This window comes from Eubalaena glacialis, chromosome 17 (genome assembly GCF_028564815.1).
Source record: "Eubalaena glacialis isolate mEubGla1 chromosome 17, mEubGla1.1.hap2.+ XY, whole genome shotgun sequence".
NCBI lineage: Eukaryota > Metazoa > Chordata > Mammalia > Artiodactyla > Balaenidae > Eubalaena > Eubalaena glacialis.
Genome location: NC_083732.1, coordinates 53,177,501 through 53,249,589, shown reverse-complemented (window position 1 = coordinate 53,249,589; position 72,089 = coordinate 53,177,501). Strand labels below are relative to the sequence as shown.

Genomic DNA, 72,089 nt, shown 5'->3' with positions numbered 1-72,089 from the left:
AATTAAACATACACCTACCATATGACCCCTCAATCCCACTCCTAGATATTTACCCAAGAGAAATGAAAGCAGATGTCCACACAAAAATGGGTATGTCAGTGTTCACAGCAGCTTTCTTCATAATAGTCAAAAGCAAAAAAACAACCAGATGTCCAGCAATGGGTGAACGGATGAAGAGACCATGGTCTATCCATACAATGGAATATTATTCAGTAATAACAAGGAATGAACTAAATAGATCCACAAAAATTTGCCCAGCTGATTTTTGGCAAAGGTGCAAAAGCAATTCAATGGAGGAAGGATACCTTTCTAAAAAAAAAAAAAAAAAAAAAATGATGCTAGAGCAATTGGACATCTATAGGCAAAAAAGAAAATTGAATCTCAAACTAGAGTCATAGAATCCACAACAAGTATACAAAATAGGTAACAATTTTGGACTATTTATGCCACTATTAGCTAGGATTACTTTTTTTAAAATAATTAATTAATTTATTTAGGCTGTGTTAGTTTTGTGAGAATTCATATATAAAGCACTGAGCACACAATTTGGCACATAGTAGGTGTCCAATTAATTTGTTGCTGTGCACGGGCTTTCTCTAGTTGTGGCAAGCGGGGGCTACTCTTTGTTGTGGTGCACGGGCTTCTCACTGTGGTGGCTTCTCTTGTTGTGGAGCATGGGCTCTAGGCATGCAGGCTTCAGTAGTTGTGGCACGCGGGCTCAGTAGTTGTGGCTCGTGGGCTCTAGAGCACAAGCTCAGTAGTTGTGACTCACAGGCTTAGTTGCTCCACGGCATGTGGGATCTTCCCGGACCAGAGCTCGAACCCGTGACCCCTGCATTGGCAGGCGGATTCTTAACCACTGCGCCACCAGGGAAGTCCCTAGGATTACTTTTTTTTTTTTTGGAATTTTATTTAATTTATTTTTTTATATAGCAGGTTCTTATTAGTTACCCATTTTATACATATTAGTGTATACATGTCAATCCCAATCTTTTGACTACAAATGATAGACACTCTGAATTAGCAGGGGCTTAATCTCATTAACAAAAACAACAACAAAAATGCAGGTTAGGGCTAGTACAGCAGTTCCGAGAAGTTGTGCGAGCCCCACTCTCCTTCTGCTTGTCTGCTCCACTTTTCTTGGTATTCTGCCTCAGTCCAGGTTGGCTTACCTAGCCCTCACTACGTCCACACTCTGGCCAGCAGGAAGGGGAAGAGACAAAGCAGTGAGCATCCTTTCCCTTTCTGGACACTTCCCAGAAGTCTCACATCAAACATCTCCTTACATGTCTTGGCCGTTACAAGGCCCACCTAGTTGGGTGGGTGGTAAGAAATGTGGTCTTTTTTCCAGGGAACATTGTGCCCAGCGGAATATCAGAAATTCTATTACTGTTTCTAGAAGAAAGCAAGAAGATGTATTGGAGAAAACTTGCAGACTCTTCCACAGGCCACATTGACATTTGTTTCTTCGATGGTTCTCAAGCCTCTCTTTTCTTGAAAAGTCTGAACAAAAAATATGACTTTTCTATAAAAATATAAAACACCCAACACTCTAGGGAGGGTGGGAGGGAGGGAGACGCAAGAGGGAAGAGATATGGGAACATATGTATATGTATAACTGATTCACTTTGTTATAAAGCAGAAACTAACACACCATTGTAAAGCAATTATACTCCAATAAAGATGTTAAAAAAAAAAAACCAAACACTGGAAATGGCCCAGATGTCCTTAACAGATGAATGGTCAAACAAACTCTGGTATACCCATACCATGGAATACTACTCAGCAATGAAAAGGAATGAACTATTGATACTTATAACAGCTTGGATGCATCTCAAGGGGATTATCTCAAGATTATGCTAAGTGAAAAAAAAGCTAATTCCCAACAACTTCATACTATATGATTCCATTTATGTAACACTTTGAAATGACAAAATTTTAGTAATGGAGAACAGATTAGTGGTTGTCAGGGGTGAAAAAGGAGGTGGGGATACAGGAGAGAAATGGATGTAGTTATAAAAGGGCAACAGGATCCCTCCTGTGATGGAACTGTTCTGTAACTTAACTTTAGGGGTAGACAGAGGAAACCACGTATGTGATAAATGGTATAGAATTAACACACACACACACAAATGAGTATAAGTAAAGCTGGAAAACCTGAATAAGATCTGCAGATTGTATCAGTGTCAATATGGTAGTCAATATATTATACTATAGTTTTATAAGATGTTATCATTGGGGGAACTGGATAAAGGGTGCAAGGGATCTCTCTGTATTATTTCTTAAAACTGTATGTGAATCTAATATTATCTCAATAAAAATTTCAATTAAAAAAAAACCCAACACTCATTAATTGGCTCATCATCCATTCAATAAACATACTTTCTTTTTTCAAGAAACTGTGCTAGATGCTAAATCATTAAGACAAAGACACACTCAAGGGAAAAAAAAATCCCTCATTATTAGTAGCAAAAAACAAAACAAAACAAAACAAAAAAACCAAAACCCTTACTATTGATCTGTAGTTTCTTTAACAATACCTGGTTTTTTTTTTTTAATGTTTATTTATTTATTTATTTATTTTCTTATTAGTCATCCATTTTATACACATCAGTGTATACATGTCAATCCCAATCTCCCAATTCATTTCACCCTCACCCCCACCCCCCGCCGCTTTCCCCCCGTAGTGTCCATATGTTTGTTCTCTACATCTGTGTCTCAATTTCTGTCCTGCAAACCGGTTCATCTGTACCATTTTTCTAGGTTCCACATATATGCGTTAATATACGATATTTGTTTTTCTCTTTCTGACTTACTTCACTCAGTCTCTAGATGCATCCACATCTCTACAAATGACCCAATTTCATTCCTTTTTATGGCTGAGTAATATTCCATTGTATATATGTACCACATCTTATTTATCCATTCGTCTGTCGATGGGCATTTAGGTTGCTTCCATGACCTGGCTATTGTAAATAGTGTTGTAATGAACATTGGGGTGCATGACTCTTTTTGAATTATGGTTTTCTCTGGGTATATGCCCAGTAGTGGGATTGCTGGGTCATATGGTAGTTTTATTTTTAGTTTTTTAAGGAACCTCTATACTGTTCTCCATAGTGGCTGTATCAATTTACATTCCCACCAACAGTGCAAGAGGGTTCCCTTTTCTCCACACCCTCTCCAGCATTTGTTGTTTGTAGATTTTCTGATGATGCCTATTCTAACTGGTGTGAGGTGATACCTCACTGTAGTTTTGATTTGTATTTCTCTAATAATTAGTGATGTTGAGCAGCTTTTCATGTGCTTCTTGGCCATCTGTATTTCTTCTATGGAGAAATGTCTATTTAGGTCTTCTGTCCATTTTTGGATTGGGTTGTTTGTTTTTTTAATATTGAGCTGCATGAGCTGTTTATATATTTTGGAGATTAATCCTTTTTCCGATGATTCATTTGCAAATATTTTTTCCCATTCTGAGGGCTGTCTTTTCGTCTTGTTTATGTTTTCCTTTGCTGTGCAAAAGCTTTTAAGTTTCATTAGGTCCCATTTGTTTATTTTTGTTTTTATTTCCATTACTCTAGGAGGTGGATCAAAAAATATCTTGCTGTGATTTATGTCAAAGAGTGTTCTTCCTATGTTTTCCTCTAAGAGTTTTATAGTGCCCAGTCTTACATTTAGGTCTCTAATCTATTTTGAGTTTATTTTTGTGTATGGTGTTAGGGAGTGTTCTAATTTCATTCTTTTACATGTAGCTGTCCAGTTTTCTCAGCACCACTTATTGAAGAGACTGTCTTTTCTCCATTGTATATCCTTGCCTCCTTTGTCATAGATTAGTTGACCATAGGTGCATGGGTTTATATCTGGGCTTTCTATCCTGTTCCATTGATCTATGTTTCTGCTTTTGTGCCAGTACCATATTGTCTTGATTACTGTAGCTTTGTAGTATAGTCTGAAGTTAAAAAAAAGAAAAGTTCTATAAAATTGATCTAACCTACAAGGGATTAAATTTTGGCTTTTAAAGAATACTAGGTTTTTTTGTTATAATATAATCCTTTGTTTATTTGTATATTTTTCAGAAATAGACTTGAAGGTGATATTTTAATTCTAATAACCATTTTTAAGTTTATGTCTTGAGTCTGTCCCTCGAATAAAGTAAATATTTTTAAAATGACAAGGTCCTTTTTATTTTCAATATTTATATGTAACTGGATTATCCAGGACTTGTTTCTCTTCTCCTTTGATTCCCCTACCTCATTTCATCGCTAACCAAATCTCTCTTGGGGTCCTCTGGAGAGAAATGAACATAAAGTAAATTTACTCAGTTTTTCTTAATAAAGAAATACTTCCTAGTATTTCTGGGTTTAAATATATACTGAGAATGTGTTTATCAGTGAATTTCATTTATTCATGTTATTATTCATATGTAGCATTATTAGTAATCTCCAAAATGCTATTCTCTTTTAAAAATCCATTTATTTATTCATTATTCCTCCATTCAACCAGTCTTTATCAATTACCTACAAAGAGGTGGCAAATATATTTGTCCTTCCCACCAAAATGTGACTCTATTGTGGTCTAGCAGTTTCCATCTTTCCACTCTCAGCACCTGTTACATGTGGTATTTAAGTAGCTATTCAATAAACATCTGTTCAGAATGAAAGAATAAATGTGGTCTTTCCAGAACCCAGATCCATTGATGTTGTTCTGTTTTCCTAAAGATAATGAAGACAATCCATGATGATGTTGAGTGTTTCACTGACATTCCAGAATCCCCTGGTTCTGATATTATTTACTTGCCCTTCCAAAAAAGGCCCTTGAGATGTTTCAGCAAAGGAGAACAGTAGGGTACCATACGGAAGGCCTGTCCTAGAATGCACTCTCCATTCTCCGTCTCTCTGCAGCAGATGTCGGTGCTTTTCCTGCATTTATATTTCCCTCTATTCTCAGTCAAGTACAACACTCACTTCTCCCTGACCTCTGACTCTCAACTTACTCTAATAAAACAATGGAGTCTTCTTTGTCAGCAGCTCAGGGTTGATTGTTCTTTCTAAAGCTTGACCTTTGTACTGTTTCTAATCCCTACCTTCTCATATACATAGCCGCTGCCTAGCAGATATGTTTTGATTTATTTATGCCACTTGCATGCATAAGCTATTGCTAGCTGCAAAGCTGTGATAGGAAAGTCACAAAAGGAAGGCGACCTCATCTTATAAATTGCTTAGATAGATCTTTTGGTCAATGGTGGTTTAGAGAAACAGTTCAACACATGTGCCCTTTCCTTCTACTGGTCCCTTACCAATTTAAGTGTTCCTGCAGTTGTTACTTATTCATTTTTTAATTGACCAAGCCTGAAGCCTGCTGACTATACTAACCTGACTGAAAAATCAATGTTTAACAAATAAGTGAGGCATTAACTGTATGAAAGTTAGTCATGTCAAAAACACACATGACTGCCCCAAATAACCATCTCATGTCCTATAGAGTGGGTTTGGTTTAAATTTCCTATCTAGTCGCTGAAATATTGAAATATTTCAGGGATTCCTGAGGATTTCATGGTTAAGAAAGTGTGTGAACTCCTCCTAAAAATAATTTCAAGTTGAGAGCAATTGCCCCAGAGGAAAGAGCAGGGAAACTAGAATACAGAAATTCTGCTCTTAGGTCCAGAAAAATTTTATATCAGGTCCTGGGAAAACTGCCAGAAATTCACATTGCCCTTGATGCCTTTTCCAGATGCCTAAAGGAGGGAATTTTTATTTTAAGTCTTCTGATATATATGCATTCTTATTGTATTTTCAACCCTTAATGAACTCCACATGTTCCCTTTGCTTATTCTTGGGTACTCAGGACTGAAATACAGGCCAGAAGGGGACAAATTTTTCTTCTGACCTTTCCACTCCATGATTACTTTTGAATTGTAAATGATGCACTTTTGAAACTGTGAGTTCCCAGCTGCTTTCATCTGGCTCAAACCATTATCAAATGGTGGCAATCTCCAAAAGATGATCAGATATGGTGGTACCTGTACCTTTTTTCATTTTGCTTTGTATATATGAGTACCTCTCATCTGAAATGATTCCTGAATTCAGAAGACATTTCTGGTAAATATCATAAACCAGCACCTTCATTTCTGCGCCACTAATCTCAATTGTAACTTCCAAAAGTTATTTTAATGCTTAACACCAAATTAAAGTTTTTACCTTTGCTTACAAAATATAAAAATATAATATATTAAAAAATATAATTGATCAAGAGGATGAGAAGACAAGCCACAGACCGGGAGAAAATATTTGCAAATGACTGATAAAGGACTGTTATCCAAAATATACAAAGAACTCTTAAAACTCAACAATGAGAAGACAACTGGACTAAAAAATTGACCAAAGACCTTAACAGGCACCTCATCAGAGAAGATATACAGATGGCAAATAAGCATATGGAAAGATGTTCCACATCATATGTCATTGGGGAAATGTAAATTCAAAGAACAATGAGATAACACTACCCACCTATTAAAATGGCCAAAATCCAGAACACTGACAGCATCAAATGCTGATAAGGATGTAGAGCAACAGGAACTATCATTCATTGCTGGCAGGAATGCAAAATGGTATAGTCGCTTGGAAGACAGTTTAGTGGTTTCTTACAAAGCTAAACATACTTTGACCATACAATCCAGCAATGGCACTCCTTGGTGTTTACTCAAAGGAGGTGAAAACTAATGTCTGCACAAAAACCTGCACGTGAATGTTTATAGCAGCTTTATTCATAATTATCCAAACCTGGAAGCAACAAAGATGTCCTTTGGTAGGTGAACGGGTGTATCACAGTTTTGTGGTACATCCAGACAATGAAATATTATTCAGCCCTAAAAAAGAAAAGAAAAGAAAAGAAAATCCAGGGAACTTCCCTGGTGGGCCAGTGGTTAAGAGTCCGCGCTTCCATTGCAGTGGGCGAGGGTTCGATCCCTGGTCAGGGAACTAAGATCCCACATGCCGTGGGGCATGGCCAAAAAAAAAAGAAAAGAAAATCCATGGAGGAAAGCCATGAAAAGACATGGAGGAATCTTAAATGTATATCACTAAGTGAAAGAAGCCAATGTGAAAAGGTGCTACTGTATAATTCCAACTATATGACATTCTGGGAAAGGGAAAACTATGGAGACAGTAAAATGATCAGTGGTTACCACGGGTTGGGGGGAGAGATGAATAGATGGAGCAGAGAATTTTTAGGGCAGTGAAACTACCCCATATGACACTTTAATGACGGATATATATCATCATACGTTTGCCCAAACCCATCGAATGGACAACACCCAGAGTAAACCCAAAGGTAAACTTTGAACTTTGGGTGATAATGATTTGTAATTGTATTTTAACAAAAGGCCACTCAATTTTAACAAATCAATTTTATCAGTTTTAACAAATATCTCACTCTGGTGGGAGATGTCAAAAATAGGGGAAGCTATGCATAAGGGGGGGCTGGGGCTACATGAAAATGTCTGTACCTTCCTCTCAATTTTGCTGTGAACCTAAAATAAATTCTACTGGAGACTGCAACAGGAGACTTAAAGGTTAAGATGTTAAAATGGCGCCAAGCTACAATCTTTGCTACAATGGTTCCCATTTTGCCATTAAAATATCATGAAAAAGTTTTTGAAAAATAAGAGTCAGCCATTTGCAAGAGGCATTTCCACTGACTACAGTGCAGAGGAAACTAAACCAAGAAACTTTATCATGAATATTTTATCCTCTGAGAAAGAAGAGCAAAATGGGTAGGAAGAAGTTAAGCCTTCACACTGTTATTCAGTCAGAATCTCCAAATCCCAGGAGAAGGCACAGTAGAATTACAGAGGACCAGGGAGGCAGGGGTGGCTGGTTACAGAATGTGATGGATAGACCCCTGGCATAAGGGGTTGCAGATAAAGCATCGTGGGGAAGCATGCTGACAGCCTTCAGCATTCAAGATTGTAGTTTTTCCATTTATCACAGCTGATTAAAGAAGAATCCCAGATAGCCTCTGATTCTTGTCAACATAAATTTTCCTCCTTGCAGACAACTGAACAATGGGTCAGGGGAAGATCCTGTCATGGCGGTTGCTCAACAGGTGATAAATGTAAATGTCTGCAGGATTCCAGCATTTGGGTAGGTGAGTGTGGTCCTGCACTCTCCCTACCACTTTAGATCTGTTTTCAAGAGGATGGTAAAGAGAAGCAGAGGAAATTTCATCTGCCAGTTGGCCAACTCTGAGACTGGAAGGAACTTCCTTTATTGACATGTAATAGGAAAACAATCACCACCCCAACATAGGATCGAAAAAAACTCTATAGCACAAGGCAACAGAGTGTTATCTGAAGACTCCAAAGAAGAGTATACAACTGAAGATGATTTACTATAGGAAAAGAAAACTTTAGAAAATGTCTCTTTGTGTACTTAATAGGATGTGGGGAGATATGGTATCTGTCAGTCACTGGTAAGGTAAAAATGTAAGGAAGCTAAAAATTTCACTGTGGAATTAAAAATGCCATTGGAGGCAAAAAAGCCAAATTGACTCTGCTGATGATCAAATCAGTAACTTATAGGATGAATATGAGTTTTTCGGGGAAACTTCCTCACTTCTCCATGGACAGTGCTCACAGCTCTGATTTCTCAAAACACAATCTGCTTACCTTTACAAGCCCTTACTTCACTGTGCTTCACTGTAATTGCATTTGGTGTTTGGCTCTGTCCCTAGACTGTGTGCTCCTTCAGGGAGGGAGCATAATCCATGCATTTTTACCCCTCCAATGCAGCATAATCTCGACCAGTGGGCCCTAGTTAAGTGCCCGATGAAGGTATGAAATGAGAGTTCACAGTTGACTTGGCTTTCTTATTGGTTTACATTTTTGTTTTTTTAATCAGCATGCAAAAAACCCAGTCTGTGACCAAAGTATCATAGAACACAGGGCTAGAGTCTGGGATGTGAGGATACAGTTAAAAGGTATGGACTGAAATTTTTTTTTAGAAAAATAAGGCTAAAGTAGTAGACAAAAGAATGAGGATGGCATCAAGTAAATAGTAAATTAAAAAGTAAAGTAGTGAGACTCTTAGGTTAATTTATTTTTAAATTTATTTATTATCTTTGGCTGTGTTGGGTCTTCGTTGCTGTGCGCGGGCTTTCTTCTAGTTGTGGCAAGTGGGAGCTACTCTTCGTTGTGGTGTGCAGGCTTCTCATTGCGTTGGCTTCTCTTGTTGTGGAGCACGAGCTCTAGGTGCGAGGGCTTAGTAGTTGTGGTTCGTGGGCTCTAGAGCACAGGATCAGTAGTTACGGCGCACGGGCTTAGTTGCTCCACGGCATGTGGGATCTTCCCGGACCAGGGCTCGAACCTGTGTCCCCTGCATTGGCAGATGGATCCTTAACCACTGTGCCACCAGGGAAGTCCCTTAGATTGATTTAGAATTGAGAAAATGTTACTTTCCTAAGATCATGCTGAAAGTCAATAGATTAGTCGCGAATACATAAAATACCTTTTATCACAAGCTCAGGTTCCCTTTTCTTACTCTCTCACTTCTTTTCCCTCTCACCCCCCCCCCTTTTTTCTTTCCCATTTTCTCTTTAAAAAAAATCTTTACCATGCTTTGGATTTGCCAATGACATCTACAGACATTACAGTGCTAGCTCTCATAACAGATAAATCCTAAATCTCAGTGACTTAAAAAAGAGAAGATATCCCTCGATAAAGTCCAAAATGTTCAAGGCCGACTTTCATAGGCTTTCAGGGACTCAGGCTCCTTTCATTTTACAGTCCCTCTCCTCTAAAGCCTTGAAATCCTCTCCATTTCAGGTGGCAAATAGAGGTGCATTAAGGGACCTAATAGAGGTTCAAACAGGGAGGATTTTATGGACCAAGGCCACAAGTGCAGCACGTCACTTTGGTCATATCCTATTAGTTACTGGTCAGTCACGTGGCCACACCCAATTGCAAGGGAGACTGGGCAATGGAGTCCAGCTGAGGCTCTGAGAGAGAAAAATAGGTTTGGTGAATAACTAGTCTGCCTCTACCACAAACTCTAGGTTGTTATTCCAACAATAGATAATTGTGATATAGAGCACTATGTGTAGCTCTCTCCTTACTCTATCTCCTACTTATCCTTGCAATAATCTGACGTAATTGGATATTAGTATGTCCAAATTAGTAGCCTGAGGTCACGTAGCTCTGAATGACAAACGAAAATTTCTAGCCCATTCTGACTCCAAAGCCCACTGCACTATGCTGCGTTTCTCCAATTAAAGCATAATGTTGAAGTGAGATTATAACCTGACTGAATTGTGATTAAGCTTAAAAGATCATGTAACTGCCACATCATCAATAGAGTCCATCCTGTGAGATGTTTTTCCAATTAAAACGATGGACTTACACTAATTCACCTGAACGCTTTCCCATTTTAATGTATAACATAGATCTGAGGAGATCATTGCAGTCTCTTGTACAGGAATGCAGCAATAGTCACTGACCTATCACTTACGGCTCCTTTGCACTAACAGACTAACAAAGTTGCATTTCCAGAGTGAACACCTTTATACCTCATACTTTGCAAAGACGTTTTAAATATATGGTTTCATTTTATATTCACAACCCTTTGAAGAGCAGAGACATCAGATATATCCATCTACAAATGAATAATAATAGCTAAGTTAGCAGGGAATGCTGCTAGGCACTATGTATATAAAATACATAATATTGTATATATTATAATAAGGATAATTAAGTATAAGTATAATATATATCTATAATATATATAAGATATAGGTCACTTATACATTATTATATTATACATATGTATACCTTTCACATTTTAAGATACTTATATAATTGCTTATATAAGATACTTATACCTTTATTATACATTTATATATGTATATATAAATATATGTATGTGTATATATATATCTTCATTTATTTATTTTTAAAAATATTTATTTATTTATGCATTGGGCTGCACCGGGTCTTAGTTGCGGCATGCGGTATCTTTAGTTGCAGCATGGGGGATCCAGTTCCCTGACCAAGGATCGAACCCGGGCCCCCAGCACTGGGAGCGCAGAGTCTTAGCCAGTGGACCACCAGGGAAGTCCCCTATATATGTCTTCATTTAATCCTCAACACCATTTAATGAGTTAAGTGTTTTTATTACCAGTATTTTATTGATGGGGATATCAAGGCACAGAAGGTTAAGCAACTTGACGGAGGCAACAGAGTTGAGCAGTGAAGAAAATAAAAACAGGTTAGGCTACCACTGAAACTCTCTAGTAATTGTCCTAGAGTTCAAGTTCATAGGTTCTATTTCTTCGTTTTCAATTATCCTTGCCATATATTATTCCTGTTCCTCAAACTACTTATCAATTGGGGCTTTCATGACATTCCCTATTCTTGCTCCCCTGCAACCTCATTACACTTTATTCCATGAGCATGTTGATTTGAGTATGTAAAACCTAATAGCTCCTGTCGTTTCACCAAAAAAGCCTTGCTATTTAAAGCAGGAGGCAAAAACCTAAAACCTATTTAAAGCAGGAGGCAAAAACCTAACTTAGCTGTTTCCTAAGGTAAATCCACAACTTATTTATGCAGAGAAATCCCTAAACTTCCTCTAAAACAAAGGGCATATATTCTATCTAGACATGTATTTGAGATATTAAAGAAACATCAGTTTTTTTTGGGGGGGTGGGGGCACGTGGTTTACAGGATCTCAGCTCCCTGACCAGGGATTGAACCCAGGTCACGGCAGTGAAAGCCTGGAATCCTAACCACTAGGCCACCAGGAACCCCCATCAATTTCCTTTTAAGAAAGATTTTTTAAACTTAGTATCTTCTGTCAAATTTCTGGTGCCTAGCACAAAACTGGAGACAAAAAAAATTTTTTTTAAAGAAATCTTTTGAAATATTAGTCATTTTAAGTGAGTCACTCCCTAAAAGAATTTGCTTGGGAGTCAAAGAAAGGTGACTTTAATATCCCAGAAACAAAACCCTGATCAATTTGTTCATCCATTCAGCCTACTATGATTCTGTTCCGATGGGGAAAATAAAAAACACTGAAACTGAACCGGTCACTGGAAAACTCTCTTCCTGGTTTATCTTTTAGTATCTAAACGCCAGTTGGAACTTCAGGCAAAACGTCATTTGTAGAACAGTCTTGTGGCACAGACACTGTATCCATCATACAGAACAAGACGAGGTGCTCCGAAGAACCAGGTGCTGGAGGAAGGAGGAAACATTTTCTGTGTCTGCTACCGGTAAGTTCAATCCTCTGCGGAACTTGAGGCTGAACTCCTGTGAGGCTCCACTCCTGTGAGGCTCCTTTGTCAGCTGTGCCTAAAGCAGGGCCCTAGTAGGTGCTCAGTAAAGAGATGTTGGAAAAGTCAATGAGGCCAAGATGGAGTTTACACATGGGTAGTAGGAAGAGCTCTGAGTTCTATAAACTCCAGACGACTTTTGCAACTGGTTTTGCAGGTCAACCAGGCACTAATCTTTTCTAAGCTCTAATACATTTAAAGGAAGACGGATCAGGGACATTTCACACTGTGAATGTATCTCTTAGAACTTCCTTAAATTGACTGGGTGGAGGCCCTACCGTTTTAGGTTGGCACGTTAATGCGGCACCTGCAATTTCCGCCCTTCTCTTTCCTCTCTTCCTGGCTCCGGGTCCCTGCTCCTCGCCCTGCCTGCGGCCCACCGCCAGCCGGGTCAATCCGGGCCCCGGGAACCCCCGAGTCCCTAAAACCTTGCTTCAGCAGAAAATACGTAATCATCATTACGTTTTAAACCACTGCAGCATGAGGCCTTTAAGTGAAAGCTTTATTTGGACAGAAAAATGTAACCTACGAGAAACGAGGCAATACGGTCAAACCTCTTTCTTTGCCTCCCTTCTTGTTAAGGCCTCCACGGCCACCTCAAATCCTCCATCTAAGGAAGCTGTCTTTTCCCCTCGGAGGTTGTAGGCTTTGAGAGCCTCCTTCCAGGCCTCAGCTCCGCCCGCCCGCCCCACCTCAGCCCCACTTCGCGCCCACCCATTGTCCCCTCGCAGCTGTCACTGCGCGCTGATCCCCAAGTCCCGATTGGAAAACCATCCCGTCGCTCAGCCCACCCTCTGGGACCGGACGCCTCACTCTCTGCCGAGCCTTAAAAGGCCTCCGGCCGCTTTCCGCGAGCCAGCAGGTAAAGCCGCAGCGGCGGAAGGGAGAAAGGGAGGGGCCGCGCGCCCCGGTCGCCCCGCCCGGCGTGGGGGAGCGGCGGGCTACCGGGGTAGCGCGCCACCACGCCCCTCCCCGACCCTCTGACCGCGCCCTCCCACCCCCCCAACTCCAGATCATAACGCCCGCGCCGCGGAGCCGCTCTCGTAATCCCGCCCCTCGGATGGCCCCGGGGGCAGCTACCACCGCGAAACACGGAGGGCGGGGCGGGCCAGGCGGCTGGGAGGTGGTGGTGGGGGGGAGGATGTGAAAGGTCCCGGATGTTGCTGAACGGGAGCCCCTTCTAGAGGGAGTAACTGGCGCAGGCGCAGAAGGATCGCACGAAAAGCTACGGTGGGGGTGGGGAGAAATTTCCTCCTGGCTGGTTTAGAAGAGTGAGCCGGCGGAGGTAGCGGGGGGATCCGAAGGGAAGGCGAGTGAGGGGTGGGGGTATTGGTGGCCAGGAGAAAAAAAAAAAAAAGAGCTTCCTGTTCAGGCGCACTCAGGACAGGAGTAGAGAAGCTGGAAGCCGAGCGGGCTGGGGAGGAGTGTTGGGAGCGGAGAGGACGCGCGCTCCTCCGCTCGCCCTCTAGTGCGGGCGGGCAAGACGGCCGCGCGCTGGGGAGCGGCGGTTGCTCTGGGCCCCCTGAGCTGTGGGCACCAATCAACGGTTGCCATAGCAGCGTTTGACGTCATCGTGCGTGTGGCGCCCCTGCTGCCGGGGCTGGTGATTGGAGGAAACCCCGTGTCTGCGGAGCGGCTGTAGCCTGTGAGCAGCGAGATCCAGGGACAGAGTCTCAGCCTCGCCGCTGCCGCCCAGAGACCGCTGAGCCCCGTCCGTCCGTCGCCACCCACTCCGGACACAGGTAAGGGACCCGGCCGCCGCCGCCTCGCCCGGCTCCTTCCTGTCCCAGGCCAGCCTTCCGAAAGCGCGGGGGCCGTCCCCGCTCTGCATCCCTTCAGCCCCACTCGCCCGGCGGGAGCGGCGCTGGGCTGAGGCGGAGTCTCCTCAGGCGGAGACGGGCGGCGGCTTCTCTTCCGCTGGATTCGGACGGGCGGCTCGCGGCTGCTTCGAGCTACTTGCTTCCGCATCGACGCCTCGGCCGCGATGAGCGCCCGGCCCCGGTCCCGTCCCCCTTGGTGGGAAGGGCGCCCACACGCCAGATCCCCGGGACCCGCCCGGTCGCCGGCTCCCGGGGGTGGCCGAGGCACCGCCGGCTGCGATCCGTTCCCACCCGCGCCCCCGAAGCTCCCTCCTCAGCGCCGCCCCGCTGCCCGCTTCCGCCCGAGATAATGACTCGGCGGCTGCGGGCATTGCAGTGGCGCAGGTGAGGCCGCCCCCTCCCCGCCGCCCCCCCCTCCCCTCCCCTGCCTCTCCCGCCCGCTCCTCGGCGCAGCCTCCGCGCCCCGCGCTGCGGCGGCGGCACCCAGCCCTCCCCCACCCGGGCGGCGGCGCGGCGGGAGGCCCGGGCACCGGGCTGCAAGCCGGGGCGGCCCGGAAGCGCCCGCCAGGTAGACCTGGGCGAGGCCGCACTTCGGGCGACCCGGCTCCGGGGTGGGGCTCGCCCGCAACCCAGAGCCGAATTTCCTGGGTTCCGCGGGGGGGGGGGGACTTGAATATTCCTGGCGGGGTGGGGGATGGGCTGGCTTTCTGTGTCCGGGTGGAGCGGGGCTGGGAGCCCAGGTAGGGATGGGGATGGGGAAGACGGTGGGCCGCGTGTCTCGCTCGCTCCCGCGGGGGCTGAAACTGAAGGGTCCTGGTCTGGGTGTGTAGACGGGGACCTCTCTCTGCGGGGCGGGTGAGCCAGAGCATAACAGCCGGCGGTGGCCCGGCTCGCCTGGGTGTGGCTCGCCCCTCCCCCACCTGCCGCAGCTGTCGGATCCCCGTAGACTAAGTAAGCACCCGCGGTGGCCGGTGGCGGACGGACGCCGGTGGGAGAGTGGGGTGTGTCCGCGGCCGGCCCGTCTGGTTCCGCTTCTGCGGGCGGCGCTGGCGTCGGTGCCCCCGGCGCGGGCGGCTCCCCCTCCCCGGCTCGGGCGGGGGCGCGCGGCTCCTCCCTCCGGCCCCGGTGGGGGAATTAACACTCGGCAGTAGGTTGGGCTCCTTGACACAGATCCGCCATGACAAAGAGGGAGACTCGGGGACCGAGCGGAGGCACCAGCTTGGGCGGAGCCAAGGAGGGGGGTTGCGGACGGCGCGGACGGAAGGGTTTGCACTTTAAAGTCGCAGTCGGCCCGTTTTCGTTTCACCCACCTCAACGTCTTAGGCCGGTTAAGGGTTAAATGGGTGCGGCCAGTCCTTGGAGCGCTGGTTATTCTAAGAAACCTAATCCATTTCCCGCTTGTACCGGAGGGGTTGGGGAGAGAAACCTTTGTACTGGTCTTAGATAATTTTCATTAGAAGCAGCGTTAGTCCGAGAGCGTATTTGAGTTCCTAGGGGAGAAATTAGTAATTTCAAAAGAGGGGGGTGGGGAGGTTATGCGATCACAAATTTTAGTTTTCGCATTGAAACAGTCTAGTTCCCATTCAAGCTCGCTAATCACTTGTTCAAACACAGAGGACCTGTGCCGATTTGGTTTTTTTTAAAAAAAGTATTGTGGGATTTCCCTGGGAAGGTAAAGAAAGGGAGTCATTTCCCGTAGTGAATGACAGTGACTCTTCTGTTCATCATAAATCCTGTACCCTGTGGGACCACTGTATGGGTTAGCATCTTTTTGTGCTGCTTTAGGACCTTTCAAAATGATATCTTAAGGAATAGTAAAACGGGTGAAATTGAAAAGTCGAAGGAGCTTTAAAATGAGAAAGAATTAGGAAGTTACGATATAAGGGCAGCTCGGGTGATAATATATTCAATTAAATTTTGACTACAAGGAACAATGCAGTAATTCTGCATTTAAACTGAACAATGACATCAGAAACACTGGTGACACCGGGAAGCACTTAATATATACATTTTAGTGCTCGCAGATAGTAAGAATGAAGTTCCAGGATTCATGGGTGTTATTTTTTAAGCCTGTGTGCATATAACAAGGTACAGATAAATGAAACCTTAGGGTCAGTTATGTATTGATCCTTGGTGGTGGTTTTACATTCACAGTATCTTAAAACAAGAAGTTTGGTCATTTCTCCCAGAAAATTGGCATGCTACGATCAGCTGTTGCAAAGATCAGTGGACTTGGGGTGGGGGGGATACCAACTAAAATTTAAACACTCCTGACAAGCGTAGCTATTAACAAAGTAAAAGGACATGAATTACATTCAACTGACAAGTATCGTGATTCTGGGAGTGTGATAGTATAATGTTCTTCATAGGTGGTGTTTTCACTAAAAGCTGCTTAATTTTGGATTATTTAGTGATATTTGAAACTGGAGTTGAGATTTTGACCAAGTAAGATAACGGTTGGTTTTTAAGGCCGCCTCTTGGTGAAATGTGCTTTAACCTTATGTGAAATTAGGATCTTCTGAACAAAGATGAGGTAATGCAATTTTAGTTTTGCTAAACCAGTGTTAATGGCTTTAAATGTACCCTCTGCATGCTGAGCATGCCAGTTTTTTTTTTTTTCTTAGCATTCTTTTGTGAGGCTGCATTAAATTTCTCATGTAAAGAATCGTCTATAGGTAATTAGGTTTGAGTTGTTAACATAGCTTGTTTACAAAAGGTATAATTTTCAGTCTGTTTGTTTTAATGTAAAAAAATATCTAAATGCTACTTTTTTTTTTTCCGGCAGAACATCCAGTCATGGATAAAAATGAGCTGGTGCAGAAGGCCAAACTGGCCGAGCAGGCTGAGCGATATGACGACATGGCGGCCTGCATGAAGTCTGTAACTGAGCAAGGAGCTGAATTATCCAACGAGGAGAGGAATCTTCTCTCAGTTGCTTATAAAAATGTTGTAGGAGCCCGTAGGTCATCTTGGAGGGTCGTCTCAAGTATTGAGCAAAAGACGGAAGGTGCTGAGAAAAAACAGCAGATGGCTCGAGAATACAGAGAGAAAATTGAGACCGAGCTAAGAGATATCTGCAATGATGTACTGGTGAGAATCAAACCATTCAGTTTAGCGTTGCTATAATATAGAGTTCCTGTAATGCGTATCAGTTAGGGTACTCTCAACTTTTTCTTTCTTTGGTTTTTCTTTTCCTTTTAAAAATGGGGTGTTCTAGATTTACAAGTCTTTCAGGGTGTCATTACTAAAAGATGTTAAGACAATTGTATAAGATAAATGCAAAGATGATTATCAATCAGTTCAAATAGATTAGTAGTGTTTTTTGTTCTAATTGAAAAGGTAAAGTAATAGTATATCATTTCAGTTATGGTTAGAATATTTGTAGTAGTTCTAGAGCTGATTTTCTTTAAAGTACATATATGGATGCAGGAATTTTGCATACCCTGTTTTAGGTAAGATGTAATAGGAGACTCACTGTAGACTTAGTAGCCTTCCCTGGATTAGCCACTATAATGTTAATGTAATGAGTCAGCCATGCAGAAAACTGGCTTCACAGTTGCTTTTGCTTCTTCCTGCGTTTAAGTGTTGGAGGTCAACTGTGAACACTGACAACCACAATAAAAGATTATGAAAAACTGAAGCTTGATTTTTCCAGGTTCATTCAAGAAGTATTTTAAGTATTCAGTATCTACTTGTTGAAGCACTGCTTCTCTAAATAGCTTAAAAGAATTGAACATTACATTTTGGTTAATTTTAAAATTTTCTTACAAATGATGATTTTCTGTGTCAGAAAAGTTTAAATCTGAGGATAAATTGGTAGAAGATCCAACCATTTAGCATATAACAACCTATATACACTAATACTTTCCCCTTTTAATGAAGCAGGAGTTTTTGGAATAATATTTGAAGTGGGTTTTACTAAATGATTTCTCTTGTATTTCAGGACCTCAGGTTACACATTGGGTCTCAGTATGGCAGGGCTCTGGTATATAGAGAGATGCAGTATCCCAATTCCTCTGAAAATCCAGCTGCACTACTTAATTATTTGAACCTTGTTCACGGAAGAATTACTATAACGAGCGATATAGGATTATTTCTCATGTTGTGGGTTTGGAGTTTTTGTTATAATGGTATTATGATTCCTTTATACTAGTCTGAGACTAATGAAATATCTTCAGTTCCTAAATTATGAGTATTTTTCTTAAATGATAATTTTCTTTAGGCTATCTTTTTAAAGAACAATAATATTTTTTATCTTAACGTGGGCGCACAGTCTTATGTGGTATCTGTCTTGTGTGTGGTTTGTTTTTGATTGCTTACTTGAAATCTTTACATTGATAGCTATCATTCATTTCTAAGATGAGAAGGGAGTTCTGGCTTTTATTTATACTAAATGACAAATGCTCATCTTGTGGTTTGCTAAGGTAATAAGAATATTTAAAATTTGAAAATATGATGTTTTCCTATAATAAAGAACATGTCAGGCTTTTCCCACCTTGCTGTGTTTACTGATTAGTACCTGTGTACGTTACTGAGTTTTGTTCGCTCTGATGTTTTTCCTCCAATTATTACACCTAATAGATCAAATAATTTTTATTTTGGTTTCAAAGAGTTTGCTACAAGTTATAATTTCCCTTAAGACAAAAGTCAATTTTAGGAATAAATGGGGGACGCAGTAACATTTATCCTCTACTTACAGCTTATTTGCGATTCCAGGTAGGTATTTGCATGTTTTCCACACAAGAAGTATAAAAGGTCCTGTCATTGTGAGGATTTTCCTAGGAAAAGACTAGCAGTTTTAACTTTACTTCCCTTTGGTTTCCTTATCAAGGAAAAAAAAAATAGGATCAGTGGGTGAGAATAACTGGATTAATCTCTAAATAGCTTCTCCTTGTTGATATGATTATTAAGGGGGTTTCATACTGGTCACTACCCATGTTCTTCAGCATAGCACTGGCTTCTTACCAAGTCTAAACGAAATTTCCACTTCGAAAGTATAGATAAATGAAAGTTTAATTCCTTTATTATACAAAAGACCCAGAGAATCCTAAACAAGCTTTTGCTTCCAGCCTTAGTCTTTTCGAAAGTAAAGCTCCATTAGTGATCTTTGCATGGCTCATGCCTCCTAACATATAGTAGATACTCAAGTATTTGTTAAGTAAATGAGCAAAAAGGCTTCTTTTGGAAAAGAGGATAATAGAACTAGGTCAGCAGCACTGCTAATTTTCCAAGGCCTTTTCTGTTTCAACTTGGGAAAATTCGATATTTACAGATACTGTGATTCGTTACAGGTAGGCTTCTTTCTTTCCCTGTCATCTTTTTTCAGGCAGGTCATGTTGACTCTGGAAACATCTTGCATAAAATTCCTTTTCCCCTTTTTAGTAAAATGGAAAAGTAAAATATAGCAGAACTGTTATTTCTCCTAGAGAAAAAAATTGTTTGAACTGATTTACTTGATGATTAATGAAAGTGTATCTCAATATCTTACCTATAAAAATATAACCAGTTATAATTTTTATTACTCTAGTTTTTTTCTGAACTTTGACTTTTAATTTGAGGAGAACAAGCAGGTAGTTCCTTTTCAGAATTAACATTATTGGCATCAGTGATGAACCAGACTTCATTGTTCTATTGAGTACCTGTGTCATACTGGCTAAGAAAATATTCTTTCTTCCTATTAGTGGGAACTAACCTCCACGGTTCAAAGTTTTTCTGAAGAGCTCTTTAGTCCATTATTAGGTTACCGCCATTCTGGTTATGTGCACTTTATCAAGTGTTTGCTTAATTTATACCATTTACTTAAGCAGAGAAAGAGCAGGGAACATGTTACTTTGGACAAAAGTTTTAAAGCATTACTGTGGAAAATGGTCACTGGCTTTATTCTTCACAACATGGACTTCTCTTTATGCCAAAAAATTTGCAGTTTTCTTCCTTGTGTCGTTAAATTGTGAACTAATGCAGTCTGCCTTTTCTACCAGATCTTAGACCAAAAGGTCTCGTGTTAGTGGGGGAGGGGATCAACACCTCTTCTGCCTAAACTCACAAGAACCCAAAAAATTGGGTAGTTTATCTTGAACATGATGAAATGGAAAATGAAATGAGGATATGCATACTTGATTGAACCTAGTTCAAACTCAAAGAAGAATGTAGTGTCGTAAAAAGAGCTCCAGGTTTTGAGTCAAACCAACTTTTTACCATTGAATAGCCGAGTGGCCTAAAGAAATCTTTCATTCCTCAGAGAAAACTGAGCTCAATTAAATGGGAATAATATCTACCCCATAGGATTGTTGTGCAGAAAGAAAATCAGGTACTCTTAGTGCCCCAATTTATCTCAGTTTTGGGCTTCTGTTTAAAGCAGTGACAATAGTACAAACCTGCCTCTAATAATATAGAGGTCTCTTAACTCAGGAGTCCAAGAATGGGATTTAAAAGATCCAAGAAGCCTTAAAAATTGTGTATTTTTCTAGGGCAGAGGGCCCACACTGGCCAGAAAATTTGCAAAGGTTTCATTTAAAAATTGAAAGCCACTGGTATGAGGTAAAGAATGGCTTCCTTTCACAAATCAGTAAAATCATGCGTCTGCCATTTGTAACAGTTGGCAACAGTAGTTGTGTGATTCAGTTAACTTGACTGCGTTCCATTTTATTATGCTTCTCTACGTTTTTAAGGTGTGGTTTTTAAGGTGTGGTTGCTGGGCACTGGTTTTTATCTCTAGCTGATAGAACTGCCATTAAGCAGGAGCAAGCTAGGAAACCAGGCAGCTTTGGGGTCCTTCCTAGTCTGAATATGTTAACACATTTTTGACCAGAGACGTATTACGGCCACAGGCGTTAGTTTCTGCAGAAATCCCCCGGTCAATAATGTGTTAACATGTGTCTTAGGCTTTAAAAACTGCTATATAGAGTTTTAAGTTGAAAATTACTAGGCAGTTCACTTATTGGAATAAGGGCTTCTCAGAAGAATTCTGCAGTGTTATGTTCATTTTCACAACTGTATATATTTACATGTTTTTGTCAAATAACTGCTTTTGGTATGTTTCAGAGTACAAAGACCTTATGTGACATAGCAGATAGCAACAGTCCCTTCCAGGAAGGAGTACATTGGATAGTCTTTTTGGGAATAAAATTCAGTAGTCTTTTTAAAAGAGTTTTCATGATAACCATTAAATATTGACCCTGATGGGGTAGTTTGTATATTTGGGAAGTCTGAGGTGTGTGAAGTGTAAATGAAAGAAAATAAAGGAACAAAGAAAGGAAAGGTAGATGTTTGCCATTTGGTGGGAAGGGGAAGAATAACAACTTGATCAAGAGCAACAGGTTACCTCTCCTTTTTTGGCATAGCAATACTTAGATAAGAGTGAAGTCTTTCCTGCCTGTTCTAGGAGGAGATATAGATGACCTGGAGATGTTTAGTGATTAGATGAGCTGTGAAGATAGTGAAAAGTGAACTAAGAGGAAAAGATGAAAGGATTCAAAATTGGACTTAAAACAAAAAACCTGAGTAAAATCTTAAAGTAGAGGAGGAACATGCACACTTACGCATCTAATCTGCCCAAGAAAGAGGAAGAAATTGTATTCAGCCCTAGCAGAGGCTTTTGAATTAGAAAGGAGGGAAAATAAAGCTACCTTAGAGTTGTAATAGCATATGGAGAGTAATTTTGCTTTTCATTTTTTCTTCTAAAAACCCAACTTTATCAGTAAAGAAATCTTACTGGTAACACCTCAATAGTGGTACAGTAGAAGACCCAAGTTAGTTGGTTAATTGGAAAGTGGTTCAAGTATGTGTTCATACTTGGTCTAAACATTTATTTTCAATTAAAACATGTGTATGTTCATTTGCCCATTGCTAATGTGGAGCTAAGACCTCTTCTCTGAATATGCATAGATGCACAGTTTGGAAATAATTTACTAGACACCCCTAAAATAGATGCATCCATTACAAAATGCTGTTTGAGTTTGCATAGCAGAGTGAGAACTTAAAAGCTAGAAGAGTAATCAGTTCATAATCCTAGAAATATGCAATTTTTCTAATCTTTTAGTTGTTTGAATAACCCAAGTGGTGTGCGTGTGCATGTGTGTATGTGTGTGTGAGAGTGTGACTCTCCTTTAAAAACCAGTCGTTTGGCGCATTCAGCTTAGTTTTCATAGGAACACTTCTTTTCATACTTATATTTCCTAACACTTAAGTAACATACCATTTTAAGTAATTATAGCCAAGTATAATGGCATAGTTCGGGGAACAAATATGGGACTCTTAGTAAGGATATAACTGCTGATAGAAGCTGAAGGGAGTTCCAGAGAGTAGCCGAAAAACCTATCTGAAGTATTTAGCCCAAAGTCATGGACATGATTGATGTTTACTTAGGAACGAAAGGCCTAATGTAAAGCCAGTCTATTAGGTAAGTAGGATTTGGTTAATCCAGCAAATTAAGTGATGGTTCATTCTCTCAGAACAGTAGGTGGGAACATGGCTTTATGTAAAAGCCTTTTCCAATAATTTTGCAAGAGATGAGGAGGAGAGAGAGGGGTACTGGTTAGATCATGAAGGGTCTACTATGTTATAAATTAAGGAATGTGGGACTTAATGGCCATATGAAAACTTCAGGTAAAGGAAATGACACCAGATTTTGCCTCTTACAAGGTGTGTTGATAGACATGCAAAAACAATTCTGCTTTTATAAAGAAAATCAGAGCTTTTGATTTGACCAATTTTTTTGATTTCTGATCATCCGGTTCTGTTCTTTGGACTAACTTTCTCCTTTTACTAATGTCAGAAACAGATTCTCAGTGCCCTCCATCATAGTTTATCATCATTCATATATTAACCTTGGGGTTTTTTTTGGAATTGGGGCTTTAACCTATGAAAGACATAGGGGTTTTTTTTTCCCCCATGAATATAATACCTATTTTCATATCTGATGACTGGTTCTACCACATAGAGGGAGCCCAGTATGTGAAATAGTTCTTCATTTATAATATTAAATTAAATGTTATTGGACCATTTAGATTAATTTGACCACAAGTTTTTTATTCCAAAATAGGTGATCTTTGATGCATTTATATTGGAGAACATTTGTGTGTATGAGAAATTTTTTAAAAGTCAAAATTATGAGTGTTCTGATGTCAGCTAAGTTAAAAATTTAATGTAGTCCATAGAAATTCTAATAAGCGTTAGAATTTTTTTTCTAGAATTCCTGAGATATTCCTCTTGTGATTTCATCCTGGTTTCCATAGCTCTTTTCTTTATTAGGGTTTTACATTGAGAATGAACACTGCTCTTGAGAGGATTTAGAATTGCTGTCAATTTCAGCATGCTACAAGCAAGAGTTCATCTTCCTTTTGAAACTACCTGTCCTTCCTAACCTCTTAATTTTTAGCACATTTTCTAGACTTAATCAAAATGACATCTTGGACTCAACTTTGACTTCATTTTCTGATTGCAAGTTATTGCTGTGTTGCCTACATCATAGGTTCTCAACCCTTTACATTGTTGATACTCATTTGTATGATGCACTCCCGTGGGTAGTACCCAGGATTATTTGCCATTGCCATTGTACTAGTTAGTAGTAGTTCTACCCCTTACTCTCCCACTCAGAAGCATATTGGCAAGAAAGTGATGGTGTAAGGAAGGGTAAACTTGACCTAATTTTAATGGACAGAAGCTAAATTGTAAACCTTTTACAGCTAGTGGTGGTCATTCACTCGGACTTGCTATCTTTACTGTTCTTTTCCCAGTTCTATGCTATATACAGACAGCTCTTACTCTTCTTACCTTTTTATAAAACAGTGCTTTCCTTCTGTTCATTTGCTCCATCTTTGCCAGAATACCCTCTATAAAGCCTTCAGCTCTAGTTTGGTGGTCTTACTTTCCCTGACACAAGCCATTGCTAATTCCCATCTTTATGGCCCGAGGGTTTCCTGAGGGTTTCATTACTCTGATTTGTAACTTGTTTTAATTTTGATGTCCATGTTGTTTTTGAACTTTAGAAGATTGGCTCTATTTCTTTATTCCCCTTAAAAACAGGACCATTAAAAAAAAAAAAAAAAACAGGACCATTGACATTTGTGGTATTTAATATGTAAAGTATGCTGAAGGAATATGATACGCTTAATATTTAGGTGGCACAAATTTGAATTTGGCTTGGGAGAAATGGCATGGTTAGCCCACCACATTCTTATCAGTTCCCATTGTACTAAGTACATTTCTTTGCAACAGGTCATTCTCCTTTATTCTCTAGTGAGCATTTCCCTATAATGATGAAAAACTTGTATCTGTAAAAATTGCTATGCGGTAGCAGTTGTCGTTTGTCACTGATATAGTTTTGCATTTTCTGGTAAGGTATAATGTGACATAAGTAGTGATGTAGTATAAAATAGTCTTATATCTTGGCAGATTTCACTAATTTTTTTCTGTTGACGTTAGTTTGCTATAGTGTGGATCTTGGGGGCAACAAAGCATGGTTGAATATATCTGACTTCTACCAGTATGGTCCTGTTGCATGGCACATTCACGTTTGTTTGTATTGGAATAGATAACTAGAAGGTTTCAGCATGTAAGCTGTTTCTTTCTTTCGACAGAATTTGTGAGTTTTCTTCCCTTCTCCCGCAAATAAAAATACGGTTACAATGGTATTAGCTACAGGTAGGATGGCAAAGTAAGAATGTAAGGACAGTCAGTCAAATGTTAATCTATAGAGTTAAGTAAGTCAAACTAAGACTTTGTCCATTTGGTTGACTTGTATGCATGTTCATTCTTTTAAAACCTAGAAAAGGTGAAATTTTTGTAGTATTGGAATTTCATTTATTTGAATTGCTTAATGAGTTGGACATCATTAGAGAAGTTAGAAATGTTTTAGTGGAGGTTAACTTCCATCTCGCAAACAAGTTTCAGGATCTACGAGTTTTTTTAAATTAGCGGTATTACCAAGGAACCCAGTGGTGAGTTGAATGTTTCTCATCTAAGTGATTAAATACAAATGCTTTTCTGAGAAAAACCTACTTCTCTTGTTGATCCAAGACTCATGAATTGTCAACTCATAATTATTTTTGCTCCTTAAAACAACATACGTTAAACACCATTGCCCAGAATTTCAAAGGAATACTTGGACCACATTCAACCAAGGGACACGTGATGAAAATCCTACTCAAAACACGTTACCTTTAAAATGTGATTCTGGGAAATTGACAGTTGAGGACAGTGTATAGGTAGGCAGTAGTATTCTTAGAACAAGCAAATTCTCAAGTCAATAATTTGATGAGTATTTTACTACGGTGTTTAGAAGATGTTTGGAAATATGACATCAAACGGATCATAACACTTTGTTAACAGTAATGACTTTTCCCTTCAGTTTCCCATTTGATAGTTTCCATCTGATAAGAGGATTATCATCAGACTTAAATTTAATTGGATCATAGGGATAAGACTTGAAGAATAATCTTATGTAATATTTCTAAAAAATAAACTATAATGTGTGCTGCTTTACTTTAAAGGGGTGATACAACCTAGCACAGATTACGCAGACTTTTGGTGTTTGAATTTTTTAAATTCATTTTATGACTCTGGGCAGGGTATTACATCTCTGTGACTCTTATTTCCACATCTGCAAAATGGAAATAATAATAGCATCTACCTCTAGGATATTTTATATAGAGTTAATACATCCCCGTGGTAATAGTAGATAGCAAATATACTGCTTACCTTCTTTTGTGCTTCTTTGATATCACTTCATTGTGGCTTGATTTATTAATTTTGGATTAAATTTAAGAGAATTTTAATAAACTGCTTAAACTTTAAATTTAATATTTATTGATTACTTGCTACTTTATAAGCCCTGTGCATAAAGAAAAACATAATAAATATAAAAAGCCTCTGCTCATAAAAAGAATCTCAACAACCTAGAGGGGAAAGTACTGTGTGTTGGTCAAATTCACAAGAGCTAGCTGGTCTTCAACCTTCTTTTTTAAAAGTGGCTGATAATCTGGTCCCACTAAGGAATTATAATAACACACAATGTGCATGTGCAAGTTTAAAAAAACACTATAAAAAATGAGGTTTTTAAAACAAAAAATGCTTTGTGATGGACATATTGGGAAATGGGGCCTTGATTGGTGAGAAACTTCAACCCAAGTAGGTCAGCATTAATGCCGGCTCTGAGAAGGGCTCTGGGGAAGGGGAGAAGGAAAGCCCCCTAGTGTCAGACAGTTTTAGCAGTTATCACTCAATGCTCAATAATTTCTTTTTGGTACTTTTCACCATCTTTTAATCTTTAGGAGGTACATTTCGAATATGACTAAAACACTAATTTTCAAAAAAAAACATTTTAGAACACTCCAGGCTTTCTATCAGCATTGAGTTTTTATGTGGTTATCTTTCGTTTCATTTTTGGTAAGATTCAGGGAGCCAACTACTCTGGCTTTTTAACAGGAATTAAAATGAAATTTTAGGCTGGTTTCAACATTCCTTAAACACCAGAGAATAATATATCTTGGCTTTATCAAATTCCTTGTTGCTATTTTAAAAGTTAGATGGTGCAGATTTGCCATCTATTACTTAAATAGTGGAAAATGCATTCAGTTAAGTGACTGGTCAGAGTCCTCTGTGATTCCATCCTTGAAGTTAAGAAGCTCTGTCCCTTCATATCTATATGACTGTATCATTTATAGAACACGTAAAATTTTACTTTTTGCCAACATTGCACAGAAAGGTGAGTGCACAGAAAGTCTTCAGATCCCTACCAAATTAGTTCTTTACACCATCTAATTCATTAGCAGTTTTGGTGGAGCACTTTTGGAAGCAACTGGTGGAGTTGCAATTGAAAGAAAGGAAAGCAATGCAGCCACAAGAGGGAGTAAGAGAATAATTTCTAAATTGATAGGCCTTTGTTGCAACGAAAATAGCTGCTTGCTTTTTAGAATTTTGAGACTTTAGGAATGATAAAAGTCTCAGGGGCTCTACAGAATAAAGTGAAAGTTCTGGGAAAATTCTCTGTGCACAAGGGAATTGTGCAGGACCAGAATTGTGAACTTCTACGTTGTGCTGTAGAATTTGAATTAAACTTCATATTGAGGATATTATTTAAAATGACATTTGTGGGGCTTTTGAGTTTTTTAATTGAATAATAAAATAAATTGGGAGGTGAATTTTATAGAATCATTGGATTTGAGGCTTGAAGGAGCATCTACCCTAGCTTTTTCATTTTCACAGATCAAGAAGTTGAAGCAAAATAAGACTTTGTCCAGTTGCGTGACCTGTATGCATGTTTGTTAATGTAGGAGAGATCCTGTTGCATTTAATTTATGAGGAGTGCCCAATTTTTGTTGCATTGGAATTTCATGTATTTGAATTGTTTAATGAGTTGGACGTTAGAGAAGTTAGAAGTGTTTTTTAGAGAAGGTTAAATCCCATCTTGTAACTGGAAAAATTACCACTTTGTTTAATTTCATTAAAAGTGATGGCTTTAGTTTTAGACTATATTTTAGGATTCTATACTTAAATGAAAATAGCAAGAATCACACTTGAGGGCCTTGTGCCTCAAGTTCTTGGCACCTTTTCCCTTTCAGCCATTGGCATTTTTTGTGCCTGATTGGTATGAAAGCGTAGTATCTATATCCTGGCCTCTTTTCCTTTGTGTTCAGGGAAGAGGGCCATGATAGTACAGTCTAAAACAGAGCAATGGGTTGTAGAGGCTTGGTCTTCCCCATGCACACATCTGGTGAAATCAAGTCAAAGGAGACACTTGCCCAGCTATGTTTTCAAATTGCAGTCCGTAAATGTCTCATTAGAGGTTGATTCTTTTGGTTTAATATTCTGGGACTATTTACTGTTTGCTTAGTGACTTTTTAATGTATATTAATTAATGGAAATTAAATTTAACAGTATAACCAATTGTTGAAATACCCTCCAAGACAAAGTGGGAACCTCCTCTCCACCCCTCATTTTTATTTGCAAACGCATCACTTATTTTTGTGACTTTTTTCTCCTAAATACAAGTTTTACCAGCCCAATAAGGAAATTTGAAAAACATAGATGAGCACATAAAGGGTATAAGGGTGGAAAGCAAAACTCACTGATAATGCCATCTTCCAGAAATAATCACTTTTTTTCTTAATCACTTTTTTAAAAAATTATTTATTTATTTTTGGCTGCACTGGGTCTTCGTTGCTGTGCACGGGCTTTCTCTAGTTGCGGCGAGCGGGGGCTACTCTTCGTTGCGGTGCACGGGCTTCTTATTGCGGTGGCTTCTCTTGTTGTGGAGCACGGGCTCTAGGCGTGCAGGCTCAGTAGTTGTGGCTCAGTGGGCTCTAGAGCGCAGGCTCAGTAGTTGTGGCACACGGGCTTAGTTGCTCCGCCGCATGTGGGGATCTTCCCGGACCAGGGCTCGAACCCGTGTCCCCTGCATTGGCAGGCAGATTCTTAAACACTGCCCCACCAGGGAAGTCCCCCAGAAATAGTCACTATTAAGAAGGTTTTTCTTTAAAACTTACTTTTATATAAGTGTAATATTAACTAACCAAAAGGGAAAATAGCTTCTTCTACATATGGTAATTAAACTGCTTTTCTAACCATTTATTTTTTAACTTTTTATTTTGAAATAAGTTCAAGTTTTCCCATATATCCTTTACCTGATTCCCCAAATGTTAACATGTGTAACTACAGTATAATCATCAAAATCAATAAATTAATAAAATAATGGATAAAATAAACTATTATGTAACCTATAGCACTTACAAATTATACCACTATAATTGCCTGATTCTGGTCCAGAATTCAATCCAGGATCACAGTTTGCATTTCATTGTCATGTCTCCTTACTCTTCTTTAATCTGGATCAGTTTTTCAGTCCTTGCCTTTTGCCACTTTTTTCAAGAGTACTGGCCAGTTGTTTTGTAGAATATCCCTCAATTTGGATTTGTCTGGTGATCCCTCATGAGTAAACTCAGATTGTGCATTTTGGGGAAGAATTCCTGGAAATGATATTGTGCCCTCCTTGGTGCATCATATTAGGAGACACATGTTGTTCTATTACCGAACAATTATCTTTAGATAGGACATTATATTTTCTAATTTAAACAGCAGGGAGGACTTCTAAAAACACCCTGTGGTGTAAAAGTATCAATTTTTTTTTTTTAAGATAGATGCCCCGTAAGTATGATTACTTTATCAAAGGTTAGAACTAAATATAGTTTGCCAAAGTCCTTTTTAAATGGGTTATGTAATTTTATAATGAATGGATTACTCTTTTGAAAGGGGAAAGAAATCCCTGCTCTATAACTTGTGATTTTCCTTTGAAATACATTTTCATTAATTGGCTTCATGTATTCTAATTGACAAGCTAAATCACAGCCACTAGCCCAGTGATTTAATTTGAGTGCATAGTGGCAGGTGGTCATTCTTTAGGGCTGAAATAAATATACAAATGGTTTACAATGAGTTCTTAATTTTTTAAAGTTTAGTCTAAGGACCCTTACTCTCTACATTGTCTGATTCCCATTTAAGAAAAAAAGGAAAGGACAAGTGAGGAATAGTGGTGGGGGGCGGGACGTGTTCAGTGTGTTAGAGAAGCTTTCCTGGGGTGAAATTTGGAAGGAAGGTTTTGAAATGAATGCTACTGTGAAACACAAGAAGATCGAATGAGGAGGTGTCATGGTTTTGTATTTGAAACTCCCATCACTCCTCTTGGTGGCAGAGTTGTAGTACCAAAATCTAGGTGTCCTGACTTGCAAACAAATTTACTCTACCTTGCTGCTTCGAACTGTCCTCCCACCCTATCTCTGGTGAAGTTTTGTAGTTGTTTGTCTCCCTTAGTTGCCCCCTCCAGAGGTATTACGTAGTACCTGGCGCTTATCCAAGGGTCCTGAAAGCATATTAGGATATACCTACCTAGCCTGCCCTTTGGCTGCTGTTTCTGAATATATGTGCTTAGTACAGCACCCAAACACCTGTCATTTTTGAGCAATTTCTAGGTCTTTAAAGAAGCAGAACATTGTTCCTTTTTGAGCAAAATATTCATTATCTAACCTACAATATCAACCTCAATAATTTTTACTGCATTTTATTTTAACTATATATTTAGAAGTTTGGTAAGATGATGAACTTTTGATAGTCTTCTCGATGTTAGGCATTTCTCCTTTAAGATTGTTCTAAGTTTCCTCTGCTATATTTAAATGAAGCTGTTCAAATTAGTCTACTAATTCGGCCTGGGGGTTTGATGTTTGAGTGCCTAATGTGTGCAAAACGTGAAAAGTCAAAGGTGCAAAATCATAATTATTTTAAATTACACTTGCTCTGGATAACATGTTGCAGAGCATAGGATATAAAGTTCAAAAAACAAAACTCTTCTGATGTCATCCCACTTCCTCAGAGGTAATGTCTAATCTTTTTTGTATCCTCCTGGGAACTTGCAGTGCCCACGCAAACAATTCTGTCCTTGAAGAATATACACAGGTAGGATCATATACAAACTATTCTGTAAGTTGAACCCACACACACAACACTTTGATGTATATCTTATGCTTCATTCCATACTGGCACGTACCGCATTCTTTTTAAAATGTCGGTATAGTGTTTTATGAGTGTAACAATTTATTTAGCTAGTCCATTGTTGATATTGACAGAAATTAGGATATTTCCTTTTGTTTTTTCTTCAGCTGAAAGCTCTTCAGACCTGGGAGGTACAGAAAATGTAGACTAAACTGAATATTTTTGAGAATTGGCTTGAGGGAGAACATAGTGTTAGAGCTGGGTATATTGAAAGGTAGGTGAATGGTACAGATTACTTTAAGTCAGTCAACAATTCTTAAGAGTGATCTGTGGACCCCTGGGAGTCCTGCTGGGGGGGATTCGTGAAGTCACACCTATTTTCTGCTCTTTTACAGATGAGAAACCTGAGGCCCAGAGAAATTTCAGAACTTCGTCAAGTTGACATAGCTAGTAAGCAGTGAACTGGGATTTGAACATAGGTAGTAAGCAGTGTAAGCTTGTGCCTTTTACAAGTCTGCTGTAAAAAGAACAAGTACTAACAGAAAATGTGTCCTTTATCTTTTGTACTTTGATATAATTTAATCCTGTGGGTTTGTTTTTGTTTTGCTGTAATTACTTCAGTTTATTCCTTCACCAGAACCTTCAGGAGGCGCCACAAAACCAGGTGGGGAAGCCCAGAGCTCAGCAAGTCCCTGCCCTCTTTAATCCTGTGTTTTTAGATGAAAGGTTTTTTGTGCATTATTTCACCACTCTTATTAGATACACAAATTTTTGATTACTGAACCCGAACTGAAGTACTAAAGTTGAGAGTACAAGTGCACTAAAGCAGATTTTTTGGATGTCAAGATCCCCATGTCATATTTACATCTAACTGAGTAGAATACCTACCCTTTTAGGAGCTGTGATTGGTGCTTTCCTGTTTATACTCTCATTTAGACCTCGTAGCGGCCTTTTGAAGTAGATTTTCATTTTAATCATTTGTAAATATATTTTTTATTAAAAAAATCATTTTATAAAATTAAATTTCATTTAATTCTTTAATAGATGAGAAAACTAAGGCTCTGAGAGATTAACTTGCCTGAGATCTCAAAGTTGATGAGAGTGGGATTTAAGGTCTGCCTGATTTTAGTTTATACTGTTTCTATTACACCAAGCTGTTGCTCCAAGAAATGCTTGGATGCCCAGAGATTAGGGCCTTGCCACCAGCTCAGGCTGCAGTTTTGGTGTTTTAGGTAGTTTCTAGTCTTGATTGTTCCTACAGATTTGATATTTTAGTCTTCTTAATTTCAAGCTGTAATCATATTAAAGGACAGTGAGAGAGGTATATCACTAGAATAGAGATGGATTTTCAGTTTACAAACTTTTTATTAGAAATATTTGACGACAGCTAGAATTGAATGTTTATTGAAATTCCTAGTGGGGGCAGGTTGAGCCTACCTCAAGAAGGGCAGTCAGAACTAGATAACCTGTCAGTTTGTGTGGTTCCTTAATGTTAATACACTCCAAAGTCAAAGCATTGATGTTATGTAGACCATCTTTGGATCAAGCATGTGCTAGAAACTATTGTTAATATATTCTGCCCTGGGTAAATTGATTGGCTTGGGGGAAAAATCATTACTTGACCCCATATCTTAAGTGTTCTTACAACCTAAGAGGTTAATCGTACATGGTGCTGTAGAGGAAAAAAAAAATCTTTTAACTCTAAAATCTCAAGCTCCACATAATTTATCCATTGATTAGATTAAGGTTCAGTGCCCTCTCCAGAACTATAGCGTGTATCTAGCTCTGGATTATGAACCGTTTACAGAGACATTTCAGATGTGGTCTTCATGCTTTCAATTCCACATAACATTAAGTGGGGATGACTACTGTATAAAGTCAGAACATGCATTAACTCTAATTCAGCAGATTAATTTTAGGTATTTTTAAATGGCCATGGTTATCTTTAAAAGACAGTAGCTGTCATCACAAACATTTTTTTAAACTGCTTGAGGGGAACTACTGTGAATCTCTAAATCAAATTCTATTTCAGCAAGATCCTTATTGACACTATATATAGTACAACTGCTCTTCAGACAAGTAACTACTCCCTCCCTATTGTTTGATAACATTTTAATGTTCATATTTAGCGTATAATGCTGATGTGAAAATTTTTTAAAAATCATACAGGTAGTGATTATAAAAAGATTTAGCTTTTTAATTTTTTCTACAAAAAATTCACACCATTTTTCCATTTTCACTAGTTCTTTTCAATTTCATATTAATAATTCATAATCAATACCAGTAACTAAGAAAAAATGCTTCCATCAATTGTATGACAGAAACTGCTATCTGTTTACTAAAACTGAGGCTCCCCTCTAATTCCTGTGCACACAGCTGGACCAAATTTCCCAGTGTCCCTCTTAAATGCAGGCAAGTGACTGTTTTTATCAGTGGAATGTACATGAGGGCAGTGGATACTAACTTTAGACTACATGCTCCTTCATGTTATTTTTTTCTCTGACCGGCTAAAATGGAGATCAGCTCAATATTAACATTGTAGTATCAGTTAAGTGCTTGAGTGTAAGATGTTATTCAAGTTTGTGTTTGACCTGAAAATCCTTTTCTGTTATAAATTACATTTAGATTAGAATGTCAGTGTTATATGGAGAATTTTACAAGCGGATGGTTCATCAGTAGTTAGCCTAACCATTGTTTTATAAGTAGAAATTGTGACACCTCATTTGCTTCTTTCCTTATATTAATGCTATGACTCCTTTTAAATTCAGATTCTCACAATGTCCCACAGTTGTCATCACCTTCACTTTACTACTACACATGAATGAAATATAGGAAGTTGTATACTTAGCGCAGGGTATTTTCTGAAGTTTTTGTATGTTGAAAATAGCTATTAGTTCTTTCCTCTCTTCATTTTCTCTTCTCCAGTTTTTCTTGTCACTGCTGCTTTGTGATAAGTGCTGCTTCCTTTTTTCCCCCTCTGTTTTTATTTCCATCATGGTCTTCTCCCTACATTTGCCTTTCTCCTCTGGCTTTTAAATCCGGAAAATTGAACTTTTATTTCTCTTTGGTTAGTTTGATAAATTAACATACTTAATCACCTCTGTAGTGTTGCAATTAACTTAATTCAGTGAACTCTATATCTTGCATATCTTAGAGTTGAATGAGACCACATCTTATTTGTGAATCTCCTCTAAAAAATAGTGATTTTTCTCATTTCTCCTGAAAATCTCTGTAAGAAGAGTAGAACTTGCTATCTGACGAGGTGGCCTATTCCAAATTTGTTTCGAAAGTTTTCTCATACTGAGCAGAAATCTGCCTCTGCCCAAATTTAACTAGTCTTGTCTTCTGGAGCCATTCATGTCATATTCTTTCAGTTTTCATGACTGTTTCCAGTTTTCATCAACACTCTTCCCTTGCTTTCCTGGATACTCTCCAGTTTGTCAAAGCCTGACTTGATACTTTTGGTGGGGGCTGGGGGGCGGGGTGAGCCACGCAGCATGTGGGATCTTAGTTCCCTGACCAGGGATCGAACCCGTGTCCCCCCCTGCAGTGGAAGCACGGAGTCTTAACCACTGGACTGCCAGGGAAGTCCCTATTTTTAAAGGAACAATATACTCTAGGTTTGGTTTCCTCAGCACAGTGTAGAACTGAATCATCAGCCTTCATTTTGATTTCTAATTAATATCTTGGAATCATATTCTCCTTCTTAGTAGGCATATCATCCTGTTGAGGCAGAGAAAACGTAGAATAATGTAGAACAGGTCAGATTGCCTAGTTGGAGTTTACCTTCACAACTTAGCTGTGGTTTTTGAACTCGGCGCCATTTGTTGTCTTCTATGAGATGGCGATAATTGTAGTTTGTACCTCATAGGTAAGGTTATGGAAGGATCAAATTAATCCATGTAAAGTGATTAAATGTCAAAAATGGCATGTTTATTATTGAAAATGATGTTTTTGTTATTTTTCTCAGTTGTCTATTGCTGCATAACAAACCGATCAAAACTAAAACAGTGATTTATTCTTTTTTGTAACTCTGTGGCTTGTCTGGATTCTTTTGGACAGTTTTTCAGATGGTGTTGGCTGTGATCACTCATTGCTGTCTTCAGCTGGGGCTGAAATATCCAAGTGGCTTCACTAAACATGTTCCATGACTGGGGCTGACTTGACCTTTCTCTCCAGCAAGATAGTTTTTTTTTTTTTTTTTTAAATGCTGGCTTAGGGCTCCAAGAGGGCAAAAAGGGAAGTTGCTAGTCCTCTTAAGGGTTAGGCCTAGAACTGGAACAGGAGTCATTTTCACCGCATTCTGTTGGTTAAAGCAAGACAACAAAGTTAACTCGGACTCAGGAGAAAGGAAATGAATTCCACCTCTTGACAGGAGGAGTGGCATACATGAACAGGGTTGGTAGGGGAATTGGTGGAGGACATTCTGTTCTTTCATAGTTAGCTTTTTGAACCAAATTTAATCTTTAATCCAGTCTTTCTTGCTTTTTGTTTTTTAAGTCTTAACGGTTCTTACCTTTATGTCATCAGAAGATTTTAAAAGTTTGTCATTTATCCCTTTCTCAACTTCTTTTATTTTAAAAGTTTGTCATTTATCCCTTTCTCAACTTCTTTTATTTTTAACAGCTTTACTGAGGTATAATTGACATACAGAGAACTGCACATATTTATTTAATGGGTACAATGTGATGAGTTTGCTTTTTCAACTTCTTGTAGTCAGCATTTTACCAGAAACATTTGCCACTGTTGATCCTTGGTCCTTTTAGTCTATCATTAGGCCAATAAACAGCCTGACTACTGGTATCTTGCCTTCTTGTTACTTGTAGGTTCTGGTTAATAGCTTTAAAGTAGTTTTTGCCGTTGTTATTGTTTTAATCAGATGTTATGGCTAAATTCAGTGTTCACCTTGGGGGAAGAGGTGCTTAATTGCTAATTTAAAAATTCTCAGTGTGAGTTACCCAAATGTAAAACAACAGTTTTTAGAGATATAGAAGTTATTACTCATAAAAGATGAGTTACAATTTCTTATGACATTTATTGACACCTTGCCTAAATAACTTCTGCAAGTTTTCAGATGTATACTTTAAAGTTTTACATTTTAAGTGATTCACCCTTAACTAACTGCACATGTTTGTGGCCCTCATCTTTACATATATACAGTGGGTTAGATAAAAGTCATTGAAAAGTGAAGGACATGATGAGGCAGTGTTATTCTGTTTCTCTTGTCTTCCCTGCTAGACATTTTATCCTCAGACTTGGAGACTGTCTTGCTCACTATTCTCAGTGCCTAGCACAGTACCATTTAAGTATTGAAGAATAAGTGAATGTAAAAAATATGTTGAAGCAGTAAAATACGAAATAGAAATGCCTAGGTAGAGAATTGATTTCATGGTTAGGCTTTTACCTGTTGTCACTTCTTTCATTTGAAAATATTCTTTGTCAATCTTAAGTATACATAAATGAGCCAGAGAGCAGTTCACAATCGAATTGTATATGGAACCTTCTTTAGATTTATATATATTTTTCCCGCTATTTAATTTGAAGTGATTCGTGAATTCTGGTTAATCGCAATATACTTTTTCCTTAGTTAGACTGCATAGTCTAACTTTTAGCCTAGCCAATCAGAAGTGGAATTTGTCCTTCCAAGTGTGGAGTGCCACAGGTTAAACCTAGACTTCTGAATCCAAAGCCATTATGCTGTACCGTCTCCCATAGTGGAATGAATAATGCATTTTATATTAAGATATAAAACTTGAAAAAGCCTGGTCATTTGTTTCTTAAGTTTAAAAAAAAAAACCACTTACTATACTAAATGGAACTATCTTTTGCTGTTTAGGCAGATCCCCAAAGAGCAACTATAGTGTTCACAGAGTGTTCATGCCTCAAAGAGGATGATGGTGTTTAAAGGACAAAATGACGGGAAGTTGGAATTTTGCCAAGTCTTAGGTTATAGGCATTCCTTCTTCGGAGGAAGCAGTGGTCTTCCAAGCCCAGAGGGTTCCTTTATTTCTAGTTTGGTTGAGATTTCACACTAGAAGCTGCCTCAAAGTTTAAATGAATCAATGAATGAATGAATTCCAAAACACTTTTGCACCTGAGAGATCTTTGAATATGAAAGTCTGGGTGTGGTGTAATAAGAATTTTGTTATCCTAACCAAAGTGGTCTTCTGATTTCAGGCCAACAGTTTCAAATATCAGTTAATAATCACAGGAAACATTATTTCAGGTTGAATTGTCTCATCTCCAACCCTTTCCTGTAATGCGTTGCAACCTGCTCCTACTGCCAACTTGGAACTACCCACTTCATCTGAGTATCTGTTGCTTAAGTTGCAGAAAGGGGGAGAAGCCGGGCTAAAGCTTACTCTCCCACTCACCATTTGGAACATAATGGGGTAGACATACAAAGTGAGAGTTATTATTTAAAAGCGTTTTTCAACCTGTTTGGCATATAAGTAGGTGCTATATAAACTACTGGGTTACTACCAGAAGAATAGAAACCAAGAATTAGATACCCTTTTTCCTTGTAAAAATTGAGACTTGTTGGGGGCTAAGCCCAGTTGAAAATTGACTTTCACCTTGATTCCTAGAGTGTATTTAGTAGGAAGAAGTGGAGTATTTAAAAAAAAAAAAATTTGCCTAATTCTACTACTGGAATATTATCTTTCTCCCCCTTAAAAAAAAAAATCACTAGTTTATTGTGCCTTATCCCCCTAATACAGTGAAATCAAGTTTTTCTTTAAATCCATTGTAGAATATAATTATTAGCATGTTAGGATTTACTTAGCTTACATTGTTATAGTTTTGAACAGAATTATGTAGAATGAAGTTTTACCCGTTTGGGGTGATCGGTAAATATGTATCTTATTAGCTGAAAATCACTTTAATGAAACTAAAGGTTTACTCTTCAGATTTTTTTTTTTTAATTTTTATTTATTTATTTACTTATGGCTGTGTTGGGTCTTCGTTTCTGTGCGAGGGCTTTCTCTTGTTGCGGCAGGTGGGGGCCACTCTTCATCGCGGTGCGCAGGCCTCTCACTATCGCGGCCTCTCTTGTTGCAGAGCACAGGCTCCAGACGCGCAGGCTTAGTAGTTGTGGCTCACGGGCCCAGTTGCTCTGCGGCATGTGGGATCTTCCCAGACCAGGGCTCGAACCCGTGTCCCCTGCATTGGCAGGCAGATTCTCAACCACTGTGCCACCAGGGAAGCCCCAACTCTTCAGATCTTTAATTCTCATACTCCTACCAGTGTCTTAATTTAGGTAGGAAAAATAAAACTTTAACTTTGAACAGCTTTTTACCTGTTGTGAGGTATTACTTTAATTGTAGTCTTATAAATGACGTTTTGTTCTTTTGTTCTGCTTCCTCTGTCATGGACTCTGGTAGTGTCTATTATACTATCGGTTTCTGCTTAAGTCATATATTCCTCCAGAGTACCAGAAAGTTAATCTCTTATGTTCTTTGCATTCTAGTGTCGTGACTACCTTGAAAATGAAAAGTTTGCCATTTTGTTAAATAATATAGTAATAAAACATAATAACATATAATATTATGAGCTATCATGCTTTCACATTCATTGAAACATGCAGTCTTTATCAGCATGTAAATTGATAGCACTATGGGGGAGAGGCCAATATTCAAATTATCATCCTTAAATAATAAGCTGAACACTAATTTCAAATTTTAAGTATTGCTGTCCAAAGCATTCTGCTTTTAAACCACAAATTTACGAGCCTACGGCATTCAAAAGTTGTAATATTGGCAATGACTGGGTATTAAAGTTTTATAACTTAGGCTATAGTATGCTCTTTAAAAATGCAGATTCTTTCAGTTTTGTAAGTATTTTAGTCTTATTATGACTGTTTCTTTTCTTCCCAAGTCTCTTTTGGAAAAGTTCTTGATCCCCAATGCTTCACAAGCAGAGAGCAAAGTCTTCTATTTGAAAATGAAAGGAGACTACTACCGCTATTTGGCTGAGGTTGCTGCAGGTGATGACAAGAAAGGTATGCTGCCTCAGCCTGTGTGCTGGACGCTTAGAAAATGACACAGTACGGAAGGAGTCCCTTCTGGAGTGTAGAGAATTGTTTTGTTGTTTTTTAATTGCTCAGAGCACTAAATGAAGAGTAATAATGGACTTTGCGCTTTCTCTCTCTCTCTCTCTCTCTCTCTCTTTCTTTCTTCCTTCCTTCCCTCCCCTCCCCTCCCCTCCCTTCTTCCCTCCCCCCATCCTTCCTTCAACTAAACAGTTGACCCTTGAGGAACACAGATTTAAGCTGCACAGGTCCATTTACACAGAGATTTTTTCTGTAAATACTACAGTACTACATGATCCAAGGTTGGACATGAAGGGCCGCCTACAAAATTATACTCAGATTTTCGACTGCATGAAGAGTTGGCATCCCTAAACCCCTTGTTGTTCAAGGGTCAACTATATATCTACTGCCGAATAATTGGTATTCTGAAATGTATGCTTGCTAACAAGCCAATTTTATGTATAGGAATGTTTCCTCACAATTTTAGTAGTGGTTTTAGTATAACTGTAGAGCAGTACAAACTAATTATTAAAAATAATACTGAGATGATTAGTTATTTTGTCTTGACATTGATCAATGGCTAGTGTAGTTTTCCAGGAGAAGCTTTTCTTTTTTTTTTTCTTTTCTTTTAAATTTAGGAGCCTTAATCAGTTAAGGTTGCTACAGCTTAATATTTCAGAGTTTATAATTGGATAGTAAAGGTTTGGTTTGAGGGGTGAAGGTGAAGTGCAAACTTTTATCGATACATTTTGGTGCATTTTATTATCCAGGGATTGTGGATCAATCACAGCAAGCATACCAAGAAGCTTTTGAAATCAGCAAAAAGGAAATGCAGCCAACACATCCTATCAGATTGGGTCTGGCCCTTAACTTCTCTGTGTTCTATTATGAGATTCTGAACTCCCCTGAGAAAGCCTGCTCTCTTGCAAAAACAGTATGTATTTTTTACCTGTTATGTGGAAATTTAGTAATCATTATTATTTGAGCATTGAAATGTATTTTTATTTTTATCACAGGCATTTGATGAAGCCATTGCTGAACTTGATACATTAAGTGAAGAGTCATACAAAGACAGCACACTAATAATGCAGTTACTGAGAGACAACTTGACAGTAAGTACATATCAGCATCATGAGTGGTTAACATGGTGAAGAGATTATAGGCATACCTCTGTTTCTTTGTGCTTCGCAGATACTACGAGTTTTACAAATTGAAGGTTTGTTACAACCCTGTGTTGAGCAAGTCTATGGGTGCTGTTTTTCTCAAAAGCATTTGCTCATTTCATGTCTCTTGAGTTCACATTTTGGTAATTTTCAGTGTTTCAAACCCTACACCAGCAAAAATTTCAACTGCTGAAGGCTCAGTTGATGATTAGCATTTTTTAGCAATAAAGTATTTTTTAACAAGGTATGTACATTGGTTTTTTTAAAGACATAATGCTGTTGCATACTTAATAGACTACAGTATGGTGTAAACATAACATATGCACTGGAAACAAAAAATTCGTGTGACTCAGTTTATTTTTATATTCGTTTTTTTTTGGTCTTTTTTTTCTTTTTTTTTAAATGTAAGATCCTATCTGCTTTTAAAACTCTGAAGAAAACCATCTTACAGAAACTGAAATATTAGACTAAGGACTAAAAATGTGTCCTTTCATTAGTTACATATACCCATTGTTAAAATTCTGGTTTTTAAAATGACTTTGTAATTCATGGTTTTGAACTTTCAATTACATAAGCCATTTTATTTTTCATTTCAATATAGGTGATTCTGTTCTTTCCATTTTAGTCACAGAAGAGTTTTGCTTTTAGTATCAAAAGCATACTTAAGTTCTCTTTTTTTAAAAGAAATAATTTTTATTTATTTATTGGGTTGTGCTGGGTCTTAGTTGCAGCAGGCAGGCTCCTTAGTTGTGGCATGCATGTGGGATCTAGTTCCTTGACTAGGGATCGAACCTGGGTGCCCTGCGTTGGGAGCACGGAGTCTTAACCACTGCGCCGCCAGGGAAGTCCCTTAAGTTCTCTTCTTATTTATTTATTTATTTTTGGCTGCGTTGGGTCTTCGTTGCTGCGCACGAGCTTTCTCTAGTTGCAGCATGTGGGGCTACTCTTTGTTGCGGTGCGTGGGCTTCTCATTGCCATGGCTTCTCTTGTTGCGGAGCACGGGCTCTAGGCACTCGGGCTTCAGTAGTTGCAGTACGTGGGCTCAGTAGTTGTGGCTCGCGGGCTCTAGAGCGCAGGCTCAGTAGTTGTGATGCACGGGCTTAGTTGCTCCGAGGCATGTGGGATGTTCCCGGACCAGGGATTGAACCCGTGTCCCCTCCATTGGCAGGAGGATTCTTAACCACTGTGCCACCAGGGAAGCCCTCTCTTCATATTTAAATTCCATTAAAAATGGTGACCATAAAGTTGCTTTTATATTTATGTAGCTATGGTAGGGCATTAATAACTTTAGTTACAAAATTTCAGATACTCTATGGAGTCCAAGTGGACATCTATTTTGCCTAGTCTCTTAGTTAAAAAAAAAAAAAAAAATGACTTAACTGTGGCAGGTCATGATTGTCCTTGGTATACTGCAGACTAAAAAAAAAAAAACACAATGCCAGTATCACACTGAAAAAATATATAGTTAATTCCTTAATAATATTAAATTTCTAGCATTCAATTTCCAGTTGTCTTTTTGTGTTTCTTTGTATTGTCTTTTTTTTTTTTCTTCCAACAGTTTTTTATTTGCATTGGGATCCAAATAGTCTACATATTGCAGTTGGTTGATATGTCTCTTTGGTCCCATAGGTTTTCACATTCTTCTCCTTCACATAAATATTAAATTTGAAGTTTTGAGGCTTGGGTGAAAAAAAGTATCAAGTATCTGCTGTGTGCCAGATAAAGAGCTAGGAATGAAGATTATAGTTTAGTGCTACTGGTTTTTATTAGCTTTGGGGCATTTGTTTTGGGGACTGTACATCATCATTGTATACATTTAACTTTTCTCAGCTTTATTTTTTTTAGTCCATTGCCAATTTTCTGAACCAGTTATATTCTCCGCAGTTTTTTGAATGTCATTATGTACTTGTTTGTTATTAAACACTGAAAATTATTTTAGAAAGTATAATTGGAGGCTACCTACACACTCTGGAGATTATTTTAGTCAAGAGGATAAGGTATAGTTCCTTAAAGAGTGAATCCTTTTATGTATATCAAATGAAAGAAGCACTTCAGTTTGTTAGCTAATTTTAATATTAATTTTAATATTAAGAATTTTTCAAATTTTTCTGGTTTGAAATGATGAGATAGTTCTGAAAGGTAGAACTTGAGACCTAGTCACTACTGAGTTGTGTTGTCATCACTTTTTTTTTTTTTTAATTTTTTTAGATTTATTTATTGATTGATTGATTGCTATGTTGGGTCTTCGTTTCTGTGCTAGGGCTTTCTCTAGTTGCGGCAAGCGGGGGCCACTCTTCATTGCGGTGCGTGGGCCTCTCACTACTTTGGTCTCTCTTGTTGCGGAGCACAGGCTCCAGACGCGCAGGCTCAGTAGTTGTGGCTCACGGGCCGAGTTGCTCCGCAGCATGTGGGATCTTCCCAGACCAGGGCTCGAACCCGTGTCCCCTGCATTAGCAGGCAGATTCTCAACCACTGCGCCACCAGGGAAGCCCATGTCATCACTCTTTGAGAAGGCCTGATCTGAAATATATACTTCCAGCTGAATCTTGGTATCAGTATAGCATGAAGAGCGTATTACAACAGCTGAGTAAGAAGAAAACCAAGGTTCTGATTCTGATTCCGTCACTATTTACTATGTGCCTTCTCTGAGCTCTTGTCATATTGCCTGTTATCATTATAGGTTGATTGGATCACTTATCTGTCAAGTAAAGAAATTTTGTCAAAACTATCTAGTATCTGAGTCTGGATCTGGTTGACCAGTATTGTCAACACATAACCCTAGGAAGATAAATATAAATATCCTTCATCAAATTTTTAATGTTTATATGGAAAAAACAAGGGTCCATGAAAGAACTGGAAAGAGATGATAAAAAAATAATTTCATCTTGTCTTATAAGACCACCAGTTTAATAGAAGCTTACAGACTTCTAGAGGTCATTCAGCTAACTGTATGATGTTCAAAGAAGTCTCCTTTCCAGGCCAGTAACATATTTGGTTAATAAATAAATAAAACTAATGGGTGATTTGGGGGATAGAAAAATATTGAGCTTTTCCCCCCTTCATTCTGCAGTGTATAAGCAATATAAAATTTAAGGTATCTTGAAACAATCCTTCTATATAATTGCCTCTAAAAATCATTATAGAGTGCTAAGACTTGTAAAAAAAAAATTAATATTTGGAACAGCTGAGATAATTTTGAAATCATCTTTTTAAACTGCTGAAAACTGTAACATTAATCTAAAAATAAATAGACACCATAGTCCTACTACTATGGGACAATTCAGTTTTTACCTCTTAGAAGATTTGGTTCTGACCATACTGTTTTGTGTTCATCTATTTATTTTGAATCAGACAAATTCACAAAGGTAGTTTGTTTTTTTTTTTTTGTAAACTAAAAATGTTAGTTAAATTTGTAGTTTAGTTCTGACTTGATCCTGACTCTTGAATTTCATAGAGTGTGGTATTCTCTTTAGAGTGGCAGTCTAAAGTCTACCAGGGGAAAGTAGTCAGCCTGAGCTCCTTGAGCATAGGCTGAATTTGATGATTCTGGTTTAGTTGCACTAAACTTATACATCCGTCTCTCACTGGGGCTATTTGGGACAACCTACTATTCTGATAGCTATTGATATTTAGAACTGTAGCATTTCTATGATTTCTTCTACTTTTTCTTTACCTTCTATGAATAACCAAGAATTTCCTGTATCTGACTTTGTTATTTGAAGACAACTCTGCTGTGTACTTACTATGCTTACAGAATGATTAGGGAGGAAATAAATGTATTATATTGAGGCCTTTTATATCTTTTTAAAAAATTTATTGTATTGAAGTATAGTTGATTTACAATGTTGTGTTAATTTCTGCTGTAGAGCAAAGGGATTCAGTTATACACATACACATTCTTTTTCATATTATTTTCCATTGTGGTTTATCACAGGATATTGAATATAATTCCCTGGAGGCGTTTTACATCTTGAAGCTATCTTAAATGCTGCAATTTTTTAAAGAAAGCCTTCCAACAAAAACTGCTTAGATTCTGGTACTTTGGCATATATATTAAGGTTTTTTTTAAACTGAAATATACTAAAATTTCTCTCTCTCCCTCCCCCCCTCCCCCCTCCTCCCTCCCCCCTCCCTCCCTCCCCCCTCCCCCCTCCCCCTCCCTCCCTCCCCTCCTCCCTCCCCCCTCCCTCCCTCCCCTCCTCCCTCCCTCCCTCCTCTTTTAACTAGTTGTGGACATCGGATACCCAAGGAGACGAAGCTGAAGCAGGAGAAGGAGGGGAAAATTAAAAGGCCTTCCAACTTTTGTCTGCCTCATTCTAAAATTTACACAGTAGACCATTTGTCATCCATGCTGTCCCACAAATAGTTTTTTGTTTACGATTTATGACAGGTTTATGTTACTTCTATTTGAATTTCTATATTTCCCATGTGGTTTTTATGTTTAATATTAGGGGAGTAGAGCCAGTTAACATTTAGGGAGTTATCTGTTTTCATCTTGAGGTGGCCAATATGGGGATGTGGAATTTTTATACAAGTTATAAATGTTTGGCATAGTACTTTTGGTACATTGTGGCTTCACAAGGGCCAGTGTTAAAACTGCTTCCATGTCTAAGCAAAGAAAACTGCCTCGTATTGGTTTGTCCTGGTGGGGAATAAAAGGGATAATTGGTTCCAGTCACAGGTGTAGCTGTGGGTACTTTAAGGTTTGGAGCACTTATAAGGCTATAGTAGAAATAGATATCCCATGGATATTACATGTTAAACCATGTGTTATCTGTGGAATACTCAGTCTCAGTGTGCACACCATTGACTACAGCTACAGAAGTGTTCCTTTAGTTGTGACCCAATTTACTCTGGATAAGGGCAGAAACGGTTCACATTCCATTATTTGTAAAGTTACCGGCTGTTTGCTTTCATTATTTTTGCTACACTCATTTTATTTGTATTTAAATGTTTTAGGCAACCTAAGAACAAATGTACAAGTAAAGATGCAGTAAAAATGAATTGCTTGATATTCATTACTTCTTGTGTATCAAGCGCAGCAGTAAAACAAAAAACCCATGTATTTAACATTTTTTAGGTTTTTTTTTTTGCTTTTGTGGGTTTTTTTTGTTTTGTTTTGTTTTTGTTTTGTTTTTTGGGGTTTTTTTTGGTTTTTTTTTTGATACTTGCCTAACATGCATGTGCTGTAAAAATAGTTAACAGGGAAATAACTTGAGATGATGGCTAGCTTTGTTTAATGTCTTATGAGATTTTCATGAACAATCCAAGCATAATTGTTAAGAACACGTGTATTAAGTTCATGTAAGTGGAATAAAAGTTTTATGAATGGACTTTTCAACTACTTTCTCTACAGCTTTTCATGTAAATTAGTCTTTTGGTTCTGAAACTTCTCTAAAGAAAATTGTACATTTTTGGAAATTTATTCCTTATTCCCTCTTGGCAGCTAATGGGCTTTTACTAAGTTTGAATACAAAGTTTATCATAACAACAAAATACTACTAAGATAACTACTACTGTTCCCAGTCATGTCCCATACTCCCCCCTCCCCCTGAAAAAAAATTTTTTTTTTTTCAGAGACAGGGGGATTGAATGAAAAAAAAAAGTAATGTGTTCCATTTAAAATTTTGGTATATGGCATTTTCTAACTTAGGAAGCCGCAATGTTCTTGGCCCATCATGACATTGGGTAGCATTAACTGTAAGTTTCGTGCTTCCAAATCACTTTTGTTTTTAAGAATTTCTTGATACTCTTACAGCCTGCCTTCAATTTTGATCTTTTATTCTTTCTATTTGTCAGGTGCACAGGATTACCTTTTTTAAGCCTTGTGTCTTGTCACCAACCGTTCCTACTTGGTGGCCATGTACTTGGGGAAAAGGCCGCATGATCTTTCTGGCTCCACTCAATGCCTAAGGATACCCTGCTTCCTTTGCTTGCATCCCACAAACTATTTCCCTCATCCTATACACTGCAGCAAATCTCTCCCTAGTTGATGAGATTGTGTTTATCTCCCTGTAAACCCTACCTATCCTGAATGGTCTGTCATTGTCTTTGCCTTTAAAATCCTTCCTCTTCCTCTCTTTGAATAATGATGGGGCTAAGTTATACCCAAAGCTCACCCTACAAGCTATTTCCTCAGTACCTTGCAGAAAACACCAAACAAAAATACCATTTTAATAGAGGTGTATTTTTTTTTCTTTTAGAATGTAAGCTCCTCGAGAGCAGGGACAATGTTTTCTGTATGTTCTATTGTGCCTAGTACACTGTAAATGCTCAATAAATACTGATGATGGGAGGCAGTGAGTCTTGATGATAAGGGTGAGAACTGAAACCCCGAATACTGTTTTGTTGCTTGTTTTATTATGACCTCAGATTAAATTGGGAAATATCAGCCCTTTGGGACAATTGTCCCAAATGTTACATTCAAATAAAAGTGCAATGGAGGCCTTGGGGTCTTTCTTTCCAGGAGAAAAAGATCTCTTATGCATTTGGGACAACATCATAATGCATCTTCACGCACAGCTCTTTTCTTTTTCTATTGATTTCTCCTGACCCCCAGGCCAAGGACATGAAATAATCATTTTATAGCTATGGAGAATGAAGTTAGACTGAGGAGATGGGTTTTATTCAAGTAAATTATAAATAAAATCTAAAGCTTGTCTCATTTGCCTATTTATGTGCCTCAGTCTCATCTACTAGTTTGATTCTGAAATAAATTGTGATAATACTTCATTAATATTAGCTGTTAATAGGTTTCTACATAGTAGTGCCCAGTAGATAAAGGAACATTTCAACCTGAGATTTTTTTGCCTTGAGATTTGAATAATAAATTTTTTATAACATTTCTTAAATTGCCCCAAATTCAGGCTTCATGTCTGTTTCTGTCAACACTTTCAGGAATTTGGAGACTCCAGCAATGTAATGTATTTGGTGTGTGTGTGTAGTATTGGAGTTGTTAAATGTACATATCCACTTCAGAGTTGTGCCTTGAGAGAGGGCAGGAGTGTGATCGGTTAAAAGGATGGATTTTGCTGCCACTTTGGCCTGTGGTCTTGGCTTTTCCAGTTAATAGCTGTTAGTTTTTTGTGCTATGAAGATAGAAATTGGGGTGGGGGAGTAAAAGAGAATTAAAAGAATGTAATGTCAAGTGGCTTAGTAACTATAGGAGCTCAATTCTTTTCCTGTCTTCCCTAAAAATAGTCACCAATCCTGCCATGGCCCAGCGCATTTTTTTTTTTTTTTTTTTTATAAATTTATTTTATTTATTTATTTTTGGCTGCTTTGGGTCTTCGTTGCTGTGCGCGGGCTTTCTTTAGTTGCAGTGAGCGGGGGCTACTCTTCATCGCAGTGCGCGGGCCTCTCACTATCGTGGCCTCTCTTGTTGCGGAGCACAGGCTCCAGACGCGCAGGCTCAGTAGTTGTGGCGCACAGGCTTAGTTGCTCCGTGGCATGTGGGATCTTCCCGGACCAGGGCTCGAACCCGTGTCCCCTGCATTGGCAGGCAGATTCTCAACCACTGCGCCACCAGGGAAGCCCCCAGCGCATATTTTAAAACTAGTTAAGGCCAATTTGTAATCTGCAATCTTAGATTATTTGTGGTCAGGTCTCAACTTGATTGAATAATTTGGGAGCTCTAACAATGGTGAGATGTTTAAAAATCTTTAGTAGGCTCTGAATGTAGATCTAAGAATTTGACACTTTTCAGCGGTGGTGGCATCATTTAATCGCTTATCTCTCCATTAGGAGAGAATGGCAGTTTATTTGGATGCAAGTACATCATAGTCACTGCATGAGAGCCTGCAGTGTGTGAGGAACTTTAACTGGTGCTCAGAGATATACACCTTCCTGTGGGAAAAGGTGAAGGAATCATTAAATAAATTGCTTTATTATATTTTGTTATACACCATATAGGAAATTACAGTGGTGGAATTGAAATATCTACAGTCTTAAGGTGGCGGCGTAGACAGGGCCCTTGGAAAATGGCTGGACTTGGATACTTTTCTGAATGTGAAATTGCATCTGTAAAGTACTTTTCTGTTATTTTTAGTGTGACCTATAGCAGTCACAGTCTCGATTGATTCTAGTTCCTTTTAATAGACTAGAGACCTAAACATAAGATACTGCTGGGTCTTTGTAGGATTTTTGTTTTTTGTTTTTATAGAAACTTTACAACAGGCCTCTAAGGAAACTGATATTCTTGGATGACAAAATGGTATTCAAGAACCCATCACAGTGATAGATCTGCTTTAAAAGTCTGAAAGCTAACCTTAAAAATGTTGCTTGTGTACATCCAAGTCTGGTTATGCTACTCACCTGGGTCCTTTGAAGTCTACTTTATGTATGACTATCAACCCCCAAGTATTTCAAAACTTGATGGGTAGACCAACTATTTGGAAGGCATATGCTTCTGACCTGTGTACCATAACTACTCAGTTTGTAAGAATATCCAACCATCCTGCTGGTCAAGCAAGCATATGTGTCTTTTGGATGCAGAAACCAGGAATATATTGAATGCATATATTTAGGCACAGCTATTACCAATCCTAGGTGATGCCAGGGACTCCGTTGGTGATGAGTACTTTTTTTCTTATAAGTCCATTCCATAAAATTTCTGAAAGACCAGACTTAACTAATGTTAATCCAAGACTTGTCAGTAGTAAATTTATTTCCAATTCAAGAACTTTTAAAACCTATCAGTATTTCAGTAGGGGCTTACATTTTTTTTTTATTATCGGAGGTTGGTTAGGGCCAGTTACTGTTCTGAGTGATTAAGAAGGACTTTTCAGAGAAGATTTATGTTTGAGTCAAACTTGCAGAATGGATGGTATCCGATGGAGTATGAACAAAGGCATCAAGATAGGAGAATTTAAAGACGACTTCCGTGCACTCACAGGTGAGGAACTCTGTGAGAGAGTGTAGGAAGAATAGGCTCTGCTTTCTAAGTAACAGGCAAGTGGCTTTCACTTTTAATGCTTTTGATCAAATCAGGGTTAAAGTGCTTATTCCCAGCACCCAGTCTCTGGGATTCTAATTTCTAAAGCCCAGGGATATGCATTTACTTCATGAGCTGTAATAACTTAGTGTCCACATTGCTGAAATCTATAGGAGGAGAGGGAACGTGTAACGTTCGGGGAAACAAGGGCGTGTAAAACCGTGGCGGCCCCCACCCCCCAAAAATAAAAGCTGTTTCTAAACTTGAGAACTTCAGTCTGCAAAACAAAAGTTTGTGGATCTGCTCAGCAGATCATGTTTCCCAAGCAGAGATTAATGATAAAGTTTACCTGTCACAAAAGGTTTTTCACATTAATGATCCTGGTTTAGTTTGGAAACAGGTAGGTACTTTAAAACTTCTAGTGTGTCAAGAGAAGAAAGGTAACACATGATTTTACGGGGGTTTTTGTTTGTTTGTATTTTTATTGAATGCCATTTCTACTGTTTTCCTTAACTCCTGCCGTGCATAAAAATCAAATCCAGGGAATTCCCTGGCAGTCAAGTGGTTGGGACTCACTGCCGAGGGCACGGATTCAATCCCTGGTTGGGGAACTAAGATCCCGCAAGTCACGAGGCGTGGCAAAAATCAAATTAAGAAAAATGAAAGATTTAAAAGCAAACTTTGGAATGTTCATAAGATTTAAGTGAATCACTTGCTGACCTTGAAGTTTGTAAGAAAAGATCTCTTAAGATGGACACAGAAAACTAGAAAAATTATATGTAAATTCAGAATCTTACTATATGAACGTTAATATAAATTCAACTGCATAGAAATTTTTATATCTGGAACTGGAAAGAAGCACCTGAGAAAAGACAACCTAATGGACAAAAAATTGGTATAAATATATAAAGAATTATAATAAAATAGAAAAATGGACAAAGATTTTGAAAGTGCATTTTTATAGAAGAGATATCTGATCAATAAATACATGAAAAGAGGCTTAACCAGGAAAATGCAAACCAAGACCACAATTAAAGTAAGCTTGATTAGTATAGTTTGAAAGTCTGGCCATACCAGACATTAGAGATGATGTGGATGGAGATCTCTCATACATTGCTGATGGGAGTTTAAATTAGTACATCTCTTTGGAAAACAATTTGGTATTGTGAAGTTGAACATTCCACATCCCTACAACTGAGCAATTCTCTCTTGAGCATATCTCTTTTTTTTAAGTATTTAAAATACTTGCATGTGTGCCCTCAGGAAATTGAAAAAGATTATTCAGAGCTGTACAATTTGAATTGGAAAAAATTGGAGACGATCCAAATGTTCGTTGAAAGGAAATGGGTAAATATTTTCCTGATGACATCGTCTTCATTTATGAAAATAAGTCAACTATAGTCCAGTCAGGAACATGGTTGAATTTTAATAACAATATTGAGGGAAAAAACAGCCCCAGTAAACTATATAAAACAGTACAATATCTTTATAAAGTTCAAAAATGAGATCTTATGCTTAGGCATACATATATGTGACAAAACTTTCTCTTCCCTTTACCAAGGATATGAATGACAAGTACAAAATTTAGAATAGAGGTTAACTGGAGAAGAAGCAGGGGGACAGGATAGGACAGGAAGGCAAAGTAAGTGTAAGTTATCAGCTTGGGAGCAGGGCAGTGGGTTCACAAATACTCAGAGATCCATTCAAGAACGGGTGAAACAAGGATTATGATTAATCCAGTTCTGGGCATTAGAAGTCACAGAAAGGAAAGGAACTAAATGGAAACAGTACAGTAGGCCAATAAATTCATTAGTCAAAGGCTTGCTTGAATGGTAAAAAGATTGGCACAGTTTTAAAATACGAAAAATAGCAAGTTTGACGAAACAGCATGTGAAACTGTCAATAGAGACTTAAAAATTGCCACCCCATACATTACAGCCTAAAACTGTCCTACGATCCTTTCCATTTAACTCTGCAGGAGCAGGAAGCAAGAACCAGAGATTTGGGCAGAAGAACGACTGAGCTGGGAAGGCTGTATTAGGAAACACTGAAGCAAGTGAAAAGTGAAGGGTCTCGAAAGAGGAAAGTCTTCAAGAACTTTTGGTAGCACGTTCTGAGTCCGTCCTTGTGAGGCCTGAGGAATTTTGTCATACCAGCCAAACCGCTTCAGCAGATTCAGCCTAAGGTTCCTCACTTCTTAACTTTTAGAGGAAACATACTGCATTCAGTCCTGAATCACTGAGGCATCTCCTATCGTACCCTATGTATAGCCAAGTCTTAAATTTTTCAATATTTTTTCCTCATCTTCTCTTGGATTCTTCAAGAGTTCTTAATTGGCTTCTGTAGGGAAAGTCTACTGACGAGTTTAAAGTACAAAATCTACTTATCCATAAACAGTACTAGGTCAAATAGACATATGGTTGTTGGTCCTTTATTTTCTTTCCCAGGATTTGCAAGAGAGTTGTCCAGAAAGTCATTTTTGGTGACTTTAGTCCATACTTGGAGGGTCTTATGAAGGATCAAAGTAGAAGAGCCAGAAAAATTGGAAATGAGACAATTTCTTTGGAGAATGCTTTAGAGTGCTGGGCATGTCCCTCCACCATCACCTGCCTGCTCAGTGGAGGAGAGGAGGGGGGCACTTCACAAACTATTCTGGAATCTAATATATGACACAGAGTGAAGCTAGGCTCATTGGAAATTCTCAAGTCGAGATAGTGTCCAGCTGGCAATGCTGATGGCAGAGCCGTGAGAAGTAACTGCATCAGAAATCGTCCGCTCTCTCAAGGTTTGTGGAGGCGAAGAATGTAGACGTGTTTCCAGGAAGCCAGGATCAAGACCAGGAACTTGGCCTAAAAGGGCTGCCTGGATAGGATCCCTGTACCATAGTCTGAGGGGCAGAGCAGCAGCAGCCGATGGTGAGAGTGCTCAAGATCTAACCTGTGACTTGTCTCCAAAGAATCAGCGAGTGACTAAGAAAGTTGGCTGTAACAACCGTCGTGCTCAGAGGAGAGTAATGCCCAGTTGCCTTCAGGTTCCATCCTGTGAGACCTTTTCCGCCCCCCACCCAAGGCAACCGCGGTGGAGCCAGTGCAGCCAGTGGCTGAGGGAGGAGTGGGCCAGGTGAGGACATGGAGAATGAAGCTGCCCACAAGTCCCTCCAGCAGTGGACCACAAAGGAAAGGAGCTTTAACAGGAAGTGCAATTAGATCTTCATCCCCACTTATATAACAATCTCAGCTCAGTGAAAAATGACCAGGGTGAGTCTGCAAAAGACAAAGGATTAGCACACCAAGAGCCTGAGTGAAAGAGCCATCTGAAAGAAGCTATAAAATGTGTTTGATATATTAAGAAGGTGAAAGAAAGAATAGAAACCAAAATGAAAAAAAAAGACACTGAAAAAAATGAACAGGTAATTGAGTAATCTGGCCGGTAATCTAATTTAGAACTAAAACCCAGCTCAATAAACTAAGAAAACATGTTCCTATTTCCTACTTGATTTTTTTGTTTGATTTTTTTTCTTTCTTTCAAGGAACTTTATAGCAAAACACTAACAATGAGGAATTTTACTTTTCCCAGGAAATAAAATCTTTTCTGCCTAATGACACAAAACAGCAATTATTTTTTCCTGAGAATAAAGTCTTGTCTTTTTTATTTTTTTATTTTTTTATTTTTTTAATGCTATTCTTGTCTGCTTACATTCTTTTTATGTATGTATGTATATATGTATGGCTGTGTTGGGTCTTCGTTTCTGTGCGAGGGCTTTCTCTAGTTGTGGCAAGCGGGGGCCACTCTTAATCGCGGTGCGCGGCCTCTCGTTGCCGAGCACAGGCTCCAGACGCGCAGGCTCAGTAATTGTGGCTCACGGGCCGAGTTGCTCCGCGGCATGTGGGATCTTCCCAGACCAGGGCTCGAACCCACGTCCCCTGCATTGGCAGGCAGATTCTCAACCACTGCGCCACCAGGGAAGCCCAAGTCTTGTCCTTTATTAAGGCAAAAAAATTTATGTATATTGTATCTTATTTTTAAAACCTTGATTGTATCATTTAGCAAAACTTGAGAGTGGCCTCTTATCAAAGAAATAGACTCAGCATTGTGGAACTTCAGGTGATTTGGAGTTAAAGGCCTTTTTTGGTTGCATATTCTTAACTAGAGTAGCAAACATGAAATAGTCTTCTTTTTAGAATTTTAGACTTACAAAAAAGTTGCAAAAATAGTACAAAGAATTTTTATGTACCTTTCACCGAGATTTTCCAAATGTCAATATATTACCACATTTTTCTCCCTAAATATTTTTTTCTGAATCGTTTGAGAGTAAATTTGAGAGATATGTTGCCTCTTGACCTCTATATGCTTGAGTGTTTATTTCTTTAAAAAAAGATAGTCTCAGGAATTCCCCAGCAGTCCAGTGGTTAGGACTCAGCGCTTTCACTGCCGGGTCCCTGGTCCGGGAACTAAGATACCGCAAGGTGCACAGCGCAGCCAAAAAAAAAGATAGTCTCATGTGAAACTATATAATTATCAAAACCAGAAAATTTACACTGATGTGATACTAATATCTAATCTGCAGACCTTATTCAAATCTACCAGTTATCCTACAAATGACCTTTGTGGCAGAAGAAAGAAACTTTTTGTCTGGGTCTAAGATCCAATCCAGGATCTTCAGTTGTTATGTATTTAGTTGTTATGTCTCTTTAGTTTCCTTTAATCTGGAACAATTTCTCGGTTTTTGTCTTCATGGCATTTTGAAGAGTACAAACCAATTAATTTATCGAATGTTTCTTTTTTTGATTGTTTCCTTTATTTGTCCCTGATGTTTTCTCATTAGTTTCAGGTTGTGCCCTTTTTTCAGGAGTCCCACTGAAGTGATGTGGGCACTGGGACACACTTTCAGGTACAGCCCCGCTCCGCCCAGGCCTCTGGTTGTCTTTATAGAGACAACTGCCTTCCAGCTCACACATGGACCCCGGATGTCTCAAGCTGCCTTTATTTGTTGGTCATATTCTTTACTTCTAAGGATAAAGTCAAAACCCACACTGTCCAATGCAGGAGCCACTCGCCACAGGTGACTGTGACGAACTTGAAATGTGTCTGGTCCAGACTGAGCTGTGCCGGATTTCTGAGGATTACTATGAAAAAAGAATGTAAAATATCTCATTGATAATGTTTTTATCAATCAAGATGTTTTTATCTTGATTATAGGTAGAAATGATAATGTTTGGTGCATATAGAATTAAAAGGCCTATATTTTAAATATTAATTTTACTTTTTAATGTGACTACTAGAAAATTTAAAATTACATATGCGGCTTGCATTCTATTTCTATTAGACAGTGCTTGTCTCAAAAGTAAAAATCACAACTCTCAAACAAATGTGTCATGAACGTGTCAAGGATTTTTTGAAACTCATTAATTGATGAGGGAACCAATATGTGAGAAGCCAAGATGTTAGGATTTAACAACGAAATTTAATAACAAAATGTTAGGACACAATGGCTGGGTTAGATATAAAACCAGTTAAACCTTAAGGGTTATTTGTTCCACTCATCAGAAATTATATGCCTCTCTACTGGACAAAATTTATAATTTATTTATTTATTTATTTATATTTGGCTGCATTGGGTCTTCGTTGCTGCACGTGGGCTTTCTCTAGTTGCGGCGATCGGGGGCTACTCTTTGTTGCGGTGCATGGGCTTCTCATCGCGGTGGCTTCTCTTGCTGTGGAGCACGGGCTCTAGGCGCAGGCTTCAGTAGTGGTGGCACGCAGGCTCAATAGTCGTGGCTCGCGGGCTCTAGAGCGGAGGCTCAGTAGTTGTGGCGCACGGGCTTAGTTGCTACGCGGCATGTGGGATCTTCCCAGACCAGGGCTCGAACCCGTGTCCCCTGCATTGGCAGGTGGATTCTTAACCACTGCACCACCAGGGAAGCCCCTGGACAAAATTTATAAGTTAACAAGTAACTTCACTAAGTCTGGGACTTTTAATCAATAGGAAACAACGAGATGTACTAAGTACATTCCACTGGACCAGTGCTTACAACAGAAATAAAATACAAACCACATACGTAATTTTAAATTTTCGAGTCACCATATTAAAATAGCAGGTGAAATTAATTTTAGTAATAAATTTTATTTAACCCAATATATCTGAAATATTATCACTTCAACATGTAATCAACATGAAAATTATTAATAAGCTATGTTACAATTTTTTTTCCATGCTGAGTCTATGAAATCCAGTGCAGATTTTCCACTTACAGCATGTCTCAATTCAGAGGCAACCGCTTAGAAGCTCACTAGCCACAGTGGCTAGTGGCTATTGCATTGGGCAGGGTAATTCCAGACACTCTTGGGTGGTTTTTTCCTGCTATGATATGGAAAGGATGTGCCGTCCACCTTGTCTGCCTTATTTCCAAATGTTGGTTGTTTTTTCTGACAGTACCCAGAGCTTCATATGAAATAGGTGGGCTCTGAGGATGTTTGGGATGGAAAAGTTAATGCAGTGAATCTGCGTGTGGGCTGTGGACACAGTCTTGGATCGAATCCTTGCAAAGTGTGGGGATGATTGAATGAGATGATACACATCACATCTAGTTCAGTGTCCGGCACATAGGAGGTGCTCCATAAGTACCAGTGGCCCCTCTGGCAAGGGAGAGTGTCACTCAGATGAGTCATTTGTACACACAGAATGGCAGTGACTCGCCCCAGCCAGGGCTAAAGTAAAGGGCTGAGAAACCCTTTTCAGAAACTTCCCCTGTTTTTAGTACTCACTCATCCAGAATTCTCTGCAGCCTCCAATGGGGCTCAAACACTTAGCTTCCTCCTTCTCCTTATCGCCAGAAAGGCTGAGAAAGGGAAAAGCAGCTCCTAAACTCCCTCAGGCGGATCAAGTCCCCTAAGACCCAAGCAGCAGGCAGAAGGGACAACTGCCATCCACTCCACAGGCGGCCTGGAAGTGAAGCCCGGCCCGGGCCCAGCCCACAGAGCCAACTCTTCTCCCCGGTCAGAGAACTGTCCATTTGATAAAAGAGAAAGTGAGGTCAGGGGAGCCTGATAAGAGAGGGCCACACCCTTTAGTAAAAATGCAGATGCATGAAAAGCTTTTATAATACATAAAGGCAGGCCTGATATTCAGCCATTAATGCCATTCCGGCTGTTGACAGCCGCTGCCTGTTCTGATGGGCTGGTGCCCAGGCCTTTCCAGTTAAGATGTTGTTATTCAAATAGTACCTCTGGATGGAGGTGTCCTTTACAGAACCTCTCAAGATGTCTCATTATGCCAAGATGGACCTACGGTCCTTCACACATGCTACTTCTTTGCCCTTTCCATCTCTCTTCCTATCTCTTCTCCACCAGATTCAACAACATCAACAAACAAGCCAGCTACTCCTCTGTAGCTTGCCTGGCCCTTGGAAGAGAAAGTTCCCAATACTACGCGCTCTGTTGATTGGACCAGAGATGGTCAGCTGAGCCCCAAACAGCTGACCATTGGCTGGCTAGTGAGTTGGGTGTCCTGGATTGGAGAATTGAGCTGGATCAATCAGCTTCTATACACTGTGGCCAGGTAGTGATAAAACAAATAAACAAAAACAAAGCAAATCAAAAATGGTACTAGAAGTTTATTTGGATTCTGGGCTTGGAGCCTATGGCAGCCATTTGGGGATCATTTATAAGCTGATGAGCCAGCAGAGAAGCTGATCTACAGAGAAAAAGGAAGAGACACACAGAGGGAATCAGAAATGAGAGAGAGTGAAGGATGGAGGGAGGGAGGGAAGGAGTGAGAGAGAGAGGGGGAATGAAAGAGAGAGAGAGAGAGGAAGGGAGGGGCAGGGAGCCTCTGTGTCTCCTCTACACTTTCCGGTGTCCTGTTCCAGATTAATGACCCTGGGCTACATAACTCATTTCCTGGCTTAGGTTCCAGGAGATCTCTCAATTCCTAATTTGAAGACATTTCTATTCCTTGAAGACAAATGCACCTTGGCTACAATATTATTCTTTGAGACTCAGATTGAATGCCTCCTTGTGCAAGGACCCCCCCCCCCAACAGTCACTGCCCTTGGCTGTCTCCTCTCTTGATTCTAGGCTCCTCCAAGTCAGGGGCTTGTTCTACATTTCTTTGTATTCTCAGCACCCAACACAGGGCTCACTAAGTATCTGTTGCCCTATGTATGATTGTTGATGGAGAGAATTAAATATACCTTAGTGTTTTCAGTCTCCAGAAAAAAATTCCTTACCTTCGCATGGCTTTTATAGTCTATAAAGCATATTCACCCCCAGGCTTCTAGCTTAGAGATCAGCTGGTCAGTGTAACTATATGTTTGTATTCTTCTAGAATGACACCGACTTAGAACCGACTGCTGGGGAGGGCTTCTGGGGCTGCCTCTCACTTGACAGAAGCGGGCAATAGAGAAGCTCAGTGACCTGCCTGATGTCATGCAGTTGGTGACATGACTGAGACTGTAAGTTGGGTCTCCTGACCCCCAATCGGGCTATTTCCTGTGCTCTTAATCTGAATCCTTGTATTTGTCTCCACCTTAATGAAATAGGTTGTGATGACCCCCCCAAATGCTAAGTCGATCCTTGAAGAAGGCTTTTTAAGTGCCACCTCTGAGAGCCCTCACCTTGCTCCAAGGACTGACTGCTCGGTGAATCTAGGGCAAGATTTTAAAGGACATCAACTCCCTAGGAACTAGGGCGGCACTGCCCTCTCAAAGCAGCACTTGTCTCCCTGGTTGCTCTCCCGGGCTGTAACCCCACACAAGACCATAATAGTCAGGCCTCTGAGCTCCATGCTGTCCCCATTCCCCACAATTCCTCCTCAACTCACCCATCTTATTGCCAAAGCATTCCCAATGATTCCCACCCAACTCACCATTTCTTGGTACTGCCAGGAATGCTAAAGGAAATACTCAAGCTCCAGAAGCAAGCTTCATCCTTCCCTGCTTCTGTTAGCCACTCCCTCCCGCCCCCCAGCATTAACATGTGGAACGTCTAGTCCTCTAAATGTTACCCTTTAATCAATACGTTCCTGATAAGAGAACAATTCTCTACAGAATTTTAAGTGGAGTCTACAAATTCTAAGTGCTCACTTAGTGGATTTTTTCATACATATAGGATATTACACTACTAGGAATATACATATTAAACCAGTAGTCTGGGTATAGTCCAATTACTCATGTGATTAAAACCATTTTATCATTTTGGAAATGCTGCCAAGTTTGTCAGAGAAAATGGCTTATTCTCGGGACTTCCCTGGTGGTCCAGTGGCTAAGACTCCACGCTCCCAATGCAGGGGGCGCGGGTTTGATCCCTGGTCAGGGAACTAGATCCCACATGCCATAACGAAAGATCCTGCACGCGGCAATGAAGATCCCGCATGCTGCAACTAAGACCCGGCACAGCCAAATAAATAAATAAATAAATAAATAACCCCCCTCCCCCGCAAGAAAAAGGCTTATTCTCTTATTCTGCACTCAGTCCTCCGTGGCAGGCCAGTATGTATGATTTTTGACAAATGCAAAATGTCCTTTGAAGCTCTCTACAACGGGGGAAAAAGTCCCCAAATTATGAGAAATACTTTTTTATGCTCCACAAAAGCAACTACCTTTATTTTTGTATTTACGTGAAATTCACGTAACACAATGTTAATCATTTTATAGTGAACAATTCAGTGGCATTTAGTACATTCACAGTGTTGTGCAAATACCACCTCTATCTAGTTCTAAACAATTTTCATCACCCCCAAAAGGAAATAGCATGTCCATTAAGCAATTGCTCCCCGTTTCCTTCTCCCTCTAGCCCCTGGCAACCACCAATCTGCTTTTTGTCTCTATGGATTTACCTAACCTGGACATTTCATATTCATGTAATCATAGCATACGTGGCTTTTTCTGTCTAGCTTCTTTCACTTAGCATGCTGTTTTCAAGGTTCATCCACGTTGCAGCAGATATCAGTACTTCACTTTTTATAGCTGAATAAGTTTCCATTGTATGCATGTACGGAGCCTGTCTGAACTCGAGGGGCCAATACACAGACCTCGACTATCTATGGGAGGAGTGTCAAAGAATTTGTGGCCATCTTTAAAGCACCACAATAAGTAAAATGAAATCCTTTTTTTCTCTTGCACTTTTTTGGGGGGCCGGAGGGTATTGCTGAGCATAGCTAGTTGAATTTGCACAGTCTCAGTGTGACTAAGTGGGCCTCCACTGTACTTCGAATCATGGCTTCTCCGCACTGAGGGCCTCCTATAGGCCAGGCACCTGCTTTATTTCTCATAATCACAATGCCTTCAAGTGCAGATTCTACGCTATTTCACAGGAGAGACCCTGACAGGTTAAGGAACTGTCCGACGGCCAGGTAGTCTCAACCGCCAAGCCCCTGACCGCCACCTTGCCATGCTGCGCCCAGAGCTCATTCCCCTCTTGGCTCCTGCCTTTGCCCATTCAGGCTACTGTAAGAAAATACCAGAGACCGGGTAGTTAGAAACAACAGGAATTTATCTCTCACGGTTCTGGAGGCTGAAAGACTGAGAACAGGCGCAGGCATGGCCAGGTGAGGGCCCTCTTCTAGGCAGGAGACTCGTCCTTGCATCCTCACATGGCGGGAGGGGCCAGGGAGCCCTCTGGGGTCTTTTATGCAGTCCCTTGCACGAGGGTTCCACCCTCGTACCCTAAGCACCTCCCAAAGGCCCACCTCCTGATACCATTATACTGAGGGTTAGGAGTCAACATATGAATTTAGGGGCACACAAACATTCAGTCCGTAGCAACTGCTGTTTCTGGTCGCCTGACCTTGAGTCCTACCCTGTCTCGGTCACAGATCTCACCCTGTCCCTTTCCCGTATCCTCCTTCAGCACATCAAGCAACAGTCACACTTCTCAGCCTGACCTCCACTTCTGCTCCTTCCCACCTCGAGCCATGCCATCCAGCCCTACTTAACTGCTTCTGGTTGACAGAATATTCCAGCTCCCATTACAGCTCTGTGCCTTTGCACATGCTGTTCCTTTGACTGGAACGCCCTCGTTGTTTTTCTCCTTGGCAAACACCTATTTATCCCCCAAGTCTCAGCTCCTCTGTGAAGGCTCCCTGATGCCCCCATGTAGAATCAAGAACTCGTTCCCGTGGGTCCCCGTGGTGCCTGCGGGGCCTCTCCTGTAGCCTTCGCCTTCCCGTCTTGGCATCTCCAGGACTCAGCACCACGCCTGGCCCTTAGCCTGCAACACCTGCTCCTGAAGCGGCTGCCCCCTTGCCCAGCCCCTCGGGCCAGCCCCCTGGACGGTGCTCCAGATCCGCAGCAGGTCATGGGGCCCCGGGCCAGATGAGGCAATTCTGAAAGGCACACAGTGTCTGGGGCAGTTGTGCCAGGGTTTGGCGGAGGAGGGATTAGAGTTCTCCAGTTCTCTTTTGCTGAGATGCCAGTTGTACATAATCTTTTCCTTTTTCTGGTTAAAAAAAGGACAAAAGTCTCTCCAGAACTTTGTACATCCTTCTTTGGTCCATTTCTTGTCCTTTGCCTCTGTTTCTCCTGCAATTATTTTATCTTCTTCTCCTTTTCCTACCCCTGGGTGGGGGAAGAGGCCTAGGTTGGAGGAGGGGAGAAAGACAGTTAGGGGAAGGAACAGAGGGAGGAAAAAATTGTACATTTTTTTATCCCGAGGGAGTTTTTTTTGTTTTCTTGGATTCCCCTCTACAAACAAGTGCACTGAAGCCAACATTTCTGTTTTACTCAAGGGCTTTCCCTTTTCTCGGGAATTTTCCTGGGGAGGGACGATAGTTAAATGCCAGAGTTTCAGGTGGCTTGGCTATTGAGTCACTCAACACCAAGTAAGAGAACAGGAGCTGAGAAAAGAGTATCTGAGAAACTTGCAGATAAAATTTGTTTCAGAAAAGCCATTCAGCGCTGGTCTCCTTCCTGGGGTCCCTGCCCCCTTTTAGGGGAATACTCAGCCCCCCTAATGCCAGAGTTGCTCCCATCTAGTTAAGGAACCCAATGTGACTGTAAGGAATCTTATTCCTAGAGCTTGTCTCAGGCAGGGTGAAAGGATCAGAATTTCTGAAAATCATTGCATTTCTGTGACATTCCTTCATCCGTGGATTCTTGTATTTATTCAGCAAATATCAATTGAGCACCTTACACACCCCAGGTAGTGTGCTGGGCCCTAAATGTTCACCAGTGAACAACAGAGACTTTATTTGCCCGGTGTAGCTTCCAGGAAAAATAGATATCACCATATATCACACATACTTCCTGCCTGATTTCTGCCTGTCCTCCTTGAATCGTAGAGCCAGAGAACTTAGAAATACCTAGTTCAAGGCATGTGTGTTCCAGGTGAGAGAAGAAAGTGCCAGAGAGTTAAATGATGTGCTCAAAGCCACTCCAATTGGTAAGTGGGAGCTGGGACTCGTACACAGATCCTTTGAGAACTAGTTCTGTGCTCTGGCAGTGACCCCAGAGACTGAGAAAATACAGGGTTTTTTTTTCCCTTAACCTTTGAAATAACATGAACATTGTAGCAAATCCACTTTCCTGATGTTGATTATCACCCTAACAGATGCTCTGCGGGCTTAGCATCTGTTAGGATGGTGCTTGCATACATCTTAGCAGGGCTGGTGCTTGTGCACACTAGGTGAACAGAAGTGGTCCGGACCCTGTAGAAGCGGATGAGACTAATGGCGGTGACACAGGGCACTATTGTCCAAAAGCCCTGGGCCTTCAGGGTCAGGGGTGCCTACCTGAGAGCGCTGTGGAGCCAGCTGGGCGCAGACGAGGCATGGAGCTCCAGGAGTGAGCCGGGATGCCCCTGGGGCCAGGCCCGGGAGACAAGCAGAATGCAGAGTCTTCTATATGAAGAGGGCCAGGAGTCAGTGCAAAGAAGAGAAAGCCAGGTCTGGTGTAAACCGCTCTGTTATAGGTTGAATTGTCTCCCTCAAAAAGGTGTTGAAGTCCTAAGCTCCCGTACCTGTGAATGTGGCCTTATTTGGTAATAGAGCTTTTTTGTTTTCTGCTTCTTTTATTCCTAGCTTTATTGAGATATAATTAACATATAACATTGTGTAAATTTATTTATTTGATTTGATACACTTATATATTGCAAACTGTGGTAATAGGATCCTTTGGACCCTTATTTCTTAATTATTTGGAAATAGGATCATCAAATGGATAATCAAGATGAGGTCAGTAGAGTGGGTCCTAACCCAATATGACTGGTGTCCTTATAAAAAGGGGAAATTTGGATGTGGGGACAGACCCACTCACAGGGAGAGCACCATGTGAAGATAAAGGCAGATATTGGGATGATGTGTCTATAAGCCAAGCAACACCGAAGACTGCTAGCAAACCACCAGCAGCAAGGAAAGAGACCTGGAACAGAGCCTTCCTCAGAAACCTCAGAAAGAACCACCCTTCTGACACCTTGATCACGGACTACTAACCTCCAGAACTGAGACAATAGACAGATCTCTGTCGTTTTCAAGCCACCCAGATTGTGGTACAGTTGACCCTTGAACAACACAGGTTTGAATGGTGTGGGTCCACTTATAGGTGGATTTTTTTCAGCAGTAAATACAGTATGACATGATTCCTAGTTGGTTGATCCATGGATACAGAACGGCAGGTACAGAAAGCTGACTACGGGATTTTGGTCTTGGAACCAGTCTCCCGTGGGTACTGAGGGTCGACTGTGCTGTGTTACATCAGCCCTTAGCAAACTAGTACAGGCTCCAACTGGAGTGAGCAGATTAGAGCGGGAGCTGGACACTGCTTGAGAAATGCCCAGAGTCCTGGAGGAGCCATCAGGGATCCACACTTAACTAAAGAACATCACGGGGGAAGGGGGGAGGGATAAATTGGGAGACTGGGATTGACATATACACACTATTGTATATAAAATAGATAACTAATAAGGACCTACTGTATAGCACAGGAAATTCTACTCAATACTCTGTAATGGCCTATGTGGGAAAAGAATCTAAAAAAGAGTGGATATATGTATATGTATAATTGATTCACTTTGCTGTACACCTGAAACTAATACAACATTGTAAATCAACTCTACTCCAATGAAAATTTAAAAAAAAATAACATCACCGGGGAAGCCCATGATTCTGGCCAAAGTCTCCTGCTGCTTCCAGACCTGGTCAGGGAGAGTCACAGACCCTCTGAAAACCTGGATCTCCTCACCATCTCTGCCCACAGAGGCCTTGAGCATCTCTGAAAATCAGAAATGCCTCCACTTTATTGGGGGCAAAATCAATTTAAATTGCTGTCAGCTTGTCTTCCAGCTGTCAGCTCGGGCCAGAGCGTCATATATTTCCTATCAATAATTCAATTATATCAGCCATAGAGGCTCCAGGGCTTCCCCGGGGAGCCAGCAAACACCATTCATTATTAAGCTCCAGCCTGGATGCCTACCCTGCTACTCCTCCCTTCCTTTCTTAGCCCTTCATTTTCGTCTTCTTTTTCTACTCTTTCTCTGAGGCTGCTCCCCATCATCTGGTGTGGATACGTTTCAGATTTTGTACAGTTTTCCACATCTATATGCTTTCGTCCTACACATGCAGAGATGCAAGAGTCTAAGAGGAAAGATGTAGTTAAGAATTCTTCCAATTCTTCATCACACTTAAAAAGGCTTTGTGTGTAGGAACATTTATAGGTTTTTGCTTGTTTGTTGCTCTTTTGTTCCCCCAAGATCCTCGTGAATTGTTCAAACAGGGCATCTTGGCCGGGCAGCTGGGAAGAAGGACCACAGGCTTCCTTCTGATGGCTCCTTTGTACACATTGATTGCCCGGGAGCCTCTGGTTTTGTGAGTGGTGGAGGAGAGGAGTGAGTGGGTTGCGTAGACTGTGTAGCGGCCACTGGAGAGGAGCAGGGCCAGGAGAAAGGGATCAACCGTGGGCTGGCTGTTTCCCACCTGGCTCCTTGAGCAGGACAGAGCCCTTGTTAGGGGGCGAGGGCCAGCACTGAAGGAACTGGCTTCACCAGAGACCTCGTGAGACTCCGGGTGTTAGCCCCATTCAACAATTATTCCTGCTCACTAACCTCAGGGACACAAATTTAACTGGTGAGTTACATTTGTTACTGCAGGTTTTGGAACTTCCACGTTGTCTTAGTCCATTCAGGCTGCTATAACAAATATCACAGACTGAGTGGCTTATAAAGAAAATTAATTTGTTTCTTACAGTTCTGGGTGCTGGGAAGTACAAGGTCAAGGCGCTAGTGTCTGGTGAGAGCCTGTTTCCTCATAGACAACTGGTTGTCTTCTCACTGTAAACTTAAATGTCAAAAGGGGCAAGTGAGCTCTCTGGGTTCTCTTTTTCTGAGGCCACTAATCTCATTTGTGAGAGCTCCATTCTCATGACCTAATCACCTCCCAAGGCTCTACCTCCTAATACCATCACCTTGGAGGTTAGGATTTCAACATGTGAATTTTGGGAGGACACAAACATTCAGACCATAGCACATGTTCATTCTTAAAGAGTTGAGACTCTTAAGTATCAAATTTGAGAATACAAAAATTTTGTTTGTGTAAATGAGTAGACATGATGACTTCAGAAAACTCACAAAGTCTATTAAATGTTTGTTTCCGCTTCCTTATACTTTCACCCCTTCCAACTGCAACCCCCAAAGCGAAACAGTAACCCAAAACAAAGCACTTTCTCTAATAGGTAACACTAACAGTCACTCATAAAAAGCCCTTTCCTTGTGTTTAGGGACTTTGCACTGGCTGTCACCTAGCTTCAATTTTCCCCAAGAAAGATGTCAGTCGGGATGAAGGCACATTCCAGCCAATTAAGATCTTAGGGCCCTAGAGAGATTGTTTTCGATTAAATTGTGGGTTTTCTACTCATGCTCCCCTTGAAGAAATTTTAAACCACTCACTATTTTCCAGGCCTGCATGACCTAATGGGGAGATAGCTGTGTACAGTTTTAAAATGCCTTCAGCGTTCTTGGGAAAGGCTACTTAATATTTAGCCAACTACTTTTTTCCGTTTAATCTCTGTAATTACCTTTTTGTAACAGAGGCAGGAGGAGGGCTGGTAGCCAAACAAGCCCAACAAGCAGAAGAAATACTAGGACGAGAAGGGAAAATTAGGCAATCAGGGTGAGGTGGAGAGGCAGGACAGACACGGGAAGCTAAATGCTGCGCCAGCCCTCAGAGGGAGGGGCCAGATGGAGACAGGGAGCAGAGATATTAAGAAGGAATTTGACCCTTTTAGCAAAAAATTATCCAGAAAATATATACTTTCCTGCCTTACTATGTGGACGGTGCAGGGAATAATAGAATCACTAACGACTGCCTCATCCTACACCAGCCTGCAATTATACTCTCATTTGTGAATGCATTGAAATGATGGCTTCCACCTCTACTGGTCTGGACACTCCACCAGATGAGGTCTGGGTCAGGCTTTGTTCACCGTGGTAACCCCAGAGGCTAGCACGATGCCCAGCACATGTAGCTCTTAAAACGGTGCCTGGTAAAAAAAAAAGAAGAAGAAGAAGAACGGTGCCTGGTAAGTGTTAATACCAGTGAGTATAAAAATGTTGGGTATCGTCATCATTATTGCTCGTATAAGCTAGAAAATGGTTTTGGATAAATCTCTGACTTTGCATTGCTTTTTCTCTTTGTAAAAGAATGTAGCCTGGGCTTCCCTGGTGGCTCAGTGGTTAAGAATCTGCCTGCCAATGCAGGGGACACGGGTTCGATCCATGGTCCAGGAAGATCCCACATGCCACGGAGCACCTAAGCCTGTGCTCCACGACTACTGAGTCTGTGCTCTAGAGCCCGTGCGCCACAACTACTGAGCCCACGTGCCACAACTACTGAAACCCATGCACTCTAGGGCCCATGTGCTGCAACTACTGAGCCCGTGTGCCACAACTACTGAAGCCTGCACACCTAGAGCCCGTGCTCCGCAACAAGAGAAGCCACTGCAATGAGAAGCCCACGCACCGCAATGAAGAGTAGCCCCTGCTCGCCGCAACTAGAGCAAGCCAGCGCGCGGCAACAAAGACCCAATGCAGACAAAAATAAATTAATTAAAAAAAAAAAAAAACTTTAAAAAAAATTAAAGAAAAAAAAAGAATTTAGCCTAAGCTAACCAATAGTCTCTGAAAGTCATGCTGTTTTAAATGTAGTGAAATTACGATCCAGAGGGGCTGGCAGGTTCCAGCTTATCCTCATTTTTCCCACATCTGTGACCAGCTCTTTTTTCTGACCATTGGCCCTGCTGACCAATAGCAACTGCAGGCTCAACCCCAGACACAGAGGTAACAGCCTCTCATGGGCTTATCCACCAGCCTTGTGTGGTCCCTCCAACTGCTGGGCATTCCTGGCTCCCCAGGTTCCCCGAAAGCACTGACTGGTCCATCCATGCCAGTGCTTTGGCTGATCTTCCAGCCCTTCCTTTTAAACCCCTCTTTCTCAGTTTCTTCCACAATTGTGTAAGGTCTTATTCATATAACAAACCTCTTATTTTGTATCCTCAGTGGTTCTACTTCCCTAATCAAATTCCGTTAGGGTTATGGTAGCTGGTCTCCAGACCTGCACCCGTGAGCTACCCAAAAGTTACAGCTCTGTGAAGTCTGGCTGGCCCTGTGGCTCTCTTGAATCAACACAGACCACAGTAGAAGCAACAAATATCTCTTCTGGCCCTAAGACTCAAGAAGGCCTGGCGGAGCTTCCCTGGTGGCGCAGTGGTTGAGAATCTGCCTGCCAATGCAGGGGACACAGGTTCGAGCCCTGGTCCGGGAAGATCCCACATGCCGCGGAGCAACTGGGCCCATGAGCCACAACTACTGAGCCTGTGCGTCTGGAGCCTGTGCTCCGCAACAAGAGAGGCCACGACAGTGAGAGGCCCGCGCACTGCAATGAAGAGTGGCCCCCGCTTGCGGCAACTAGAGAAAGCCCTCGCACAGAAACGAAGACCCAACACAACCAAAAATAAAAATAAATAAATAAATAAATATATTAAAAAAAAAGAAAGAAAAGAAAAAGAAGGCCTGGCGACTTCCTCTTTGGCACTTGTAGGATCCCCCAGGCACCATGTAAGAAGTCCAGCTACCCTGCTGGAGAGACCACATGGAAAAGCCTGGAGAGGGAGAAGCCCGTCTCTCATACAGAGAAGCCCTCCTTCTATATGAGAGAGAGCCCCCCCCCCCCGCCTCAGTGTCCCTCTGAGCCCAGCCTCCCGGTCACCCTCACCAAAAACGGGGATGAGAAGTGGAGATGCGAGTGGCGCCATCCTGCCCCAGCTGACATCTGACTGTAGAGGCAAAGAGATCCTGAGTAAGACCAGAAGAAGAACTGACCAGCCCCACAACCCACAGAAGCAGGAGGAACAAGAAAATCATTGTTTTAAAACTCTTTCTATTTTGACATAATTACAGACTTACAGAAAAGATATAAAAATAGTACCAAAAAAAATCCCATATACTTTTCACCCAAATTGCCCAAATGTTAACATTCCATCCACCTACCCTCCACCACGCTAAACTATTTGAAAGTAAAACGTGATAACTCTTTATCCCTATATAATTCAGTGTGTATCTCTCTAAAAACAAGAAAATTCTCTTTCATTAACACAGTAGAATTACAGAATCAGAAAATCACATTTTTATAATGTATCATGTAATCTACACACCTGGCTCAAATTTTGCCAGTTGTCCCAAAAATGTCCTTTATAGCAAAAGAAAATCCTGGATCACACATTACATTTGCTTGTCATGTCTCTATAATCTCCTTTAACATGGACCAGTTCCTCTGGCTTTCTTTGCCTTCCGTGACATTGACACTTTTGAAGAGTTCTAGCCAGTTAGTTTGTAGACTGTCCCTCAATTTGGGTTTCTGTTGTTTCCTCATGATTAGATTCAGGTTATACATTTTTGGCAGGAAATACTACAGAAGAGATGTTGTATTTTTTTTAGTGCATCGTTATCAGGAGATATGCAATGCTTATTTGTCTCATTACCAGTGATGTTGAATATGAACTTGGTTATGATGGCATGTGACAGTTTTCTCCATGTTAAGTTACTATCTTTTTCTTTGTAATTAATAAGTGTCTTACAGAGAGATTCTTTGAGACCATGTAAATATCCTGTTTATCACGATACTTTGATCCACTAGCTTTAGTATCCATTGATGAACTGATGAATCAGTTATTACCATGATGATTGCCAAATGTCAATTTTCTATTTTCATCATTCCTTCTGTGTTTAATTTATTCCAGTGTAAGAAAGAGCTCTTCTCTCCCATTTATTTATTTATATCAGTTTTCACTAATTTATTTACATTTGGTTCAGTGGGTTATAACTGATTATTATCATGATTTATTCTGATGCTTAAATTGTCCAAGATTTGGCATTTAGGGGCCTCTTCAACTGGCTCTATGTACTTTCATATGTTCTATCATTTTTTGAGCCCTTCTATACTTTTTTGGCACAAAATGTTCCAGGCTCATCTTGTACCATCCCTGTCCCAGCCTTGAAATCAACCATTTTCCTAAGGAGCCCCAATGCTTTTTAGTGGGGAAAGGTATTTAGAAACCATGATCTGGGTGCTAAGCATGCTCATTGCTACTGAGTGTCATCACTTTTTGGCCTTCTTAGTGGAAAGAAGTCAGAAATATATGTACATATACACATGCACAAATATATATTTAAATATATAGATAGATAGATAGAGATATATATCTCCACACTTTATTTTCTATCTATCTATCTATCTACCTATCTATCTATCTATCTATCTATCTGTCTATCTATCTATCTATCTATCTATATTAAAACCATTAGTTCAAACCACACGTTCATACTGATACCTCCCATTCTAAGCCAATACCATAGGGCTTTATTCTAACTCTCTCACTTTCTATATTGATAATTTCCTTTTCCAACAGTGAAAAACCTGGGTCCTATTTTCCATGACATAATGTCTTATCTTCTTAACCCTAGAATATATAGAAAGTCGTTTCAAAAGTGTTAAACCATACCTCGGCAGAAAAAAAGCAAAACAGAACTACTGACCTGAGTTCAATGTTTACAGGTTAACTTTTGTCTCTAGCTTCAGGGTATATGGCCCAAATACTTTGTTAAAAGTTACTTGAGATAGTTATGGTTGTTGTTTTAAGCCACTAAATTTTGGAGTGGTTTGTTTTGCAAGGGATTGTAGAATGACTTTGCAAATTAGAATTTATTACAGGTCCAGTGTGAAGAAGGAATCAGGCAGAATCTAAATGACATCAAACTGTGGGGAAAGAAGCTTCATCTGACCCATGGAGAAATAGGCATTCATTAGCTTAGGCACCTCTTGGGTGGGTCGGGGAAATGTAGTACTGGCCTTGGGTCTAATTAAAAATCAGGTGAAGTTTGTCTTAGACATCCTATCTCTCTCCTTTTTCCAACATACGCATCTGATGGAAACGTCACTCCCTAGATACTCATTGCTCTCTGGCTACCCAGAACATCCTGCCATGGTTTCCCAGCTTTGCTTGGGAACTCCTCCCAATCCTCCATTAATCTTCCCAGGCTCCAGCTGTGAATAACCTGTGAGTCCTTGAGAAAATAGCTGTATAGTTCAACAAATTCACAACGGAGAGTGAGACTATTATCTAACTAGTGCTACACTTGTTACACTCAGGCCCTGGGGAAGAGTGGGAGATACCTTAGGACCAAGCCTTTCCTGTCTTGACCCCTGACCTCTTTCTACTTAATCTGTGGGCTAGAATTGTCCTGCTGGGAAGAGCTAGAGGAAATGTATATAATGTTTGCTGGCTTGAAATCTATTACAGATCATTTCTTTATCACTTGAATGGTTTAATGCATAAGTAAATACATTGAGTTTATACATGTACTTATGTTACCGAACTAGAGAGTTTATAAGCAACTGCATTCCTGTAAATCCTGAGTCAATGAATGGCTTTACTATCCACCACTTCAGTAATGCATGAAGAAATGTGTTAGCGGGAAGAACTGGTCAGTGGAAACCTTAGCAAGACTGCTGCTGGCCTTGCTGCCATCACTGCAGGGTGGGACATTGGTGACTTCTCAAATTAAGGAGTTTGAAGAGAACTCCTTACTGATCTGCTGACTTGTTCGGGTGCGTGGAGCACTTCGTGTATTGACCACCACAGCAACGACCCCAAAGGGTGGTGGGGTGGTCTTCAGAAGCAGCCAGAAGGATTGATCACAGCCTATGTAACCATGTCTCAGGGTTTTCAGAAATTATTTAGGGGAGGAGAAGCTTATAATAAGAACAGAGTTTCCGTCATAGTCAAGATGAGGGCTGAGTCATTGTATTTGAATTTTCAAAGAGATACAACCTTATTCTGTACTCCAGACTGGCAAGGCAGGGTATAACTCCTTATATAATGCCATGTCAGGTGAGAAACGGTGCCTGCCCATCCGAATTGTTCTCTGCAGCTAATTTCACAAGTGTCTCAAGGGCAGAGCAAGATAAGTGAGCATAATGAATTTCAGTATTACAGAGAGATTTCCAGGGCGTTACATTACAAATTAATAAGCCGAGATGAGTTTGGAGGGATGATTATTAAAGTGCCTGGCTAGTCTATTTTCTGTGGCAGAGCTTCTTAACTTGAGGTTCAGTGATGCATATCAGGAGATCATCCTCCCCCAAATTTAATGGGATTTTATTTAGAGTTGTGCTTGTGCATTTTTATGAGGAGAGAGGCTGCAGCTTTCTTTAGATTCTCAAGGGGGTGCTTGACCCCTCAAAGGTTAGGAATCTTGATCTATTTCCACATCTCTGAGACTCGGTCTTCTGAGCCCTGTGGGAGACCTCCAGCTGAAGGATGCCCTCCCGTCGTGTGTTCAGATTTTGACATCCCTCCCACTTCCACCCCCAAATTGTGGCAGGAAGCAGAGCACCACCTGGCTCACAAGTGCTAGAACTATCTCTGCTCCTTTAGTAGGAGTCCCTTTCCTCCTCAAAAGAGAATATTTGAATGCAAGCGAGGGTGTGTGAGGAGCTAACTGCCCCAATTTATTTCAAAGAGGAAATTAGTCCCAAATGAAGTTATTTCCAACATTCCTCACACTGGATTATGACAGACTTGAGAATCAATGCTCAAGTGAACAGTGAGATGTCTTCTGGAAGAACAATGAAAAACCAGTGTGAATTATGCAGTATTTGTGACCTGATGATCCTGTGAGCTCTGGGGCAGACATTCTGGGAGGTAGTCTTGGCTCTACTGCATCCCAGCAGTACAGTCTTGGTAGATTACTTCACATCTCTGGGCCTCAGTTTCCTCATCTGTAAAATGGGGATGACAATAATAGCACTAACTTTGTAGGGTTGTTTGTGAGGTTTTAATGAGTTTATATTTTGTAAAGCCCCAGAACAGTGTTCAACATGCAATAAAGAGCCAATAGATGGCTATTGCTCTTGTCTTCATCATCAGTTTGATCCACTACGTAGTCAAATTTATCAGTTAGTTCAGAGTCAGTTGATCACTGGTGTAGACCCAAATTTTGCATCCACTTAGCTTTCAATTGCTATGATAGATTGTCATTAAATGGTAAGTAAGTTTGATTAATCATTTCAGGTGGCATTTATGTCAGGGAGTGGATGGGCTTGCTTCTTAAGGAAACCTAGCTTCAGTCCTGAGACTGTCGATATAGCATTTCTGCCTGCAAGCAAAGATCCAGACCATGTGATGTAGGAAAACAATAATGATCCTAATGACCACTTACTGAGGGCCTTCCATATTGTAAGGACTCTACAGATATTATTACACTTATTTGTTATAATAATTCGATAAGATTAGCCTGATATACCATTTCGCAGATGGGAAAATTGAGACTCAGAGAGGCTGAGTACTTTTCTCAAGGTCATACAGCTGACTTGTACACACATGGACTGACTCCAAAGCCCACACTCTGTCTTCTAGACTTAGCTTCCTCCTGTTTTCACAATTACCAACCAATGAGATGGGAGTAATTTTATGATGCCTCCCAATGCTCTTTTATTAGCAGTGCAGCTTGTTTCAAGGGGCCTGTCTGGGAAAAGGAACAGGGAATGGGATCCATTGATTTCTTCATCTGGTCTTCTCTCAAATTCAGTGTGTGCTAAGCTAGCCTTACTTCCCCACACTCCATGTTCTGTGTACCTCCTTCTCAACTCCTCCTCCTTCTGTAGCCTCTGTCCTACTTACGAACTCATTCTCTTCCCTATCACCCTGGCAGGAAACCAAGGAACCTCTCGGCTCCTTCACCCTCAGCCTCCACTTTCAATCAGTCACCAAGTCCTATTGTGTCAATCCTTAAAATGCTTCTCCATCCTCACTACCTTTTCTTATTTTGGGTCTCGTCATTTTGTGGTCTGGTTATTTCAACAC

General features: G+C 40.3%; 1 protein-coding gene across 4 annotated transcripts; it reads left to right on the top strand.

The window, feature by feature from the left end:
- Positions 1-13,940: 13,940 nt before the first annotated feature.
- Positions 13,941-51,066, top strand: YWHAZ (tyrosine 3-monooxygenase/tryptophan 5-monooxygenase activation protein zeta). 4 transcript variants are annotated; one of them, XM_061172275.1, is made up of 6 exons: positions 13,941-14,063; positions 16,927-17,231; positions 38,496-38,619; positions 39,420-39,583; positions 39,666-39,761; positions 50,723-51,066. In XM_061172275.1, exons 2-6 carry the CDS (start codon positions 16,938-16,940, stop codon positions 50,783-50,785), a joined length of 741 nt encoding a protein of 246 aa, XP_061028258.1. In that variant the 5' UTR covers positions 13,941-14,063; positions 16,927-16,937; the 3' UTR covers positions 50,786-51,066. The 4 variants fall into 4 exon arrangements, with proteins under 4 accessions (XP_061028258.1, XP_061028261.1, XP_061028259.1 ...); XM_061172278.1 differs by lacking the exon at positions 50,723-51,066 and adding an exon at positions 44,040-45,145 and having other exon boundaries at positions 13,996-14,063; XM_061172276.1 differs by lacking the exon at positions 13,941-14,063 and adding an exon at positions 14,687-14,709.
- The last annotated feature ends 21,023 nt before the right edge of the window (positions 51,067-72,089 follow it).

Excerpts from the sequence above, each read along its gene's own strand:
- YWHAZ (XM_061172275.1), top strand. The coding sequence starts at position 16,938 with ATGGATAAAAATGAGCTGGTGCAGAAGGCCAAACTGGCCGAGCAGGCT. Across the intron at positions 17,232-38,495 it reads ATATCTGCAATGATGTACTG|TCTCTTTTGGAAAAGTTCTT; the intron begins GTGAGAATCAAA and ends TTTCTTCCCAAG. Across the intron at positions 39,584-39,665 it reads CCTGCTCTCTTGCAAAAACA|GCATTTGATGAAGCCATTGC; the intron begins GTATGTATTTTT and ends TTTTTATCACAG.